Genomic DNA, 60,948 nt, shown 5'->3' with positions numbered 1-60,948 from the left:
TAGTAGTAGAAAATGCAGTTAGATCAGCAGTCCAGTCATTAGCAGGTCAGAAGTCTATAAGAATTAATGGAATATCTTTTGGGGGAGATGGTTGGTGGCTAAATTTGATCAATCAATCAATATCTACAGAAATACGCAAGTGACAGAAGAATTAATAAAGGTTCTAATCTGTAATGGCATGTGGGAATGACCTTGGGAGCCAGGAGAAGGAGCCACAGACTAGACAATCACCATCTAAAAGATATCTCAGTCCAAAGGTGGAGAGAGGGCGTGGGAAGCACTTCAGAAGGGGTCCTCATTAGAAGAGAAATACTTTCAGTCCTGCAAGATTCTGTTAATGTAACTTTGCAATAAAGATAAAGCTAGTATTCATTGTTGTGCTTCTTGTCTGGATTACCTTGAAGGGCTAACATAATAAGGCCAGCAAATCAGGAGAACTATATGGTAGCCTACAAACTAGAAGAGGTCAGTCCACATGTCAATCCCAAAGAAAGGAAACTTAGCAGAATGTGCAAACTATTGTACAATATTCTTAATCTCACATGCTAGCAAAACAATGCTTAGAGTCATACAACGTAGATTAGAGCCCTGCATGGAAAGGAAAATGCCAGATGTTGGTTTTAGAAAAGACAGATGTGTGCCGGGTAACTGAGAAAGTGAAAAAAAGTCCAGGGAAGTCAGTACGTTCTTCACTGACTAAAGAAAGGCCTTGGATTTTGTTTAGCTTGTCAAGCTATGTACAGTAATGTCCTTAGAAAAATGGGAATCTCAGAACATCTCATGGATCTCATGCAAAACCTCTACATAGATTAGGAAGCCACAGTCTGGGCAGAACATGGTTAAACAGATTGGCTTCAGGTCAGTAAAGTGTGAGACAAGGTTGTATACTCTCTCCTGATTCATTCAATTTATATGCTGGGTATCTATTGAGGAAGGCTGGATTGGAAAAAGGTAAGTGTAGATTTAAAAATGGAGGTAGAAACATCACAAATCTGCACTGTGCTGATGATGCTGGCTGAAAATGCAAATGATATGCTAGCTTTGGCAATGAAAGTCAAGAAGCACACTGGAAAAAAATGAGACCAAAATTAAATATAAAGATGACCAAACTAATGACAAAAGGTACAGCAACAAGCCTTAAAATTGACAAATAAACATACTGAAGTGGCAGAGAGTTTCTACCTTTCAGGATTGACAATCAGCACTAAAGGAACCAGAAATACGCTGCAGATCAGCACTTGGTAGGGTAACAATGAAGGCTTTGGAAAAGATACTCAGATGCTGTAAAATGTATGTACAAAGATCAGAACTGTGCAGGAAATGGTTTTCTCTGTGATACTCTATGGAAGCAGAAGTTGGATTTGAAGAAGCAGGAATGAAAAAGCATTGACATTTTAGAATGTTGGTGTTGGAGAAGACTCCTGAAAATACCATGGATAGCCAAGAAAAATAACAAATGGATCACAGAACAAATCAGTTCAGACTTCTCATTCAAGGCACAGATATCCAGGCTCAAATTATATTTTGGACATACATGAAGACCTAGCTCTCAAGAAATCTAATTTCCTGAAAGAGGAGGATGACCAGCAACAAAATGGATGGAAATGATCACAGCAGCAATGGTTGCACGGTTGGAAGATCTGAAGGACTGTTCATCTGGGCCTATTTATGTGGTTGCTAAGAGTCAATGCCAAGATGACGGCACACAATCAATCAATCAATCATGCCACTTAATAGAGGAGGAAAATTTGTTTGTCTTATCCAGTATACTTCTCAGGTGTTTTAGAGAGCAGGAAAGGTATTCTTTTCTATTCCTTGTTTACTTAAATCAAGGTAGTTTATTAAGACATTAAACTCCAGTTCCATTGAGGTAAAAAAGAGCTCATTTGTCTTCTTGTACAGGTTAATGGAATGTGAAGAAAACTCATTTCTGGGAGGTTGCGGTCACCATTTCACAACCTGCAAAATTGATGGAAGGATCTGGCTACCCTTATCATGTGCAATAATTATGGCTTCCCTGTTGAGGTTTATTAATATACCACTGCTGTGTGCCAATTATTATACTTCCTTCTTACTGGTCCCTGCCAGCTTCCTTTCTAAAATTCAATCATCCTAATCAACTAAGGTATCAGGAAGAATACTACTGAAGATTTAAACATTTAGTTATTATACAATAATACCCACCAGGAATACTGCAAAAATAGAAAAAGAAGCAGATTTGCTAAAGAACGTAGCAGAATCTGGGCAGTTATGAATGATGGAAATCTGTAGGCAGTAGCAGTATCAGGTCCCCAAATAAGGCATCAATCTCAACCTGTATCTGCTGCTATACACTGTGTGCACAATTACTAGGCAAGTGAGTATTTTGACCATATCACCATTTTTATGCACATTTTCCACCTCCAAGCTGTATAAACCAGAATGCTTATTGGAAATAAGCATATCAGGTGATGTGTATTTGTGTAATGAGGGAGGGTGTGGCCTAAGGAGATCAACACCCTATATCAAGGTGTGCATAATTATTAGGCAGCTTCTTTTCCTCAGGCAAAATGGGCCAAAAAAGAGATTTAACTGACTCTGAAAAGTCAAAAATGGTAAAAAGTCTTTCAGAGGGATGCAGCACTCTTGAAATTGCTAAGATATTGGGGCATGACCACAGAACTAACAAATGTTTTGTTGCAAATAGTCAACAGGGTCGCAAGAAACGTGTTGAGAAAAAAAGACGCAAATTAACTGCCAAAGATTTGAGAAGAATCAAAACATGAAGCTACCAGGAACCCATTATCCTCCAGTGCTGTCATATTCCAGAACTGCAACCTACCTGGAGTGCCCAGAAGTACAAGGTGTTCAGCGCTCAGAGACATGGCCAAGGTAAGGAAGGCTGAAACTCGACCACCACTGAACAAGACACACAAGTTGAAACAGCAAGACTGGGCCAAGAAATATCTGAAGACAGATTTTTCAAAGATTTTATGGACTGATGAGATGAGTGAGACTCTTGATGGACCAGATGGATGGCCTGTGGCTGGATCAGTAACGGGCACAGAGCTCCACTTCGACTCAGACGCCAGCAAGGTGGAGGTGGGGAACTGGTATGGGCTGGCATTATTAAAGATGAGCTAGTTGGACCTTTTCGGGTTGAAGATGGACTCAATCAACTCCCAAACCTACTGCCAGTTTTTAGAAGACACTTTCTTCAAGCAGTGGTACAGGAAAAAGTCTGCATCTTTCAAAAAGACCATGATGTTTATGCAGGACAATGCTCCATCGCATGCATCAAAGTACTCCACTGCGTGGCTAGCCAGTAAAGGCCTCAAAGATGAAAGAATAATGACATGGCCCCCTTCCTCACCTGACCTAAACCCTATTGAGAACAATAATTGTGCACACAGATATGCTCCTAAGAAAGCCAAAACCTCACTTTTACTTTCTTAAATATTCAGGTTTGAGGTTTATTAACATCTTGGATTGACCGAGAGCACTGTAGTTGTTCAATAATGAAATTCATCCTCAAAAATACAATTTGCCTAATAATTGTGCACGTAGTGTATCTCAAATGCAAGTATGCGTTTCTTCCTTTTCCCACTGAATACAGCTATGCATCATGTAGCAGAAATTACTGCTGCAGGGGCCCTGCAAAAAGCAGCAGGAGGAAGAGGAAGTGAGATCTATTAATATGCACAGAGAAGATTTGGCCACAAACGATAACATACAGTTTGAGGTTACAATAACCCTGCCTAGAACAGGAGTAGGACGAACAGGCAGCAAGGTTTCCTAGGGTTAATACTATGGTTAGTGTTTGCAGCCATCTTTTGCTTTCTGCCAATTTAGAAAAAATAATGTTGCTCTGTCACTGTTGTACAGATCACCATACAAACACCACCTTGCATGAAATATGGGACAACTGTGGGTGATATAGTCATATCTTAAAGTCACACTAGAAGTTTCTGCACTAAAACAGGAATTGAGACTGGGGAACGTCTCATTATGACTGGAAATGGCTGCTCCTGCATTTGTCCCTCTACTAAGTCAAGAGATCTGCATAACACATCAGTAAATTGTCATTTTTTTAAAAAAAATGCATGTATTTTTATAAAAATGCTTAGTATTTGTGGACTACCAAGAGTTTGTCAGGGTCAGTCTCCAGGACAGCTTTTAAAGCAGCCGAGAATACCCGTATATATCCCAATCATGTTACAGAAATCCAGAAGCAAGGAATGGATTATGATTTTTGCATCTCGAGAATCTTAGTATTCGTAACCTATCAGACTGCATTAAAAAGACTGTGCCAGCAATGATAATTCACAAAGGTAAGATTTCAGTTAACTAGTAGAAACACCATAAAGTATACAAAAAATGAGATATCTGCATAATAGATTCAGTTTCTCAGTACGCCTTTTTAAAGTGCAGAGTATACTGTACATAGTACTGATTTGACCCAAGACAGCGATGATACAGGCAGAGTTCCACATAAGCCATTATGTGAAGAGCCACTCCTCTTTTCCGCCAAAAACAGAGTGACTGCAAACCGTTCAAGTTCAAAAGGAAGTTTATAAATTACCAGTCGGAGAAAGGCAAGAGACTTACAAGACTACAATTCTACATAGGAGCCTCATGCTATTTCAAGAGGTCCCAATTCTTAGAATGCACTTCAGGGAAGAAATCTTTTTTTTATTTCTCATTAGTACAGCAGATTTCATACAGTCTATTTTAGGGCTCTTTTCCATGTGCAGAATTTGTATGTGTGTATGGGTGTGTGTATATCCACATACACACAGATAGACACACACACACTTCATACCCAAATGAAACCAACTCTAAAAGAGTAGGGGGCAAAGACAAACCTCAAAAAGAGACTAGAAATTAAAAGTATCCAGCCACAGCAGAACCCAACTTTAGAAAGGATTTCCCATCAAAACCTGCCAATTACAGACTGAAGAAAGCACACAACTGAGCTGGGCAAAAATGTTATTCACCATTTCAAACCCATTTATTGCTTTTGCCTGTAAATCTTAATTTCATCCCTCTTGGAGCAACTTATTATGAAACCAGCTGAACCTTTAACTCCTAACATTTCCATGGGCATTTTGCTCATGAAACTAAATCAGCCATAGACTGCGTGTTTTCTAGTCCAGCATCTCTGAGCATGCCATTTTATGGAAATGAGAAGGATAGCTGTAGCTGGTAGTGATTTGAAGGGAAACATATTATGGGAACATCTCTCTCCCTCTCAACTACTTCCTCCTAGCACTGTATTTTAGTGGGTTTCAAAGACTGAATTATGTAAGATGGAGCTAGGAGCTTTGCACACAACAATGTGGATCTGAAGATGGATCCTGCATCTTTCTGCATGTTGTATATTGGTATAGTCTGCTTCTTTTCCCAGAAAGGGACAGCACGGAGCAGAACAGTTCTGAGACTTCCATTATAATCTTTGTTGCCCATCCTGTTAACTTAGTCTGGTTCTGGCTCCTAGAATGTTAACCAAGAATAATGAGAATTAGGCCAACACTCCTCCCCTTATCTAGCAAAACAGAAACAACTACCCTGTAGTCCTAAAGATGTTTAACTCACAAAGCTTTAAATGGGCCAACTAGTTCTCCTGTGACAAAATACTTTGCCCCATCAAGCCTTGGTGTTGCAGCAAAAAGAAACAGAATCGATCTATTAACCCGAACGTGTCAGGGTTGCTTGTGCAGAAGTGGAAGAGATGAATGATGGGAAACTGTAAGGTCCAATACTACTTCAGCAGAAGGGGAGGCTGCAAGGAAGATCTAAAGTGTCTCTTCAAAGCTCATCTGTGCTGATATTACTATTCCACTGAAGGAAAAGCATAACGTGAGACAACAAGATGAGGATAAGCGACCCCGAAATCAAGTAAGAACAGACAGCGACTCAATCATTCTTGTCCCACCAACCCCAAGACAGGCATCCCCTCGTGTTCTTCTCTGCCTCTCATCCTCCTGTGCCTGCCATTGCAGTCTGAAAGCAGAGTCCAAAGAGCAGCCAATCCTGGGAAGGCTCTGGTCCAAAGCAAGGCAGAATCTTTAGAAATGTGACACCGCACACTGGCCATGGCACTAGAGATTTCCCCATGATTCTGGAGGGGGGAACTGGTCCACGTCTCCCATTTCATTGTAAGTCTGATCTGCCATGGTGAAGGTCAGCTTGTAACGTAGTCTCACTTTCTCCTAGACAGACAAAAAAGTGTATAACAATTAAGAGAAGGACTCTGGGATGATGGCTGAGATTTCTCTGCAAGGACAGTGGATTGCAAATATGGGGCAAGGAGTAGAGTAGGGGAACTAGCACTTCTGAGGAAGACAACTCTAGGCAAAGAACATAGCCTGCTTTATTTCCTAAGGAGGCAAAGTTACCTTTTGTGGATTTGCAAGCAGGAGGACCTGGGTGATTGCTGTAGGGGGCACTATTGGGTTGAATGGTGGGAGCTCTGTCCCTGAGGGTGGCTGCAATTTCACTTTCATCATCTGCACAAATAAAAGCACATTAGAACAATTCAATGATTTAACCATTAAAGAACATGAATTGCCTCCATACAGCCAGGCAATGACATTACCTAGTTAGAAAGGTTGTAGGCTTTGTATTTCCCATCTGGAAGAACTGGACTGATGAATTAAATAAAACTACATCCATCAGCTCTATCATTATTTCCCTAAAACATCTCCCTCTGGGATCAGAAGTTTGATTAATATAATAATATGACCCCTCAGATCTTTTAGTTCATAATTCATAATTCAAGTTTGTTTTATGGCTTTTATGAAGCATTCATTTTTTTTCCTTCAAGGAGCAGACAATGGGAAATATGAAAGCAATCATTAATTTTTTTGATCTTTGACTAGCTAACCAAAATTATTTCAAGGAACAAGCCACTGCAATCAATGTGCCCAGGGCAGCATGGCAGCATATCAACATATTGCTCTGCCATGGGACTTTCTCCTTCTAGATCAACATGAAGGTATGAAAGTGCAACCCTAATCCCAAACAAAAAACAGAATTATTCTACTGTAACTGGTTGTGGTTCTCCAAAACCACAGATTTTCTGAAAAATGTTGCATTTTAAACTGCTAATCAGCAATAGCCTTTTGGTAAGAGAAAGCAAGGAATGAAACTAAGTCATGCTTTTCACCACTAAGTTATGACTTCTCCTTAACTCTACTGGAAAAATCAACAGAAGTAGTAAGCAAAGAGAACTAGTAAGTAACTTCAGGAAGGGAGGTGATTTACTACTTCCTAAGTGTACTCAAACAAGTTAAAGTAGGTGAACACGGAATTTTCATCTGCATAAAGGTATTACCTTGGGGACAGCAGACTGAAAGATGATGTTCCTAATGGGCAGAGGGGCTGTGCTCAGCATAGAGATGACCACCACTAGTACATCAGGCCGGTCAGGCAGAGAGTCCTTGGCAAAGTGAAAGAGGACACGGAAACCATGCTGGTCATACACAGTCACTGGGAGGATGTTGCCTGGAACAAAGTACCAGGAGAAGCACAAAACACAAGAGAGAATATTGACTGGTCCATTCTAAAGCAGCACTCAGTGTCTAAATGTTATTACTCAGGAGGGCGGAGTAGAATGGTCAACCCCCCAAATTCCACCTTCCTTAGCCTGGTTGAATTTCAACTTGTGTAAACCCAAGTTTCAACTTTCCTCAGCCTCCTTCCCTTGGCTTTCAAAAGCCAGGTTAAGATAATGTGGGTATCTTACAAATGTAAGTTGAGAAGAATCCTTTGCACAAATCAGAAAAAAAGTTTTCTAAGTGACCTCCATCAATGAGCTAAGCCATATGCTTTGGAGTAAGGCCATTCTTCAAAGCTTTGCCCAAACTCACTTGGCTTGATAGATTCCAGAGGCACAGTGACATTCATCAGTGAGAACTCTAGGGGGGATGTGGAAGCTGGGAGACCTGTTGGAAGGCTTGCAGTTCCAGAGAGAGTTGGCGACCCTTGAGGGGCCAAAACAGGTGCTGTTTTTTCCAAGGGCAGGGTGACAGCAGGATTTGAAGAGAGATTTGGGAAGAAAGTTTGAGTGCTATTAGTGCTCAGAGATGGGCTGGAAGTGCTTTTGTTTTGGAGATCACGCAGTGTTAACCGAGGAGGTGGCTGCTTCTCCCTGCAAAGTGCAAAAGAGAGTGAGAGTTTCAACAGAAGGGACAAAAACTGGCTTTCCCCTCAGCAGACACTACTCCCTTTTCAGAAACACTCTCTGCCCTTCCCGCCCTTCCCCTCCTTGCTTCCTACCATCTGACTTGAAGAGATTCTGGGGGAAGAGACTGTTGTAGCAGAGTCTTGCCCAGCAGATCCAGATCATCCATACCACTAGAGGAAGCAGGAGATGCGGGCAGTCCAGCATCCACTTTCCCCCCTGGAGCTGGTGGTCCTGAAGGGACACTGACTTCAGGGCTCTCAGATGACTAAGAAAAAGAAGAAAAATTGATACACCTCCCAACAGAAGCACAGCCAAACTGAACAGATTAAGCACAACCTTTGGATAAAGAACAGTATTACATGCAATACAGAGCACAGAAAAATCCTTAGGTTTCTTTCACACAGGTTAATAGCAACTGCAAATAACTGCAGTCCTCCCAGATATGATCTGAAAAGTCCAGTTTTCTACACAGCAGAAGAGATTTGCACGGAGCCCACAATACCTGCACAATTCAAGGAATGACATGGATTTGATTACTTATTTGTGGTCATCTCTATTCAGTGTGCCTTTTCATGAAGCTTTCTGACATAATGCCTCTATGAAAAAGGGGAGGCTCAAGTTGCTGGTTCTCTAATATCCCTTCCAAGAGAGTAAGCTCTCCTTTGCTTTACAGAAAGCTGGTTGGGGAAAAATGAGAATGGGAGGCTTGCTTCACACTTTAGTTGAGTCTGCTTCACCTGAAATAAGGCTCTGTTTCTCATCTTCTCAAATCAAGATCTAACAATCTGAAATTAAAGGAGACCTAGAAAACCAAGCAGCTCACGTTAGAGGATTTTCTTCATAAGTTACTTCTGTGTGGAAGTTGCACACAATTTTCACAATATCTGTGCTACAGAAATGCCATCAATTTCAACATGCAAGGGCACATTTCAATAATCAGCTGAAATAATCTACACAAAGATTTCCACTAGATAACCTGGATACATTTTGGTTGAAGCATTATCCTTGATTTTTGACAGTCTCCATGAAGTTCTGCTAACACTTAATACAATACACTCCATAAGCTTCAAGAATCTGCTGTTGCAGCTTTATTATTCCATTGATCTCTAGTTCCAAAGTTGTATCAACCAATGGTGTCCTTTCAGCTTTCTGATAACCAAGCCCCTTACCTGGAAACTATTCCACCCACTGTGCTCTGCACCTTGGACTGAGGAAGTTGCTTGATCAGTAAGCCCTAGACAGGAGATCGGAAAGATCAGGTATGAGAAAGGAGATCCCATTAATCTAAAAGTTTTAAATAATCAAAGCAGTTGGTCTTATAAAGAGGGTGCTAGGACTCTGAATAAAGTTTGGGAGATAGATAACAAATGACACTGGACTACTCTTCCTACCATTCGTCATCCCTGGCCAATGCTGACAGAGCTGACAGCCTGTGGAGGGCTAAACCTTCTTTTTCCCTGTTTAGAATATCCTTGTTAGAGACGAAAAGCTACACTCAGAGCAAGCAACTGGTATTCATAAAGGTCTGCTAAACATTTGAGAAACACAGACAATACTGCAAGACCTGTTTCCATAGATGACAGAATTTTAAGCAAGGGAAGAGATTGAGAAAGAAATTAAATTTTTCTTAAATTTCATTTTTAAAAAAGTATTCCCACGTGGCCCACTCCACTCTGCTCACACACCACTTTCAGAACCGTCACTTTCTATCCTACATAAGCATGGATTTACCTAGTGACATGAGCTCATCATCCAACAAAGAGACAGAGCTGCATTGCTCTGGCACAGTCGCTGAGCTACTGCCTGAGAAAGTTGGTATGGCTGGGTAGGCAGGGCTTGCAGCTGGCACATCCAGCCCTGACAGATCCAGAAGTGCAGAAGTGCTACCTAAAAAAAGAAACAAAGTCTATGCCAAGAAGAACAGAGGAGCAACAAACACAGCTCTTAACAATCACTCCCTTATGTCAGTCAAGAGATTAATCTGTGAAAATCCCAATCATATCTCAACTCCCCTCAGTCTTAATTTCCTAATTACTGCTCTATTTTTCCAGTCCTAGAGCTGGACTAAATCAGAATGAGCTAGTCATATAAGATCACTTTTTGAATCCTAAAGTTGGGCTTTTTGTTTATCTCCTATACGATCATCTTACATTCAGATTTCTAATTTAGACATGACCCTGAGCCCCCTCCTTTTAGGTCAGCAGCTATTATCCAGCCTCCTCACCTTGGAGAGAACCCGCCATAGTTTCACCATTGATCTCTTCTCCTTTCACAAGCTGCTTGTACAAATTGATCACTTGTGTTAGGTTGTCATTAGCTTGCAAAATTTCAGCTGCAAGAAGACCAAGGATAAAAATGAGGGTTCATGGGGCAAATGTTCCACAACAACAAAGATACAGCCTAACATTAACTTTTCTACAAGGATAAATAAAAATGTTTTAAACCTATATTATTAGTTATGAACCTTTAGCTGAAATAGTTACATTTATGACATTTGGTAGTTGCTCATAATCCAGCCAACGTAAATAGAAAGGTTTGAATCCTCTTGGTCAGTATATGAGCGGCAAGACTACACAGTGATGCATGAGCAATTCTGCTTCCGCTCAGTTAGCTAACCTGATTAGAACAGCAAAGACACACAGATGCTCAGCAGGGGATGGGAACGGAGATGATGCCACACGTGGAAGGTCACAAAGTCTAGGCACAAGGTAAGTCTGCCTGCACTTTAATCCAGGATGTCATGATTTAGGTGGACTCATAATGGAATGTGAAGGAGTCTACTGACTTTCTAGAGTTTATCTGAAATTGTTCTAATGCATGACTGGATGCTTGCTCAGAGGAAACTGGCCATACTTACCCAGTGCTTCATCATTGTCCTCCGTGTCACTAGCAAGCCTGAAAAGCATGGGCCTCATGCGCTCACAGCGCTGATACAGTTCCTATAATGAGGAATGTCAAAGTTCAGCATAATTAAATGCACTTCTAGGCATAAAAATACAAAGTCGATTATTTGGGGTGTTTTTATTTTACTAATTATATCTGTGGGAACCTATTTGAAATTATAAAATTGATTCACATCTAAAGAAGCAAAAGGAAAAAAGTAAAGTGAAAGACAAAGTGGGAAACTCCGCTCAGAAGAGCTCTGGAGTATCAATAGACAGGACCAGTGTGGCCTAGGAGGACACACTTGGAACTTGTATTTGGACAACCTTGAAGCAACAGATCCTAAAACAGCAGCCTCCTTTTCATCCTTGCTCAGCCATTAGCAATTAAATGGGTGGCCAGAGGTGAGTGGATTCACTGTTATTTCTTCTACTGGGCCATTCCTGCAACATTAACACCTCTGCTATCATTAATTGACATCACTTGCTAAATTTCAGGTTTAAAGGCGAAATTCAATAGTTGGGTGCACACAATACATTGAATTATGGTTTTAACTGTGCTTTTTGAAATAAGCCAAGAAATGGATTCATTTGATGCATTAAGCCAAATCAAGCACGTCTCATAATATCTTAGTAATGCAGCATGTAAGCCCAGGCACTGCTTTGTTTACTGTGGTTAATCTGGTAGACACAAAGAGCAAAAAAGATGTTCTCCCCACTTCTGGAGGCTGGTCAGATTAATCACCTAATCAGCTTCTGATTCTATCAGTCTTTCCCAGCCTGATACCTCCAGAGTGTTAGACTACCAGAATTCCCAACAGCATGGTCAATCTAAAAGCTTGGAAGTGGTGTTACAATATATTATACACAACAGACTAAACAAATGGTAATGATGATTAGAAAGGTGACCATGTTCGTTTTCTTTTGCTGCAACAGATAAGCAGTCTTGAGGCAGCTTAAAGATTAACATATCAACATATACATTTTCTGTAGACTGAAGTCCATGTCAACAACTGCATGGAATATTTCTGATGAAGTAGACGGTAGTGCACAAAACATGCCAAAAATGTGGTATAATGTGAACTGGAACCTGTTCAACTTAACAGTAATTGAAGCTGTAGTATTAGAAGTAATTTAGATGATAGTATTTAAAAATAATAGTAAACTTGCTGAACATATACATCTATTAGCACAGTCACACACCAATGTTTGCAAATCTTAGCTGGATGCAGGTGACATTTACTCATGTCACAATGTGGCTTAAGCAACAGACACAGAAATGTAAAGCAGCCATTGGCTCAACAAAAAAACAATCAGGCAGCTGAGCCTCAAGGGTAACTGGGGAGATACTTAGAATTAGAAGATCAAACTCAGGAAATAACTTTGTTACCAGTCGAAGCAAACTTTGTTACATTAAGACACACAGACATCTCAGCATCAAGTGTTTTCAGTGATGCCTTGTAAGGGCATATTGGACTAACAACTTCAGCTTCTTCATGCAAACATAAAGGGGACATTTGTTGCTCATGATGTAAGAATCCTATGTGTATTCGTAGTTACAAATTTCAAATCCTCCATTAGGACTTGTTGCAAAACAAAACGCAAAACGTGGACAGCTCCTTCCTCACTTTCATGAGGTCCTCGCTGCTCTCCGTCATCTCTCCACTGCTGTAGTTAGTCACCATCTCAGTCAGCAGTTTCACATTGTTATTCACTTCTTCAATGGCATGCACTCTCTTGGAGATCTTCTCCATTCGCTTTTGGTCCTGGAAGAAGAGGAAGGGTTACAACTGGGTCCTCTTCCTAACCCTAAGAAGACTAGAGAATGTAAAACATGGCAATCCTGCTTTCTTCAATGATTTTGAAGGGAGCCCCAGTTGATGCCATCCAGTATTATTGTACCAAGATCACTGAATGCTAAGGGACTACAACTACCTCAGCCCCCTAAGCAACCCCAGGCTACGCTACCACAGAAAGTTTTTATAGCTCACTGCACGTTTCTCTACGCATCTGTATTTCAAGAACAGATTTTATTTCTGAATCTTGGAAACCTCTGCCTTCCACATGCATAGGAAAGGTCCCCATGAAATATGTGAATACACTCAGATTTGAAAGCCATTTTCTCTACATCCTAGCTTTGCACTTCGCAAGCTGCTTGAATAAGCATGAGTACAGCAGGAGAAGTGTGGTTCTTTACTGGCAAAATCTATATTGAAATTTCTGGTTGATAATGCAGTTAACTTGTTCAGACTAAGCTTCTTCACAAGGTTGTGCTGAGGAAGAGCCCAAGCAATAAGTCCTTGAAGAAAAGATTATCAAATAATGCCAACTGGTAAACAGATGGGGGTGGAGGCACATCTCAGGCAAAGCTTACCTCTTGAACCATCTCTTTGATGAGTTTGTTGGCAGCTCGGAGATCTTCAGGATGGGAACTTTTGAGCAGGCGGGCCAGCATCTGCAAAGGCACAGAGATCAGAAGAAAACAGGCCTCTGAGGACAGCTTAAAATGGAAGAGTGTCTGAAGGAATAGATATATGAGAACTGGTAATTTAAAAGCATTACTTTCCACATAATGCCATCTTTTTAAATCAGCCAGACCTTTAGAAACCTCAGCCTTATGTGTATTGCTAAGAGACCAGATACCCCAGAACGTATTACAATAATCAACAATAGGGTAAGGATAAATTAAATATTTTCTGCTTTCTCTTTAGAGCAGGCTTGCACTCTCTGTGATGTACTAAGATAAACAGCCAGATTTCAGGGGCTGTTTCTAAACTTGACTAAGCTAGGAAAAGCAGGAGGTTTGGTGAACCTCTGATGTGTTGCCAATTTGTTTTAACAATATTATATTGAATTGTACGGCCCATTGTTATAACTATGTGTACACACAATTTCATCTTTTACCCCAGACCAGGGCAACCTGGGCTCTCCAGAAATTGTCTGATTACAGATCCCACCAGTCCATTAAAAAAAAAACCCACCAAAAACAATAGTCAAGAATGATGAGAACTGAGGAACAAAAAATAGAGATTTACAGGTTGCCTCATCCAATCTTAGCCCTAGCCAAACATACTAAAACCTGCGAGTATTACTTCACTGCAACCCTTAAATAGTTCACATTTTTATTTTCCACCCAAAACTTTTTCAGGTGATGTGCTACCTTGAAAAAGCTAAGAGCTTCAAGTCTTAGACAAAGCAAAGGAATTACTGTAAAGTATCTAGTCAATGAATTAGTCTTTACCTTGGATTTCTCTTCATCATCAAAGATTGCATTCTTTGGCCTAGGAGGAGGTGGAGGGAAAGGTGCATCATCTGGCAACTTGGGGTCACATTTTACAATCCCTGGAATGAAAGGAAAGATCCTACCAAGACTTCTCTCTTTTTCGGCATATATAGTAGAAATTCTACTATCTGTATCCCAAAATTATATATGTTAATATTTCAGCACCTCTTTCCAACGTACATGTTAACAAACAGAAGAACACAGCTACCTCATCTCCACCAAGTGGCCAAAAATAAAATCTTTTTCATAGACAGATGTTCCATCTCCCTATCAGGCCAATATAACGAGACTCCCCAATTTGACCTCTTTTTCCAAATGAACATTACAGTGAAGTAGACAGCTTTCCAGTTAAAATAAATGGAGGAACTATTGCTGGTTTCTCCTATTACTCATTCAGCTAAGGAGAAGATGTGGACAAAGCCTGCCTTCCAAAAAGGGAACTGCAGATCTTCCAAAGAGGAATAAAGTAGTGATGATCAGGGACTTTAGTGTACTGAAATCTGTTGGAAGACAGAGCACCAAGCACACTCTTTCCAGAAAAATCCTGATTTGTCTTGTTGACAACTTTCTCCTTCAAAGAAGAAGGGACCAGAGGATTGACTATTGCTGATGATATGAACCAATAAGCAAGTGGAAGAACATAGGAGAAAGATATCACATAGTGCTCAAGTTCTTGCTTTGAAAGACAGCTAAGCTCAGTGTAGTTGAATATGGACTTCAGTAACATGGATATTAATAAACTCAGAGTGATGTTAAGATTCCTATGGCAGAGATGCTAATGGGGAAAGGAGATCAAGATGAGTGGGCTTTCCTTAAAAAAAGGAGATACAATACCAAATAACATAAGGAAATACCAAATACCATGAGGAAAAAAGAAAGACAAAGATAGCAGAAGACTGTGTGTGTAGTAAAGATCTGAATAAAAAAAAGAACACATATAGGAGATAAAAAACAAGGACATGTCACCAAGGAACATGGAACAAGGGAGCGTGGAACTGTAGAGAGGGTGTGTGGAAAAATAAATTCGATAAACTGAGATTGGTGAACAAAGACCAGTACAAGAACAAGGGCTTCTTTAGAAAGGTTCAAAATAAAAGGAAAGTAATCATATAATAAATGCTCAATGAAGATGTTAATATGCTAGTATAGATTTCACTAGGCAAATGTAAAGACCAACATGAAGGAGCAGGACTGAAGCTTGGGATTGATGGAGATATTGTCAGGAAATTAATGAGTTCAAATCTCTAGGGCTAGATGAATTAGCAACCGTTATTTGGTATTGTATCAACAAAAATTGAACCAGAAAAAAACGGCACTCTCAAGCAACCAGAAAAAAAAATCTGCATCTCTCTGCTGCCATCTAGTGGGTATTAGGGTTTAACAGTAACTCTCAAGCAACCAGAAACTACATTTATCCGGCATCTACCAATCCCCATGGGTGCTGGTTAACTGAAAGTCTACTGTATTGCCTTTGAAAAATTGTGGAGAGCTGGGACTTCCGGGTGAGGAAAATGGCAAATCAGACATCTGCAAATGACTACAGGTGCTGCTGCGGCAACGACTGATGGACCGGTGACAACCTCAGTCCAACGGAGCCTCCCTGAACAAGAAGAGGAGAGATCACCCGTTTGTGCTCCAGACAGCTGCTCAGCGCAAGGAGACCACAGCACAGCAGTTCACCCAGGGTCTAAGTGCCGGGAGACGAAAGAAGCCATCAAACTGTCAGCCATGGTGGAGCCTTTATGGACACTAAATTATTCTAACCTCACTTTCTAATCGCTTTTGGAATTACAAATTTTTTAAAGTTATAAGAGGTTTTCCAAACAAGTCTGAAAATCCACCTGGTGAGTAAAACTTCATCCTGAAATAGAAAAATTAACTTACAGTTTAAAGAATTTAAGAACATAAAATAAATGGCAAGGAGCTAAGTAAGAACTTAACCTATGAAAGTTTTAAATGGATTAAGGGACCAGATGAATTTGGAATATTAGGACTTCTGTTAAGAACTTTGAAAAACTGAGTAAATAAAACAAAACATTTTTATGGGAGTGTGAATTGTTGAGTCTATGAGGAAAGAGTTATTGGTGGAAACTTTAAAATAAATAAACTTAAGATTTTGTGAATACAGAAATGGGACACTAGAGGGGAACTAAAGTTCCACCCAGAAACTTGCAAAATGACAGATAAAGTTATGACACTTCAGGCATTTCAAAGGATCTTTGAAGAACAGGGAGAGAAACTTACAACTAAACTGATAGCAATAATTGCTACACCTGCCAACATATTTTCTTGAAGATTTTCAAGAAGTCTAAGATGTAAACGATGTAGAAGAGAAAATCCCAAACAATGTAGAAATATTTTGAAGAAACTGTGGATTATAAAACAGAGATGATTGTTAAGAGTGGAAATACAAATGACACATGAAGGGATGGAAAATGACCTGGACAAAAACATTACTGGATTTACAAAAGAAGGTTTCTAGAGCCTTGAAGAAAACTTTGAGATGGGAGAAAGAAAGTTTGAATGGAGATTTAACTCTGTGACAGCAACTTGATGAATTAAAAGATCGAGACTGTTTGAGGCAAAAGGAAGGAATATAAAGTTGATCTATTTGATCAGGGTTAAAATAAGAACTATCCTTATAAAATTCTGGAAACCCTTTATGGATTTTCTGCCAATACTTGGATAGAAATGACAATGATTTTTGGATTTGTGACTGGATAAAAGGGGGATTATGGGAAGAAGTGAATTATGTATCTAACTACATTTGGGGTGAGAAAATATTAATTTGCTTGTACTTGTTGCAAGGAAGATCTGGAGTTGCTTCTTTAAATACTTTTTTTTCTATCCCTTCTCTTTTTTCTGTTCTTTTTATAATTTTCTTTTTTCTCTGCACTTTGTATTTCTTTTATTTTCTTTTATTTTATTTCTGACTTTAGGACATATTATCTTTTAGTATTGTAAAATTCTTCAATAAAAAGTATTTTAAAAAAGAAAAAATGTGGAGAATTGGTGAAGTGCCAGATGACTGAGAGAGAGCAAATGTTACCTTTATCTTTAAAAAGGAGGGGAAAAAAAGGATCTGGAAACTATAAACCAGCCAGTTTGATATTGGTAGCTAGGAAGTGACCTAAGCTCCTTGAAAACAATGCAGTAATTAGTAGTAGTCAGCATGGATTTGTAAAAACAAATCGTATCAGACTAAATTTATTTCATTTTTTTATTTGAGTAACTTCATTAACAGATTGTGGGAATGCCATAGATATAACTTGATTTCAGAAATGCATTAGACAAAGTACCTCATAACATTCTGATTAGCAAACTCATTAATAAATAATACACAGTTCTCACTTGAGGCATATTTGACCAGATTCAAATTATCATTTTTTGGCAAAGCCCTGATTCTCTTGAGAAATCTATAATGCTGGGAAGATTGAGTGCTGCAAGGTACTTCTTGGGATATATTTGTATTTTCATTTCAATACTTGCTGCACAAACTAAATACACTGCTTACAAATTAGGAACATGAAGACACAGCAACGGTAACAAAAATGTAACATAAATGTAATGCTAATTATCTGCATCTTTAGGAGTCAAATAGCTGCTTTGAAGGCTAATACTGGCAAAAAGAGGGATGCACATCTTCTACAGAAATTATTTCCATCTAACATAGTAACTACTAAGATATGAAGCAAAAGCTAACCTACTTTAATCATACTGAACCACCCTCTGTATTTTTTATTTATTTGTATGTGTGTGTGTGTGAGATGAGGCCGAAGAAATGCCCAGTTCTTAACACCATCCCTTCAGTACTTCTGTAGTCTTGAACATAAAAAGCCCAAGGTATCAACCAAAGTTTGGAAGGAACTTCTGCATTCTTGTACAATTAAGTGAAAAGCTCTGTACAAGGAAAAGTATATCCCACCTTGTTTTTTCAACATCTGATATGCTTCTGTAATTTTCACTTCATGGGGCAGACCCAATGTCCAGCTATACATCAGTTCCAAGATTTTGGATTTCACTTTCTCTGGAGTTCTGTTTCCTAAATACTGAGGAAGAAACGAATAATATATTTAACATGAGGGAATTAAAGAAAAACACAAGGGTTCACTTCGAGGTTTACTTCATGACACAAACACAACTGTTGCAATCCTGACAATATCAGACATTAATAGATTAAGCCACCCTTAGCCATTCTTCATTTTTCATTTACAGTACGCTATCATGGGACTAAAATTAAAATGAGTCAAAACACAAGGTTTTCTTAGTGATGCCAATAATACTATTTTTTATTCTGCATGTTGGAGCATGAAATTGCTCTTTGCCACTTCTGCCTAAGTTACACTTTGAACCTGACACACCAGTAATGAGGACTCACCTTTGGTGACACAACCTTGATGAGCTCATTAAGGAACCGAAACTTGCCAACTTCATCATGAAAGCGCTTGCCACAGTTTTTCATACAGGCCTCTAGCACCTGCAAAATAGAGCAGGAGGTAACCCTCAGAGTCCCTATGCCAGGAGTTCCCCATTTTCTTCAGAATGCAATGGAATGGGGGGATGGGGACAGGGACTGAGAAGAATATTATTTAGAAAAGTATGTCTTCTGAAGCTTTCATATTAACTTTTTTCTCCCTACTTAAAATTTAAGTATATAAACCAGTCTTCCTCAATCCAATGCCTTCTAGATATTGGACTATAATTTCTAGAAGTTCTCCTACATCTGGAAAGCTCCGTTTGGGGGAAGGGTAATAAAAGGTTTGCTCCTCTTCCAAAAATTACAAACCATGACACAGATTTGATAAACACTGATCATGTTTAGAGCTACATGTTTTGTGCAAATTATCTTTCTTGTCTCTTCAGTTTGGAAATAATTAAAAGCAATCCCACCATGGCTCAGTACAGAATTAACCACCTTGGGGCTATTGGGAGAACATCGCCTTATACTAATAACATGCTAAGCCAAAAATAAACAACCCATATTATGGTTTCCAGAACTCACCCCAAGAATGCCTTATTCAGACAAATAACATGTGTGTGTACTTGAACATGAGCTAACAACCCATTCTATAAAATATGAATTAAATATGACACAAATTGTATTGTGCCAGAAAAAATGTTGCGAGTTGCTCCCAGAGACCCAGAGACTCACAGGCCTCTTCTCTCTCATTTTGTTGTAGGCACAGATGACAAGAATTCATTGGAAACACTGAGCTGAGCACTCAGCAGGAGTGTCCTTATTAGACACCTGATCCAAAATCTCGAATGTCAATAGACTCAGAGTCAGATGAGAATTTCCTCTTTCCCAAGTGATTACATATAGATAGCACTAGTTCTTGCTAGAACTAGATTGCATTTAAAATCATAGAGAGAGACCATGGTCATAATTTGTGAGGATGGGAGTAGTAGGTTGTAGCAGGGCTTTTTCAGTAACTTTAGAATTCATATACATTCAGTTAGGGTTAGCTTTTAGAGTTCACGTATTAATACAACTGCTGTTATTATTGCTCTCCATGTAGACCAATTGTTTCACATGAATGGTGAATATATTTATCAATCTACTATACTGCCTATGGGCAAAGGTCTCTGCATACTTTTTAAGTTAAAAACCGAAACACACAAATATTATAAAAATCTAAAATAACCTAAAACTTCCAGAGAATGAAACCTAAGTAAAACTAAAAGCAGTGCAAGAGCCAAAAAATAGATTATTTTAAAGCTGAACATTTTAAAAGCCTTGTTGTTTATTCGTTTAGTCGCTTCCGACTCTTTGTGACTTCATGGACCAGCCCACGCCAGAGCTTCCTGTCGTCAACACCTCCAGCTCCCCCAGGGATGAGTCCGTCACCTCTAGAATATCATCCATCCACCTTGCCCTTGGAAATGCAATTTTCACTTGAAATTGAAAGGACCATAAAAGAGGGTCAGATGGCCTTTTCTAGAAAGGGTAATGTCTCTGTTGACACAACAATGCTGAAAAGACCCTCTCTCAATTAAGCCATAGTCATAAAAATATACAGTTATAGTCAAGCCAAATTTCTAGGCCTGACGACTCTAAAGGAATAACCAAACAGAATTGCAGTTTTTCTAGAAACCAGAAGACAGTGCAGCTATGGTGTCTCTTCTGAAATACTTGGCATCCCATGAAAAGTGACAGACACAAAGGTATGGTCCTTGAAATCAGAGTGCAGAGTGATCATAATCATCCTGAACCTTTCATATTCAGCCTTGATAATATCACGACTCTTCTTCCAACATATTCTAACACAACCCCAAGACTGTGTAAGTTGTACCATCTCTGATTCAAGTAGTTATCAAGAAGCTTTGTTTCCTTCCAACTTGTAGGAATCAAGCAGGATACAGTTCATGACTTCTTACCGTGAGAGCCTGAATGGCTTCCCATTCTTGTGGAGACTGGATCTTGTGGGCTAGGAGCCGGGTTGCTAGAGGTGGGCTGACAGTGAGAAATAGTAACAATTAATGGAGTCACAGAAACAGTTAATGTAGTAGTAATACTTGGCAAAAATGGACTGGTCTTACCTCCAACACCTTGGAAGCTCAAGATGGTGCACATGGGGTGAGAATTCCTCTCAAAATAACATTATGAAGGAGGTTGGTATGACTGGCCCAAATTCACCCAGTAAATTCTATGGTAGAGCTGAGACTTGAGTCTGGATCTTTCTAATCCTCATTTTATTTCAATCATTATACATTCATAAATAACTGATTAGCCACTGTTCACTGGAGTATGAGCTCTCAATCCAGAGGCTATTCTTTTCAGACCAACTTCAGACCACCTTGAGCTTGACACTTTATGTGAAATGAAGGAAGTGTGTTGGTGAGATGTTGCCTATTGCTATATGAGTCTGAAATCCCACTTTTCCCAGGGGATTTTTTTTTACTTTCTATTAGCTGGCTTCAAGAAAATTTCACTGGTACTTAAAACTTTACAAATACTTTGTACCCTTGTTTTAAGATATTATACCTCTTTTTGCAGCAAACATGCCAAGGCAATTTCACAAACTGTTAACTGACACTAAGAGACTGACTGAAGTTGACTTCTAGGAGATACTTGCTCTCATGGTCAAAATTTCATTATCACTCTAGTCCATCCCATAAAAATATATTCCTAGTTTTAATATCTTAGTGAAATCTCTAAGTAATCCAGAAAAACTATGCTGGAGAGCCCTACTACTGATAAAGAGGGCATACAAGCAACATTTTGAAATTTCTTTTAACGTTCTCTGTTAAAACAGTGATCCTCTACAAAAGACATCAGCATAAACCCTTTATCCTTTATGCAAATTTACACAATACATCAATCTACCCACTAACTATAGTGTTTTTTTAAATATCTGATTTATATATACCTACCCAAAGTCTTGCTTAACTAATTGCTTTTACTATTTATTTTTTCTATCTTTCCAGAGCTCCCGTTTCACACATAGCACTTTCCCCATTTGCATTTAACCACAATACAAGCATGCTCTAGCAACTTCTTGCTTTTGCTATGTCCCCGTGACACCATTTTCAACTTGTTCACAGCTCATGAGTAAGACAGGCTTAAGTTGCCCTTGGCTGTCCCACCTTTAGAGTAGTGTTTTCCCCCTTAAGCTGGCAACAACCCACAGCAGTGTCCAAGTGAGTAAAACCTGATGTGATTTGCTGACTATTCTGTTAGATGATACCTAGGAGGTGTGGAGAGCTTGACATCTATTGGCTACCTCAGGCTTCTGGAGTCCTGCCACTTCCCTTGGAAACTAAGGAATTATCTGCTACCATTCTTACCTTTTTTTCCCTTCAGGAGAAGAGAGCACGTTACAAGTGCCAAAAACCATTCTATGGGTCACTCCCTGTAGCCTGGTGCTGCTTCGCTGATAAGCATGTAGGGAAGCAGCACCATAAAACAGGAGACTGGGTCTCTCAAAAAAGCTGTCTAGAGTTGGTTTGGGGTTGTGTGGCACTGAAATCGAGTCAAACAAAAAATAAAAATCTTGCAGTTCTGAATGAGCACTAAACCCAGTATCAAAATAAGCCTGCTAGATAGTTCACTGGCATAGTTGATGAGCTGCCCAGTATATTGGAAAAGCCACTCTGCCTTACAGGCAAACTCTGTCCACTGTGGATCAGGCTTGTAGCAAATCTGTAGAGCAGTAAAAGTGTGCACAATAATGCAAAACAGACTCTCTGCTTTGCTGGACAGCATCCCACACCTCAAAGACCAGCTGCTGGTGGATTTCTTAAACTGTCCAGCAGCAGATGATCAGAACTATCTGGCAAAATGGATTATGCAAACCCAGACTAATGGGTTAATTTAGTAACCTACAGATAATTAAACAGAGGCTTTGAACATTAGGCAAACATAAAAGGATGCAGATGCAGCCATAAGTCTCTTCAGAATGCTTCTTTGGAATACTTTCTTTATTATGATTTTTTTTTAGTAACGAGCACAGATAAAACTGTATAAACCCCAAATATTAGTCAAAAATGAGATCAGGCATACTAACCCCTCTAATTCCTTGTTCAGCTGGTCACAAAAAGCATTGATGTTGTCCCATTCCAAGTCCTTATTTAGAGGATTTGTAGCTCTATCTGAATTGAAAGAGAGAAAAAGAAAGTTTTCTTTAAATATTTTTACTTGTAATCAGAAGTAATAAATAATGGTCTGCCAGAGACCATTTGCCAATCATATTACACAGAAAAAGCAGTTTTAAAAGCTTTATTGCAATGCTGCCACCAGACAGAACAGAAATGAGACAACAGGGAGAAGTGTTAGTGGTAAACCATGTGTTCATACAACAAAGATTTCAGGTTTAATCTTCAGTATCTTTTGTGTAGCAAGGTTAGAATAACTTATCTACTTAACATTTGGGAGTGCTGCTAAATGAGTAGACAGTCCTGAGCAAATTAACCAAACATCTGGCTTAATATAAGGTAACCCTATGAATGGAGATTGGAACATGGATAGAGAAAAAAAAATTAAGTTGTGCACATTATCCCCTGAGAAGATACCAAACTCAAGTCTTCATTATCTATGCTACTGACTAACAAGCATTCATTTTAAAAAAAATGCTAATCAAAGGTCTCTCACAATAATCCATCGTTATCAAATCAATATTGCTGTCATCTGCACTATGGCCAGGAGAAGAAACTTGCTACAGCTTCTATTCGTACAAGGCAGAAGACTATATAGTATTCATCTACTCTACTTGCTTGGACCAGGCAAAAATAAAAAGTCTCCAAGACTAAAGAAGGGACGGAGGGCAGAGGTCTCTCCCTCGCTCAGATGGCCCAGCAAAGAGGTCTATCCGAGGCAACGTTTTCCTAGCAAGCAGTGATTCCAGGATGAGAAAGGGGAACCGCAGAGCATGTGAGGGCGAGCGGGTCACGCGAAGAAGAGCTGCCTTCCAAGCAGGCCCGACGCAGCTGCTACCACCCGGCATAAACCCAGGAGGTCCTCCCCAACTTACTAATCCTGGACTCCAACGTCTCTGCCTCCATCTCGGGCTCCATCGGCTCCACCTCGGCCCCCGGCCGTCCCGGCCGCCCCGGCCGCCCCGTTCAAAGGCTCACTGCTCCTGCCGCCCTCCGGCTCCGGCGGCGCGGAGCCATAGAGAAGAATCGTCGAGAGAGCCGTTCTGGAAACAATAGAGCTTCGGAAGTTATAGCCGGAACGCCCTCTGGGAGCGGTGCAAAACTTGCTCACAACTTCCTCCTCCGAATCACTGAGATGGACAGGCTTTGCTTAGAGTGGTGACAAGGCCAAATGGGAGTTCCACTGAAGTGGCGTTGTGGCGCCAGGCTGAGGCAGGGCGCCGGTTTTCCTAGCCCGTGGCGGAAAGGAAGACACTTCAGAATCCCAGGGCAAAAGAGAGGAGCGGGGAGAGATATGCTTAGGCACAGGAAATCTGAGTACTACAAGTTTAAGAGGATGTAGCTCTTGCTATCTCTATGATATAACACGGAGGAAATGGAACGGAAGCCGTTGACAGAATACCATAGAGAAGGACGTTTGACTACGCTAGAACGTCTCCCGCTATCTTCTGCTTGCCCGCGTCGGACTTCTCTGACGGGTTCGACTGGAGCGGAAAGAGACTTCGCTATAACTTCCGTCTTAGGCGCCGTCCCCTTGTTGAAAAAAGGGCATTGTTGCCATAGTCATGCTTCATGCATAGAAGTGGAATCCTTAGTGGTGCATTCTGGGAACTGTGGTCTCATTGATCAAAGCAGAAGCGTGGGATGGGGAGTGGTCAAAAGAGGAGGGTTGTTTTTTCCGACGCAGCATTTCTCAGATGGGCTGGACTACCAGACCCACAGTTCCTAGCGAAACGCTTCGCTAGAGTGATCCGAGCTTGAAACCGTTCTCCGCCTGCGCAGTCTAGAGACGAGTCTAAAAGGGCGGGAGGATGGATAGGAAGCAGTGGGACTTTGGGCTGCTTGTCCGCTGAGGAGTGAGGCCCGGGGTGGGCCCTGAATGTCCAAACATGCTTTCGGAGCTCAGGCACTCAAGACCAAGTTTATTCACCTGGTACTGTTGCTTTTTTACTCGTGGGTTACTGAGCAAGCCTCAGCTGGAGCGGTACGCGTGTGTGAAGTCAAAGCCGAACAAGCATTATGCTTAATGTTTTCCTCTAGACCAGGGGTGGAAGAAGTGCGGCTTCTCTATCTCTTTGAGGGTAAAGAGACTCCTTTAGTGTGTGTGTGTGTGTGTGTGTGGCGGGGGGGGGGAGAATTCGGCCTTTCCCCCCTATATTTTCAAGGTTAGAGGGTAAAGTCTTAAGTCTAGTAGAGGCTGAATGCTTCAACACCCCTCTTCCCTAAAACAGTTGACAGCCTGGTGTGGTCCTTCAACCAGTACAAATTGCACACCCTGAGATTTTTGTGCACCTGTGTGCATCAAAACACCTTCTGGTGACTGAATCTGAAGCCTATCTGTCCCACCTACTTAATTGCAAATAAATAAGTCCCACTATCTCTAGCAGGTAGGTCCCCTATATGGAATTAAACTTGGACCCTTGCTTGCTTTGAAATCTTTTTCGCTCATTTTTACTTGTAGTAGTCTTCTTATTCCCATTCTGGGTAGCTTAGTAGAAATGATTTAATATTACAACCTGTGGAGTCCTTGGTGCTCTCTGAGCCTTGTTGTTTTCTTGCAGGGGTTTGCAACAGCCTAATCAAGGAACTACCAAGGAGAGAACAACACCCCCACCAACACAAGCAGGGCAAGCCACTGTATATAAACAGAGAGCAAGGCCCTCTCCCTTTCTGCACTGAAGACGTTGCCTAGTCTGGCAATGAAATGTCTGCAAGAAAACAAGGCTCAGAGAGCACCAAGGACTCCACAGTTCAACCCTGAGCTACAAATACTCTCTTCAATTGATATTACAACCTGCTTGTCTATTTATGAGACTGTTATGACACTTCAACCAGACTGAGTTTAAGCAGCTTACAAAGTCAAAACATGCATAACAATAGGTGCATCAAGTATAAAGAAAAATTAATCATACCAAAAGGTATTAAAGTAAGAACTTTCTACAGGTAATGAAATGCTCTAATACAGGCAATGCCCTTCTTTCCAAGCCTTCTGGAAAACCCCTTTCAATCTGTGAAGGCTCTGTAGAAAAAACAAGTCTTAACCAGCTTTCTGAATATTGTAAGGGATGGAGTCAATCATGTTGGGGGTGGAATGGTGTGTGTGTGTTTCAGCTGAGCTGTAATAGAGAAGACTTGTTTCTGAGCCCTTTCTTGCTAAACCTCCTCAAGAATGGGGCCTCTTGACACGTGCTTGCACTGCTGTAAGGCCTGCAGGTCTTAATTTTCTTCATCATGCTGTCAAGCAGATAGGGTCAGACCTAATGAATCCATTTGCTGCTTTTTGACTATACAATATTAATGCTGCTATTTTTTATGGCAGTGATTGAAAATGCTGTGGCTGAGACCTTAAATGAACTGGAAGCTAAACATTAGAAAGTTGTCAGTGGTGCTAAGTTGGCTACACAGAAATTGCTTATTAAAAGTTTCACATTCTGCAAGGATATAAAAGTAATTCCTACTGTAATGGAAGGGCAAGGAGCTGGATCACCGATGCTTAGGCAGCCATAAAGGAACTCTTTCCATATCAATTGAGCCAAATAACCATTTTAAGATACTGAGCTTTCCTTAACTCCCCAGTCAACTGATTTGAGGAACTAGCTTGCTTGCTTGCTTGCTTTTGGCATTTTTTTATTGAGAGTAGTAGGAGAGTGATAACGTTAAAATGATGAAAAGAAATAAGTAATGGCAATCAGTTCTGCTTTAAGTAAGAATTTAGGAAGTAGCTTTATACACATTCAGCCAAGATTTATTTTAGCTATAATATTCTCTTGTGGGGTAAGCAACATTATGTAGAGTACAGAGAACAAGTAAAAAATAGCCAAAGGAAGGTATAAGTAAAGAAAATGTAATTGAAGTTAGTTGATTCTAATCATTTGGTATACCTCTCCATACTTTTCTACCCTTACAAACTATCCTTGCTTCCACTGCATCCATTGTCAGTCCTACTAGGTAGACTAGACCAGAAAATCAACTCGGCAGGAAGACTAGAACTATATTGAGACAGGCTATGATGAATCTTGCAAGTTTGATTGTGCTTTACTTCCTCTCCTTATATTGGAGTAAATCAGGAAATTTCTTTGGGGGAGATGGGTGGTAATTAAATTTGAATAATTAATAAATAAATTTGCCTGTGCTGCTTTCTGAATGTTATTTTGCTACCCAAGACTTAAAGAATGATTTAGCCTTCTTTGTCTAGGTAATGGCTCTAGCTTATTTCTTCAAGGGTACTCTCTACTCCCTTGCACTAATTCATACATTGCCTTTCATTCTTCAAACCTTTTCTTTTTGAGGATCTCATCAGCTCCACTCGTGACTTTTTCAGTTTTCTGTTTCCTCTTAACCCATTCTCTCTTCCTTCATATGTTTGTTTCATGAATTGATTCTCATTCGCTTTCTCTATATGACCAAACCACCTTAGTATACTTCTGTATTGCTCACTCACTTTTCAATTAACATTCATTCAGCATTGATTCTTTCTTGACCCTGTCCTTGTTTTATTACATATGCAAACACTTCTTAAGTACCCCATTCCTACTATGTTCAATTTATGTGTATGTTCTGATATACCCAATTCTCACTTCCATTTAACAGACATAAACATGATCTTCTATGCAACTGTTTGCTTTTAATAGATACTCATTCTTCAGAAGAGTTCACATACCTTTGATTGATATGCCATCAAGTTGGTGTTGACTCTTAGCAACCACAGATTTTTTCTTTTTTTATAGTAATTTTATTAAAAACTGCAATTGCAAATATAAAAACTAATATAAATTAAAGAAAAAGTAGAAGGTGCAGAAAAGAAAGAAAAACAGAAAAGAAAGAAAAAATAATATAGTAAAGAAAAAAAATATATAAAATGACTTCCTGCCTTCATCACAAGTATAAACAGTTTTAGTAACTTATTCTCTTAAAATACAACAAATGATCTCTTCTTCCCATATCCCATCTCTTATCATTAAATGAATCCTAAAAGCCTTGTTGTTTCAGCAAAAGTCCATTTAGGGTTACCAGAGATAACATATCTATTTTAACCTTGCTCAAATAAACCAACTTTATATTCCTTCATTTTACTTTTAACAATCTTGATCTTTAGTCCCTTCAAATAATGACCTAGAACTTGATTTCTTTTCATTTTTTCTTTGTTCCTTCTCACAAAATTCTTCAAAGCTTTAACGAGCCTCTCTTGTAAATCCAATATAGGAAAATTATCCAGGTCACTCTCTAGATTTGTTATTTGTATATCCCTTTTAATTATTAAGACATTAGCTGGTTTCATTTGTATATCCAGGGGAGCATCTTTTTCCATATCATTCTTGTAGCCTGTCATTTTTAAATCCACTTTCAGAGCAGTCTCAGTCTTGTCAAGTAAAACTTGTTCCTCTTCCATAACATCTTTTAAACACAGTCTATAGAGGCCAACATTCTTAAAAGTAACTTCTGGGTCATTGTTCAGAAATATCTTTCAATATGTCCAATGTCAAAATATTTTGCTTCATTCTATATTAATAAGTCAAATTTAAGTGTTCTCCTTTAACTGTAATCTTTAGTTTCTTCTGGTTCCCTCTAGTGTCCAACCTTCAAGGTATCATGTTTTTTTTAAAGATAATTCAAAACAAAAGCATTTTCCCATGGGAAGGATTCTTATAATTAATTCCAAAATCTTATTTCAAATTTATCTGGACCCTTAGTCTATTTGTAACTTTCTAAAATCAAAGTTTTAATCACCCTTTTGCTTATTCCAATATATATATATATATATATATATATATATATATATATTTAAAAGTTCTTAAACTTGTAGTTAAAACTTCTTTTGCTAAGGATTGAAGGAAACTCACCCGTTGCTATAAAACCTGTCGATCCAAAGGTTCCTAATAGCTGAAAAGCAGTTAACAAGCAATTTCTGAAAGTGATTAGAAAAGGAAGTATGTGAATCCAGTGTCCTTTTAAAGGTGCCAACTGTGGTTTGAGCAAGATGGCTATTCAGTGTTGGCTCGTGGTGGCTGTCTGGACAGTTTTCTTGGCAAGATTTCAGAAGTGGTTTGCCACTGCCTGCTCCCTAGGGCTGAGAGAGAGTGACTGGCCCAAGGTCGTCCAGCTGGCTTTGTGCCTAAGGCAGAACTAGAACTCAGTCTCCTGGTTTCTAGCCTGATGCCTTAACCACTACACCAAACTGGCTCTCTCTGACATATTTAGAGTATCCATACCCATAATAAACATAAGCTATCACTTAGTGCAATGTGTGAGTCTAAAACTAAGTTGCTCATCACATACATTAATTTACATTTATTCAGTGTTGCAATAAGTCTTTTTTTTTTTTTTGAGAACAGTATAACATTTATAACTCTGATGTGTTGACTCATTTCTGGTTCAAAAAGATGCCTTGGCAAAATTACCCATTATTTTCCAAACTGGTGGTATTGTTGATCCTCCTTATTATGGTTGGAGAAAAATAAGCTCTTTAGATAATTAAATACAATTTGTCCTTTTGTCCTAACTGCCTCAATAAGCTATCCTGGCTGCAATTATGATAGTTAATAATAATAGCTTCTCTTTTATCTGCTCTAGCAGTCTTGGAGCAACATAGCAAGTTAACTTTGTACAGTACTTTTAATTTAATGCTCGGAAAACTTGTCAGTTTGACAAGTACAAAGTCCTCTACTTGATGACTTGCATGTCTTACTGTGAATGTGAGGAGTAGGGTGCTCCAAGAATCTCATCTACTTGAATGTGATGAAGAAAAATGCAGATCAATTATTATAGCACTATTGATATTTCTAAAGCTTGTTCAAATCTTGATCTGGTCAATCATGTCATACAAGACTACATACAATTGCTAGAGGAGAGGCAGGACTGAAATGTCTTAAGATAATGGATAACAATCTAACATATCTAGATCTGTCTGTAAAAATAGGAAGTTATTTATTGGGGCATAAAGAGAGAACACAGGAATATTACCTGTATGAATTTTGTACTCATTTAACTGAAGACACGTGCTAAGGATTTAGCACCTGGAGGTAGCTAGGCAACGTCCAATCCTTTTAGGGTTTCTGCTTTGCTTCCCAGTTACCAAAGGTAAATGTATGGACAGTATACCAGTTTCAATAATGAGATTTGATATGCAAGCAACTTTGAGGACTGATAGTGCAGATTTTGGTCCTCTGTCCACATACTATTCAGAGTAGTCTTTGGCAATACTTGCTGTTGAGTAGGAAAATCGGGTCTCATAAAAACCTTATACGATAATAAATCCCTAATTAATGGTTGGGGTTTGTGTGATAAAATGCCAAACAAAGTCCATATCCCATGTTTAGACTTTGATGGAGACAACACTGTTTAGCAAATCACTAAATGGCATTCATTTCCCCAGAGACACTTCAAACAATGCCACTTCCCATCAATTGGGGATTGTGCCTATGACAATGCCCTTATGGCTTCTACAAATAGAGGGAGCCAAACTGTCACACATAAAGGGAGCAAGCCAATATGATCATTATGACAATATCCCCAAACAGAATAACCTTTAGGACAGACGAAAGATCAAAGGAGGTCTGTGGGGCTGTCTGATTAAGCAGAGATATGTTCACAGATTCAAATCCATACAAGAGGGGTAAAAATTATATTGCAGCAATCATTGTTAACTGAAAACCTGAAAGCATACAGCTATACCTGGAAATGGGTAGAATGATTTAGCAGATTGTCCCAACATTTGACAGCGCTTGTGCAAATTACGAGGGGCCGACACATCTGGACGACTATGTTCCGGAAGACTGGATTGGGGAAAACATAATGAATCAATGCAACTCCTTACTCAGCAAGGCAATCAAGAATTTCCTGAAAGAACCATGCTTGGCAGAATTTGACTCCCAATAAATGTTGGGTAAAAAAAGTCCCCTACTACTTCTTGTCTCTTTGAAAGGTTTATATGTTTTAAAAAGAATAACCCACATTTCTTTGGCTGGGTAAGTAGACATCAATAGCAATGTTACTTTAATTTATTCCTCCACTTACTCCAAGCAAGATGCTCTTGATTGTATTGTCCACTCCATTCACTTCACTTTTCTGAGCAGGTGTGTGTACTTATAAGATACAGTATAATGAAACTCTTCCTCCCTTTTTGCATCTGGTTCTTTTGAACAAGTTGTTCTTCAGTTGCTGTTCCAATCCTGGCAATCATATCATCTGTTATATCTTTAAAATCCTTTTTGTCTTTTGTTATGAAGTGTTGAATTATATCTATTTTTCATCTTCTTAGTGTATAGATATAGAAAACCATGAACTTTGTAATCCAATTGTCTGATTTTGTATTGAGTGATTTAATATCCCATAACAGCAACATTCCCACTTCCTTATACAGCACATCAATCTTTTGGCTCTTCCTCATTGCCAAGTTAAAGTACTAGCCACCAGTCCTTGAGCTGGCAGAAGAAAATGCCAACATGAATTGTGCTATTACCCTTGCTGATTTCCATTTTGACACAACAACAAGGCTGGCAAATGTTGCTATTCTTTCTTACCCATTATGGGCCAAGCTAAGGAACATCATTAGTGGATTCTCACATTTTGGTTTCCTTTCTCATCAAACATTACATGCTACCAGGAAAACAGCTGCCAATCACTCTTCTAATGTGGAGTAGGACAGAGTTGGAGACCTTTAGGCAGACACTAATGGTAGGTTTAGCAACCAGTCAAATTGTCACAGGCATTCTGGGAGGCCAGAGGAGGTGGTGGAGAGCAACCTCACTAGTTTGTCTTATGGTATATGGATATTTTTGTGAAGTTTGCCATTACATAGCCTGGGAAAAATAACTTGATAGCAAATTGAAGAGTTATAAAGGAGGGGGCCAAGTAACCACTTAAGAAGAGTGGGAAGGAAAACAAAACGTAAGAAGGCTTGAACATAATTTCTCTATATAGGGCTCATTCTAGAATCATATTATTGATTGATTGTTTGATTATGTGCCATCAAGTCGTTGTTGACTCTTAGCAACCACATAGATAGATTTTCTCCATGACAAGTCTTCCAACGGTGCATTCACCACCAGTGTAACTGAGTCCATCCAGCTTCCTGCTGGTCATCCTCTTGCCTACCACCTTTCCACATTAGCGCCTTCTCCGGGGAGCTAGGTCTTCCCATGACATGTGATGGAAAAATTACGAAATAAAGCTGCAAATGCTTCCCCCAACCCTCTGCCTCTCTTGCTGCAGACTCTTCTCCACCCCCCTCTGCTGCAGTTGCTTCCCCACTTGCATATGTAAAATAGGATCTGGCCCAAGAACAATATTTTTTCGGCTGCCAAGAAAAGTCCTTTTAATCATATCAGGGCAAAAACAATGAGAAAGGTCTCACCAGTCCGCCTGAAGGTTTGTTGGGGGGAGGGGGCAGCCTCAATGAGGACATTTTGTCAACAAGGGGAGAGGCTGCAGGCATTCCACATAATCCAGCACGGATGCCTGGTTATCTCAAGGTTCTATCCTTGTTAGCAGTTGAATCCTTAACTCACTGTTACAGAGATGCGACTTTTGTTTTACAACAGAAAAACATTTTTTCTCCGTTTAACATGCATCTCACTTCCCCAGAAACTTGCTCATGAATCAGATCCCTCAGATGTCTTTCAGCCCCAAAGTGTATAAGAATCTGCCTTTCTGCTGTTCGGGGTCCCTCTTTCTTATAAAGCAGGCACCCAACAATCCTTGTAATAAAGCTTGGTTCTTCTCAGCATTGTGATCCTCCTCCTGATGAAATCCACGACATGACGTGTCTGAAGTAGGATAATTTGAGCCTGATCATTGTAATATTGCTGATATTTTGGGAGTGATGGGGAGGTAATGGCTTCTTGCTTTCTTCAAGAAATCTTATTTACCTGTAGTTCCTACATTTCCTGAGAGCTTGTATAGGTGGTTGATTCCTGCTTCTGAGGTGAAACTGAATAGTTTTGTGATTGGCTATACCTGCCATGACAGCCGTTTTGTGAGAATGCCCACAATATGCTTTTGGCTAAAATACTTACTGTTCCCTGCCCTTAATTTTAGTTTACAAACCACAGTGATTAGGTTCATACAGGATACTAAAACAAAACTAGAGAAGCCAATGGTGTGAAATGTAAAGCCAGCCATTGTTTGGGTGATTGCTATTCCAAATCAGCCTAGTAGTAGCCGAGTAGTCTTCACAACATCCAGTTTTGTGTGGTAGGTTATTAACCAGTCTTTCAGAAGATAACCTTGATGTCCCTGCAGTAACTAGGAATGAAATACTGTGGTCCTGAAGGAAATCCTTCTTGCTATGTATACTAAACAGAGATCAGCTTGAACACAAGAGTTTTTGTACCTCTTATATACCAAAGTTTCTATGTACTTTGCTGTACTTCTTACAATAGTTCAGTCCTTTTTTAAAAAAATAAATAGAAACCACGAATCCGGCCAAAGTCTGTATATCATTGATAATTCCCATGGTAACGCCTGTTAGAACTATTTGCTTATTGCTCTGAACTTTGTTAATTCGTATTTTGCTGGAATTACTTGTTCTTTTCCATTACCATTTTTTTTCTTTGTGTATATTTGTTACGAGGAAGCACTCATATGTCAGAATTGAGCAATTTTCCCTTGACTTTGGCCCCATCACTTCAGAAAAGAAATAATAATAAAGATTTTTCAACCTCTCTGCTTTTGCTGGGACCAAATAAATTGAATCTCAGTACAACCTACTGAGTAACTTGGGAAAATGCATGATTATGCAGTTACATGACTGTATTTCTGTGCAATTTTTGGTTGGCACTCAAGAATGGACAACTACATTCTTTGAAAACACTTATTATCTCAACTGTTTTAGCTCTGGGTTCAGGTCTGGTTTTGGGACAGAATCAGCCCTGATAGATGACCTTGTACAGGAGGCAAACAGTAGAGGTGTAACTCTGTTGATATGGTTTGATCAACCAGCAGCTTTTGGAACTGTTGTCCATACTATTGTCTTGGATTTTCCCTGTGAATTGGGGTATTCTGCTGTGGCAGTTCCACTCCTTCTTGTGGGAATGATCTCAGAGAGAGGGTGACTATATTTTTGTATACTAGCAGCTATGTTGCAGGGTGCCAGAAGTCTCCAGTGCTGTTTAACATCTATTTGAAGGCACTGAGAGTGGTTGTGAGAAGTTTAGGGACAAAATATCACCAGTATGCTGACACTCAGCGTCATAACATCCTAATTAGGAGGTGCTGGGCATGAACTGCTGTCTCAATATGGTGATGGGGTAGATGAAGGCCAGTAAACTGAAGTTGAATCATAGGCATCAAGTATAAACCATTGTCATGAGTAAGGATGGCGAGCAGGGGGCTCCCATCCAGGCTGTAAAGCGCATGTGTAGTACTGAGGAATTAGGTATCCATTCAAAGAGACACAGATCGGGCCCGCCTTAGCCTTTGGGGTTTATATGTCTGGGTTTTTCCCACGCTTCTTCAGTTTGTTAGGATTTTCTGTTATGTAGCAGTAATAAAACACTAGAGACCTATTCCTTGTCTCAGCATGGTTCCTGGCTGTTAGGACAACCATGATGATAAAAAAAAATGACAAAAAGTGTTGTGCTGTCATGACACAAACTCTGTCCTTTGTTCTTGTGTTCTGATATTGGACACAAGTATGTAAGTCAGAAAGTTTGTACTGAGATGTCATGATGCATTTTCATCGCTTCCTATGCATCCTACAGATCTCTAGGGGATGAATCCAAACAAGATGGAGACCTAATGGTTCATTGATTCCCAGGTACATGAATTGGGATTCCCTCAGAAAAAAGAGGTATGTAATTTGGAGGTGTTCTTACAGTCATCATTTTCACTGGAGATCCAAATGACTACAGGTAATCCTCATTTAGCAACCACAGTTGGGACTGGCAATTCAGTTATTAAGCAAAGTTAATGAAGGAAACTGCAACTGTGCTTATGATCTTACTTCAGCTTTTCTTTGCTTTAGAGACAATTTTTAGGACAAATTGGTTGTAAGGTTACTTTTTCATCACTGTTGTAACTGTGAATGGTCACTAAATGAGGCAGTTGCTAAATGAAGACTACCAGTATATGGTCAGGCCTGGCTGCTGCCAGCTTTGGTCTATCAACTCTGACCTTTCCTGGGCAGGCTGGCTGCAATTGTTCACATTAAGAGTAGATTCCCAGACTTCTGAATGTGGAGCTACCCTACATAGAATATAATAGCTAGGTTGCAAAGTGTAGCACCAGAATATGCTCACATTGGAGTCCATTGGAGTTGGGCAGCAAAATAAAATAAAATAATAAACAAATAATATAAAATACATTACAGATGGATTTCAGAGGGAGCTGGGACTATTCCTGCTGGTCTGCTGCACAGTCCATCTGAAGCCTTGGTTACTGCTTGGAATAGGGGGCAGCTGAGGCTTTGGATCAAATCGCACCTAGGTGACCTCTCCCTTCTTGTGGATCCCATCACTCCCCATGGTTCATGGAAGAGCTGAGGGAGATGAAACAAGAAAAGAGAGATCTAGAGTATTGCTGGCATTCAATGGGATGTACTTGACCAAACACGGGTTAGAGCAACTATTAAGGCCTACCTTGTGGTGGTAAGGGTGATGAAGCATCAGTACTTCTCTGGCCTTATTGCATCTGTGGAAAGCCATCCCACATCCCTGTTTTGGGTGACACATGCCCTCTTGGGTAGAGGGGGCTCACAGAACCCTTTGCAGGGGCATGCCAAAGAATTTGTTCAGCATCTGTTGGACAAAGTCATTTGAATTCACTCGCAGTTGGATGCTGGCCTTGTTGCAGATCCAGGGGAGATGCCTGGAGTGGAGTCTTGCCCAGTTATCTAGGAACGGTTTGAACCTGTTGGGCCTGAGGAAGTGGACAGGGTCCTTATGACTGTGTGTCAGCTACCTGCTCTTTAGATCCATGCCCCTTCCAGCTTATTAAAGTGGCCTGGGGGGTGTCATGTGAATGGGTTCTAGTGGTGGTGAATTCTTTGAGGGGGTTGTTCCTTTACCTCTTAAGGAGACCTTGGTTTACCCCCTGCTCAAGAAGCCCTTGCTGGACCCCACTATGCCGGACAATTTACGTCCAGTATCTAATCTCCTCTTTTGGGGGAAGGTGTTTGAGAAGGTGGTTGCATAACAGCTTCAGAGGACCTTAGATGCAGCAGATTATCTGGATCCCTTTCAGTCAAGAATCAGATCCAGGTATGGGACAGAAACAGCATTGGTCATACTTTTGGATGATCTCTGGCGAGGACAGGATGGTGTGCATCCATCCTTGTCCTACTTGACCTCTCTGTGGCTTTTGATCCGATTGACCATGGTATCTTCTGGATCAGCTCAGAAGATTGAGGGTGGGTGGCACTGTGTTGTGCTGGTTTACCTTATTTCTCTGGGATTGATCCCAGTAGGTGGTGATTGGGTGGGGGAGAGAACGTGCCCTTGGCCCCTAATGTGTAGGATGCCATAGGGGTCGGCTCTCTCTCTGCTCCTGTCCAATATCTACATGAGGCTGCTCATCCATCACCATGGGGTGAGGTATCAGTATGCTGATGATGCCCAATTATACAGCTCTGCCCTGGTGAATTAAGCAATGCTGTGGATGTCTTATCTTGGTGTCTGGAGGCTGTGAGGGTCTGGATGGGGAACAACAGGCTTCAGCTGAACCCTGGCAAGATTGAGTGGCTCTGGGTTTTGGGGCCTGCCAGTTATAGGACTATGCCATCTTTGGTGCTGGATAGGGTTGCACTGCCCCAAACAGACCCAGTGCACAACCTGGGGGTCCTCTGTGACTCATGACTCCCGCTCGAAGAGCAGGTGACAGTCGTGGCTAGGAAGGCCTTTGCACAGCTTTTTATTGTGCACCAGTTGCGCCCATTCCTAGATTGGGGGGCTTTGCTCACTGTCACTCATGCCCTAGTCACCTCCCAATTAGACTACTGTAATGTGCTGTATGTGGGGCTGCCCTTGAAGAGTATCCGGAAGCTTCAGCTGGTGCAAAATACGGTGGTGCAGGCAGTTATGTGTGCCTCTAGAACAGCACACATTATACCTCTGTTCCACGAGCTGCATTGGTTGCCAGTCTGCTTCTGGGTCCAATTCAAGGTGCTGATTTTGACCTTTAAAGCTCTCCATGGCATGGGGCTGGGTTGTTTGAGGGGCCGCCTCTCCCTGATTATATCTGCCCATCCCATCAGATCAGGCAGAAGAGGCATGCTATGGGTCCCGTCTACTAGGAAGCTACACTTGATGGGTCTCAGGAGGTGGGTCTTCTCTGCTGTGGTGCCCACCTTATGGAACATTCTCCCCCCTGAAGTGAGATCGGCTCCATCCCTGTTGATTTTCTGGAAGTCCCTCAAGACCTGGTTATGCCATCAGGCCTGGGGGCCCCAAGGGACCAGCGAAGTACTGAGGTGGCTTCATTGTTACTAACATCTGGTTCCTATGTGATTTTAATTTTTTAAAAATAATAATAGTTGTTTATATATTAACTGTTTTATAGACTTGTATGCTGCCCAGAGTCAGTTTTTCGTGAGATGGGCGGCCATATAAATTTGATGAATAAATAAATAAATAAGGCTGTTCCAAAAACAGGATACCACCACTAAAAAGAAATTCTCCATAGGGGCTGGCTGCTTTACTGAATTAGATGAAAAGTATACTTATTCCTGTGCAAGGAGGAGGAAAAGGAGTTTGAGGTCTCAACCTGAGAGGCCCTGAGGACTAAACTAACATAATTGGTGTACTTTTTAATTTTCCAATAGAGACATTGTTTTTCTTTATGCAAAAGATGCTGTTGGTTCAGAATAAGCCACAACCCATCAATAATGGTATAGGACTTTTTCCTTTTTTTTTCCTCTCTGCCCACTGCATATCTTAGAATTAGACCTTTCTCTCTCTGCATTTTTGCCAGAGTCCCCTCATGTACTTGTTTTTAAGAGTTCTGCTCTGGCTGTTTTTCATTTTGTTCTCTCTCATTTTTCTTAGTTCTCTTTCAGCTGTCTGAACTTCCTATTTTAGAAGCCAGTTTCCTGCAGCAGACCATTCACTGGGGAGTTTCAAATTGTCTCTCTCTCTCTGTTTCCCTCTCTCCACTAAGTAGCAGCTTTTTCATTTCAGTCTGCACTCTCCAACTCCAGCTTTGCCATTTTATTGTGAAGGCAATCAAAGAGAATATGTTCTATTTAACATATTTCAAAGATATGGTTTCCAGTTTGATATTCTATAGTCAAACGTGACTACTGTTTAAAGCTGTTATCTTGCAAGATGCTGCGTGTCACAGACTTTTGTGAAGCAACCTCCAGAACTCCCAGAGCACCTCAAAAGATTCAGCCTTAGAAGCTGAAGTTATGATAGCCAGGCATCATAGAGGACATTTTCATTCCTTCCTTCCTTCCCCATCCATTCATCTATGCAGCATTGTTTCTACAGAAAACATTTTTGTGTACTCATTTAACAAAATACAGATTGAATTTTTATTGCACAGGTTAGAAGTAACACCAATTTCTTCTTATTGTGATATTCACAGTCAAGGTATCTGATGTGTTTATTGATGCTATTCCTGTATCATTGGTATACCACTGTGTTAAGTTACCAGTTACCAAAGCAAAGATTATCAAGCACATTATAGAAACATATATTTAAAAAACTTTGAAATGGAATACTGTATGCTGCAATTCTAAACACATTGAAAAAAAGTAGACCCAGGTTTAGCTTGACTTCTGCTGACTTCATGAACATGTCCATATTATTATCTTAGCCATAATATGGAAGTATTTGCCACTGCTTTTTCTGGGATGTTTTTTTAGTTTTCCCAGTCCAGCCTAGATCTTTGGTACTCCCCAGTGATTAAATCCCACTGAATTCAGGAGAGCTTGACTGCACTATGTTGTGCTGGATCCTTATCAATTACATTCCTAGACAGAATGTACTTTTTGGGAGTTAAGTTACTCAAGAGAGAAGAACAGTATTCTCTGTAACAAATGCACTTTTGCCTGTAATATCTGCCACAATAAATTTGGTAATATTTAAAGGAACCTTCAGGCTCTTTTAAAAACAGTGTCATTTCTGATCTAGTGATTGATATGGAAATGAGGAGCTAGTAATAGGCATCCATTATATCTGAAAAACCAGAAATTTGCATTACCATTTTTCCCCAGAGCTTGTTCCAGAAGGATCTGAAAATCTGTCTATTTGCAATGAATATACGTTTTCAAATCACATAAAAGTTGTTTAAAGTTTATATCTGCCTTAAAACACTTAAAAGTTTATACCTGAAAACATTATTATTTGTTTGCACAATTTATGACTTCTCTTCACATTTTCATGGATGCCTTGTGTGCCATTTATTATCCTAGATGAGCCAAAAATGCAATCTTTTGTACAGGCATTCTTGCAAAAGTCCTCCTGATACCATTTATTTCGTTCTAGGAGTTTGTAGCTTGGCACACACAGTAAGGATCTTTTAAACATTATTTTCCCTGCGTGTAGCATAACATAAGTAAATAAACTTTTCTGCAACTTGCCCATGGGATTTTTTAACCAATGCATGAGTCATTACTAGAAGTAACCTTTCTACCATCTTCAGTTGTGTTCGATTATTTTTCCCATCACATCTAACTGGCACACCAATGGGAATTGTAGTCTAATATATATTGAGAGCTCTGAGGAGTAAAGGCTGTTCTTAAAACATGAAAAAGAGCAAACTCTAATATATACATTGTGGGACCAATTGCTATACTGTACACTCCTATACAGGAATTCAGTTTATATTTAAATATTTCACTTACAACTAGTTCAAGTCGCTTAGATGTTGAAGTGAAAAGGCGTTCAAGCCAAAGACTGTTCTCTGAGGGCCCTTTGAATGTAAGATCATCCTCTGTAAAACAGAACACATGCTAATCTAAAACCAGGGCATAATAGCAAGTTACTGTAACTTTACAATAAAGGTATGTTAGTACTCATGATTGTTGCTTCTTGTCTGGACTACCTCTAAGGGCTGACAGGTTCTTGTCCCCTTCCCCAACCTTCTCCCTTTGGGCTCATCCTCATGTCCCTCTAACATGCCTGCTAACCTTTTTGAAATAACGTTTTCATGATGTTGCCTTCATCTCATTCCCAGCCCATGGCAGAGGCAGTTTAAAGTTTTCTTTAGCTGTTTCAGTGTTTAAGTAGTGTTTTCCTTTTCGCAACATGATTTTTGCCATGAACATGATTGTGATGGACCAGTAAGGCTGCTGGTTCTCAGGAAGGAGGGAGCACATTCCAAGGAGGGGAGCAAAATAAGAGAAAACACAGTTCGGAGCTGGAATGTGGGATAACTAAGAGGTTCAGAATCGCCCCGTCCTAGAGCTTTCCCAGGTTATTTCCCTTTAGGTAGAGTAGCTTTATTCTGGCAAAATTCTGTCTATATGGTGTAAGCAAATAAAGAACTGAAGTTTGTCTGGATTGATTCTTTGTCGCTCTTGGGCTGGGCCTGACAATGATTATGATGCTTCACTGAAAATTTGGTTGATGAGATCAGAAGCTGGGATCTGTCCAACTCCTGTTGGCTACTTGGGATGGTGTAGACATGCCCCCTCTTGTCTGTGCCCACACCCCTCTGCCACCATTCTGCTTTTTGTTTCAGGAGAACCTGGAAACTCATCAGCCACCTCTTCTGGAGCTGATCAGTGGGCTTCTGCAGGGGCCATTTTAGCAGCAGCAGCAGCATAATAAAGGTGGGGGTGGCAGCATTAGCTGGTTTAATAATCTGTAAAAAACTATCTTGGCAGCTGCATGCCTACAAGAGAAGTAATGCTTTGGTGTGAAGGGCCTCAGCTTTCAGAGGCAGCAAAGTCTGTTTCATAGATTGCAAGCTGATTTAAATCAAAGGCAAATGCCATTCATTTCAAAACAGAGCTACACGTTGCATACTCAGGATTATAATACCTTCTTACTGTTTTCCTTCTTTCAACCTACACTATTGGGCTTCCTTCTGGACACAGCTGCTAAGGCAGCAGCGATTCCCCGGCTGAGCAGCAACACAGCCTGAAGCAGGCAGAAGTAGTGGGGAGTATCCATGCCTGCCTACCTGGGACAGCAGTCACTGTGGAAGAGATAGGGAAGGTAAAGGTCATGGTGCTCCTGAAGCCGCCTTCTCTTGACAGCACAGCCAGATCCTCCCCTGTAGCTGACAGGAAGTATGGAAGAATGATGGTTGATTTCTTGGGGGATCCTCCTGGCCAGCCCCTGCCTCAGGGTATAAAGTTCAGCTGCCTCATTCTTACCTAAGTGCCATCCTGACTTCTGCCAGTAAGGTTCCTCTCAGTGCCTTCACCCCTTTCCCACCACAGAGAGCTCCTGCTCTCACGGGAACTCTCTAGGAGTTCCAGAACCTCAGCAGGCCGACAGGTTGCAAGCGAGGAGGAGGCTTTTCCTGTGTATCAGGGATGTTCCATCCTACTTCACCCTACACCTTTCCACCACAGCTGTTTGGGACACACGTTTAGTGCTCTTTCAAAAGAGACTCGGTCTTGTATTCAGAACCTGACTGACAGGCCACAGGCACCTGCAAATTAGTACTTGGGCAGCTTGAAAAATTGCTAAGCTCTCTGTCTTGGGCATCCACCTACGTGTGCCCAACCCGACTACTACCTCTCCCCCTCCCATGTTTGGTATTTGTCATTTTTCCCACCAGCAGGTGATGAGAAGATGGTGATGAGGAGAAACGAAGGCAGGAGAATCTACCAACTGCTTTCCTTAACTTGTCCAGCATTAAAACTGTAACAACAGTACCAGCTGTGGTCAGAATATGGGGCAGGGCAACTTATGCTAGCATATTTTCTGCTAGTTCAAGAACTGAAAAACAGCATGTTAAGGTGGTTGTGAGGAAATGCTCTCTATTACTCATAATAATAAAGAAGTCTCGGGTTAGATTTCTACACCGCACTGAAGTTTGTTTGATTCTTGTTTTGCCTGTTATATGAATCCTATCACTGCAGTTTGTAAACTATTGCTAGGGCAATGCATGAACCTAGCCATTGTGACTGATTTATCAAAACATAATTTGAACAAACCATGGCTGAGTATATTGTGTGAACCAATCCTACAAGTCCCCAAACACTGTTTTGATGATGCATCTGCTGATAGAACTGCCTTCAACAATCAAGCACCTTCTAGATCAGTATGTCCCAACCTTGGTGACTTGAAGATGTATGGACTTCAACTCCCAGAATTCCCCAGCCAGCCATGCTTTGGAAGATTGGATTGGACTATTGCTTCCACGTATAGGTGAAAGAAAAAGGCAATTCCTTTTACTTGAAGGAAGCCCTAATTCCAGGGTGCAGCATATCAGTAAGGCGCATCCAAGATTTGACATGACCCATATTATTTATATTTGCTTTTTTGCTATTGCATCTACTGGGCTTCTGCTTTAGCAAGGATTCCTGCTCTATTGCTGTAAAGATGATTGAAGAAAGCTGCTTTAGAAAGCAGCAGCTCAATCTGCATTCTGCAGCTGACATCATATTGCAGTAGCGCTTCCTGACTAGTCAGCCTAAAGATGGTTGGTTGTCTTGTGTAACAACAGCCTCATCTTGGTACCAGGCACTGCAGTTTGGAGAAACAGGCTACCAGGTGTTAAAAGTGCTTCCGAACATATTAAAGGAAAGCATCTTCTTCCACTTACCTTTATGTTATCTCTGCCTGTCGTTATCTTTATGGGAAATTCCAGGCAGTTGGCAATTAACGCAATCTTGCCATGCCTTATCTTATTCCAGCTGTGGGAAGGAGAGCCAGATCATAGCTGGAGAATAAAGCCTCTGATAGTGGCATGAAGGACACATGCTATTTGCTGCAAGTAACAAACAACAAACCTCTGATGAAGCTGGAATCAGGCTTCAGAAAATCCTTAGCTCTAGTCTACTAAAGGGGATTTTACATTTTCACATCACTTCATTTCAGCTCGGTCCTCCTTATCAGGAGTGAATTACTGATCATTGAAATCTGCTTCACACAGCATGCTTTACATAATGGGTTTTGTCTGGTCATGGCTTAGTGTGAATCCAGCCAGTTCTGGCTTATAAACCATGTTTGTACAAATCCAGTACATAAGATTATACAGCCTATGTTAACATAATCCAGCCTAAGAGTAAATATACACTTAATCTTATTAGAATTGTGGATCCATGTAAAAGCATCTTTAAACAAAAATAATTGAACTTTTTTATGTCAAATGTGAGTTCAGAGGACTTTCACAGGAATAGTACCATTAATGAATTGGATTTGTTAATGGAAAATTAATTCTGAACTTTATGAGACTGCAGAAAAGAAGAATCCTTCCTTTGATTATTTGAGCTACTAAACTTTCTGGTGTATCAAGGATTAGTCAGAACTGAAGCATGCCTCTCAATTAGATGGGATGCTTCTTAGGAGCCTGCTGCAGTGATTAGTCACACTTTCATCTCAACCAAAACACAATTTTTCTAGGCTAGAGAAAAATTATATTGAGTTGCCTGATACTGAATTTACATGAAACAACATGTAAATGGCACAAATAACTGTGGACCTAGTACAAGTTTGTGTATTCTTGACTCCTAAAACTGCCTCATTTGAACTGGGATGTTCTTGAAGGTTGAAATGCAAAGGAAAGAACCACAAGGACACCAACTAGTATTTATATATACAGATTTACATATAAAAATTGTGGTAGTAACAACAGTAATAACTGCAAGGGATATAAAGAAGGGTAGGATCTGTGGTTTGAAGCTTGTCAGATAACCCAGGGCAGGAGGAGGGATATTTACCAAGATCTCCAACTTCCTGAGTAGCATTGGAAAAGTGGGCAAGCAGTGGAAATACCTATTTTTTTCTACAGATTTTCAGGCTCTTTAGGGTCACACTAGACATGATGTTCAATATCCATTTGCATTTAAAATGTACATTTTTAAAAACAAGCAGCTGTATGTGTGTGGAACTCACTGAAATAGCAGTGACTGGGGAAGGGGAATGTCCCCATCCCACCCAGACTTGCTTTATGTATTTGGAGGAAAGCTTCCATTAATAGCATTATTTTGTGGGATAGAATCAGCTTTGCATATTAGATTTCCAGTTTCAGTCCTGAACCTCTCCAAATAGGGCTGTGTAAAGTACGTGTTGAATCACTGCCAGCCAGTGCAAACACTATCAGAACTAGATGAGTCAATGGCTTGGCTCTATATAAAGCCAATATTGATTTTTATATATATAAATGCAAAGATGTATTTAACATCCTGCCTTGTTCGGTGTTTAAGCCAACCTTCCTAAAATCCATCTCTAGCCATCAAGAATACTAGCTAAATGCCAGATTACTCCTGATATGTTATTTAAAAGTGCTTATGGTCTTTTCTGTTGCTCAGTGGGGTTGGTCAGTTTGTTAAAAGCCACCCATCAAGGAAAAGCAGTTGGCTAGATGTCCCCATGCAGTGCCTGCTTATTATATTTTCTCTGTTTCTTCCTGCTTTTTCTCCCTCCTCCTGCCACGTAGAGCTTATTGCAGGATTAGGCATCCTCCAGCTGATGCCAACTTGTGAACAATCAGAGTGCTGTGAGGGACATTTTGGTGACCTCATCTCCCAGCCATCTCTGCTTGCCACAAGGAAAAAAAACAAATAGAAAAAAAATTCTCTTCTGTGTGAATATGGAAAGAATTTGCTCATTCCAAAGAATCCATGTTGCCAAAGGGCATCCAAATGTAGGGATACTCAGAGGCTGTCATCCAATACTCCACTGAACCCAGGTCTCAGGAGGACAAGCCAAGAATCCCATGTTTTTCCAAGCCTGTAGAAAAACACTTTTACTCATTCAAGTTCCTGAAGACAAGTTCCAGAATACATAAATAGTACACCTCACAGGACAGGATTATGGAGTACAGTGGTTGTGAAGGATAGAGTACGATACAGGTAGTCCTCATTTAATGACCATGGTCATTACGTGAAGTGGCCGCTAAATGAAACTGCAACTGTGCTTACTTCAGCTTTCTTTTGCTTTACAGACCCTGGAAAGGTTGTAAATAAGAGGACTGGTTGCAAAGTTACTTTTTCATCACTGTCGTAAATGCAAATGGTCACTAAATGAGGCAGTTGCTAAATGAGGACTACCTTACTCACTAGAACATTATACCAGAGGTGGTAGCTTGTATTCCTATCAGCAAGAGTTCAGTTCAAACTTCTGGTTAAGAGAGATCCCTCTCTTCCCTATGGCCTGTTACTTGGAAGAGAGAGAGAGGGGAAGGTGTTAGAAAGTGAACCAAAAACTGGAAATGAGTGCCAGAGACAAAATAAATGCCCTTTTCTATTTTTGGCTTGGATACCATCAATTCTTTCTTTACCCCTGCCTATGGTGTCCCCCTCAATTATCCCTGAGAATCTACAGTCCTTGGCTGAAAAAAAGGCTCCACACCAGTGATACAGAAGATGGTAAAGAAAAAAAAACTTATTTGTCACCCAGTTACCGAAGAAAGGGCTTTGAAACTCCACTTACTATGACTGCTTTGGTTTGCTCAGCTAAAACCAACCTAAGTGAACAACTTCAGGGAACCCTTCTGAGGGAAGGGGGAAAGTTACACATGCTTATACCTGCTTTTAAAACTAGATTTCAACTGATTAGAGAAATCTTACTGACCTCCATGTTAAATCCTTTGGCAACATTTCTTTTTCATAGCTGCTAATCCTCTAAAGTTTCTTGTATGGCATCCACTTCTTCCCTTTTGTTTCTCACCAAAATAGTTTCTCGAGAGCAGAGTGATTTGATCAGGGAAAAATGCAGACAGATGGGTGGGAGCTGGAAGAGGGCAATGTATGAGTACCTCCTAAAAATATGTAGGGGAGGGGAAGAGAGGAGTGGGGAGCCTGATTCTCATGTTTTTCCATGTCTAGGACAAGACAGCCCCTTCTTTCCCACCAACATAACTGGCTGAGAGCCTCTTCAAAATGAGCACAGAGATGATTCAGACTGACTTATCTCAAATATTGATGCTCCCAAAGTATCCCTATGTAAAAATGGTCACCACTATAATTAGCCACATCACAGAGAAGATTTCACCCACTTCTCTCTTTTTGGGGTGGTCAACTGTTGCCATGGGAGTAAGTACAAACAGAGACACTTTCCAATTAAATGGTCTGGTCTTCCCCTCAAGGATACTTTCAGAGGTACTGCTTCTCTTCAGGATGGTATAACTTATCATGGTTGTCTGAATGGTCCTTGAGACAAAGGGGGGCAGTCTTTTTGCCTTGCCAGTGAAGTTCGTTTGTATCAGTAGGCAGAAGTGGAGAAGTATGTTGGTAGAGCACATGGCCAAAGACATGCAAGGCTATATTTTTAGATTTCCTTGAACCTCTCTCCTTCTGGTTGATTGGTACTGAGAATAATTGCTTCCAAGAGTAATCAGTTGAGTAGGGTGGCAGACACGTGAGATTTAAATGGAAAGGGAAATGTGCAGGGGTGACTCTTTGCATGCTGTCCTCCCTACTTAAGCCACACTATACATTATAATTATGAAATGGAATTATTGCGGGGAAGGCATAATAATTGTGCTCCACTCAGCCTATTTCTCAGCTAAGCAGCAGCCTTGTATATGGCAGTAGCAGCAAATTCAGGGGCTACTTGGAAGACCTCCAAAGGCAGCATGTAAACTATTTTTTTTTTTTTTGGAATAAGGAAGCATGAAAGGCAGGCCTATTTCAGAAACTCTGGTTTTACCTTGAGAAATTTCCCTTCCTTTTCTTCCTGAACAAGCAATTTGTGGATAAGCTGCTGCAGTAGCCATGCAAAGCTGTAAGTGCTAGAGTCAAACTATTATTTAGGGCTTTGCATTGCCAATGACTGAATTAGGAGATGCAGGATGGAAAAAGTTATATTTCAGCTCTTCGTGTCAGTAAACTAGATCATTAACATAAACTGAATTCCTGTGCACTCTGGAAGCAAATAAAACAACAAGCTTGAGATACAGGTTCCCCTGGAATGATCGCATTGGAAAACTAAGATTATATTTCCTCCTGAGGATGTAAAATAACAAATAGTCCTATCCCAATTAGAGTTTCAGTGCAGGAGAAATGGACAGTGTGCTAATGAACTGGTTTCAGATCCAATCCAAATTTTGCGTTCCTTGTAAAAAGAGGAGAGCAACCATCCTGCCTAGCTGGTGTCAGTACCTTGAACAGCTGAGTTTATCTTTACCTTCAGCACAAGGCCTGTGGCAGCTAGGTATATTTTGTCCCAGTGGGATGTACAGCTTCTCTTCCCTTTTCTAGACTGCTCCTTTTTGAATGGCATTTCCCCCCCATAGTCGTTTGATAGAGATTTGGAAGGTCTCAGTGGCCTCTGTTCTCAAGTATAATATTTTTATTTCTAGGGAATGGAAAAATCATGGCACCATCTATCATGCCGAAATCAATCAGCCTGTGGGAATGAAGGAGGGTGTGAAGTTATGAACATCTTTAAGTGCCAGCTGCCACAAAAAAGCAACTAGTACTTTTTGTTTGCTCTAAATGATCCCTTTTTTTTTCTATTCCTTTTTTGAAACCCACAAAGCAGGGAGGAGGAGAGAGAGCAAAGTAAAGAAATGAGTTCCCTCCTCCATCTGCCTTTCCTAGCTTGGCACTCTGCAAGTGTGGTAGAACTGTCACTCTGTGGGAATTCTGGATGTTGCACCCCCAGTGTTTCTGCAAACACCAGTTTAGGAAGCAGTGACATAGATCATTGGGAAAGAAGACTAATCTTGTAAGTCTGCACACATCCAGAATGCCAAGTAGCTTTACATTGTTCCCTTTAGTTCTGACATCTCCTAAGAGGGTGGTGGGAGGCCGCAAGATAGCACATATGTCTGTTCAAACCTTAACTTCATCTTCATCCTCTTCATCAACATATTCAAAGGAATCACTGTGTCTCTCTCTAACAATGGTTTCCTCATCGCTCTCAGACTTGTCGTGGTCCTCCTCCTCTTCCTCCTCCTCGTCTTCTCCCCTTTGGCGCCATCCAGGAGCATAGTCCTGATGCTCAGGTGCACCTACTTTCAAATGCCATGAGTTGGTATTTGGGCTTTCCCATGAGGCTTGTCTCCTTGGATCTTCTTGTAGAGGTGGACTGCGGTAGGTGCTTCCCATCCCATAATGGCACGCTAACACATGGGCAGCACGGTTGAATTCACTTGCCTCCATGTTACAGTCACTGTGGTGCCCTTTTTGCCAATAGGTCTCTTTTGGCACTGCCCCCAGTTCAACACTAGAGCTCCTGCTTCTCAAACAGGGAGAGCCTTCCTCAGACAACTCTATAGAATGAGAATCTCCATTGGCATAGACCAAGGGTCCCAATGGCGATCGAGGCTCAGAGTAATCCAAAAGGCTTGATCCACTTTGGCTTTCTTCACCATTACCTTGATGGGATTCTGATTTCCAAGGCAGTGAGTCCTCTGCCCAGTTCCTCTTGAAGTGAAGTGATGAGCTAGGCTCACTGTTGCTTGAGAGTTTACTTTCTTCACCTTCTTTCTTTTCCCTGTAGTCAGGGCTGCAGCTTCCTGAGAAGCTAATGACATGAAGAAGTTCACTCATCAGAGAGGGGCCAAGGTCCAGGCGGAAAGACAGCAAGGAATCTGAACGCTGCAGTGCTGGCTCAGCAAGATGGGAGCTCTCTGGAGCCTTCTCGGACCGGGGAACACGTGGAATGGTGCAGAATCCAGATTCTAGTCCTGAAAGGCCATGAAATCAATAATGAGAAAAAAAATGAGAGAACCACCTCTTTGCATTACCTGTGATAGCAGAAGGTGGTAATTCTATACTTGTAGAATGTGAAATATGAGGGCAGGTCAGTATTAGTCCCCAACTACTCTAGGGAAACCAGAGCTTTTTCATATGTCCTACTCTAACTTCTGCTTTCATGTTGCAAATCTCTGGAGAAATGTTGACAGATGTGATAGCAAATGGGTTAAAAGGCAAAAAATAAACAAGGAAATGAAAACCAAGCATATATATCTGACCACACTAGGGATTTCTAGGACCGGATTTCAGAATGGTTCTTTTTTCTTCTTCTATCCCTTTCTTTAAACCCACAAAATGGGGGAGGGAGGAGGAGAGGAGAGAGCAAGGTAGAGAGATGAGTTCCTTCCCCTTTTTAGTGTTTAGTCAAGACTTCTCTGCATTAAGAGATAACCATTTCAGGATAAGACTAGTGTAGAGTGAGTGCACCATGTCAAACGAACATTGATCCACATTTGCCACCTCATGCACATTATGTAATAGCATGCAGCTAAAATATGCAAATTAGTCACAGCTCAATGACTTATGAGCTGTTTCTAACGAACTGTTCTTGGGGCTGAGAGCCAATTTTTCATCCCTGAGTTGACCTGGTATCCATCCTTCAACAGTGGACTCCCAGAGCCAGTAAAGGAAATATGCAGACACAGGTTCAGAACTAGAGTGTTGTATTATACTTCTGTGTCTGTTTCCTCATGTTATGGCATGCGGATTCTATTTCTAGACTAAAACTGAAGACATACCAAACTCTTAAAGCAAAAATACATTATATAAACACACAGGGTCCATAACCAGCTATATTAACATCATCACAACAATGATTCTGTTACATGCTGGCATCATGCCATTTAACAGCAGTTTGTAGGTAATTGCCCTTGTGGGTTGATATCAACACGTTGTCATTTGCTGCCCCTCCCTCTGGAATGTCCACATCCCTAGTGCTATAACATGCTAACACACTGGCAGGCTATCAGAATATCATAACATATTGAACCGGAAACTATTAATGATTTATTATTCATTTTAATTTTAACCCATTTCAATGTGCTGTGTGAGTTCAGGTAATGATTCTTGAACAATGGGGTTTCTCATATCTAAAAGATGCAAAATAGGCTATTTTGTGAAATTCTGGCCCATTTAATCCCACTATCCTTAATCAAAATTACTGTATGTCATATATTGGTGAAAGAATGAAATGGATACTGTGACATTTCTTCCATTAAATATAAATAGTGCTAGGTTATGTTCATAGAGCAGTCTTCCCAAACCTGGTGCCTTCAAGGCTGTGCATTATTTCCATTATTGGAAGCATCATGTTTCTGAATATCAGTTGCTGGAAAAACATGACCCAGGAAGAATCTGGGAAATCTGCAAGCATCCTATAGAATCCTAAGCGGCCTCTGTGGGGAAAAAGAGGTTGCTGGTGTCTACAGATCTAGTTGACTCTTACTTTATTTTAAATATTATATCCTACTTTTTATTTAAAAACATTCAAAACAGAACAAATGATCTTATGATGATTCAATATGCTTACTTAATTTTCCAAGGCACATTTCAGCCATTCTCATCTCTGGAGTAAAGATACCTTGATGTACATAGGCACTACCTTAGTCAAAATCTTCTGTGAATATCCTGTCCATTGCTAAACATGTTATATTAAAAGCAGTATGAATTATGCATCAAGGCCAGCTAGCCTGGGCAATGAAATATTGGCCTTGCTTATAGGGAGCAAATACAGTATAGAGGGAGCAATGGAATTGCAAGTTTGATTACACCCACAAGATTGAATGGATAAAAGCAGAAAGAATGGGGAACTAGTTTTCTCCTTAAATGATTGGTTAACCTTATCTTTTCTGCACTTTGCTCATGAAGCTAGAATTTACAGGAGGGATGATAAAGTGTAAAAAAAGCTAGGAGGAGGGATGTGTATGCAACAAAAAATGTTGGGAGGGGGGATGTGTTTGCAACAACTGCACAACTCATAGTGTACAACAGAGGGCAGCATTGTCTCATATCTCTTTTGAAGGAAGCCAGAAAGAGCAACAGGGCTAGACTGGCAATGTGGGAGACGATAATTGTACAGTCACAGCTGCTCAAAGTGACTCTCCTAGTCCCACTTAGTGCAAATGCTGCAGTTCTCAGCTGCAGATGCAGACACTACAGAGGTAATTAAACAGTGAAAAACCGGAATGCTCTCCATCGTTTTGAGCTGAAATCAGAATTGGACTAGACCTTTTTCCTGTGTTGATTAGTAGGATGCATAGAGGATTGTCTGAAAACATCTGAGCAAATCCAGGTTTAGCATTTGACACTGGAGGAGATCTGCTCTACTTAAGTCTGGTTTCCTCCCATGGTCCCAAACCTTTCTGTTTCACAAACTGCCTCCTTTACAGACAGAGTCCTCTCTTTTCCTATCAGCTGCTTGTTTGGCATTCTGTATTGAATACAAATTCCCTTGCTGGAGACAGGCCATCTTTCCAGCATTACTGAAAAGTTTCCTCCCGAAGTCTTACATGTACAGTATATCTACTCAAACCTAGCAAAACAGTATGGATTTATAACCTGATCCTAGGTACGTTTCCACTGATGCAGGTCCCATTGCATTTACTTGTTAAGATTTAACGTAAGTGTTGGGACTGCTGGATAAACAATTGGAAAAATCATATGGAACTTTGTTTTTATATATGACAGCTGCAGTGAGACTTTTATATGCTCAAAGGTGGAAATATCTGATATTACCTACAGTGGAAGAATGGATGGTAACGTTGATGGAGTTGGTAGAGATGGCGAAATTGACATCTTTGATTAGAGAAATGACATTGACTAATTTTAGGCGAATTGGAAGCCCCTTTTGGACTTTTTGTGTGAAACCAAAAAGAATGAAATTATGATATACAGATTTGATGATTAATAATATTAATTGACAATAGAAAAAATGGATGTTATGTTGTAACCTTAGAGTAAGAGTTTAATGTAAGTTTTACTTATATCTGTTGTAACAGGAGTCAGGAATTATTCCTTTTTCTATTTCTGTTTTCTTCTTTTTCTGCACTTCTGTTCTCTTTCTCTTTATCAGTTTCTGTTAGATTTTATCTCCTTGTTTTAAAATTTAATGAAGTTATTATTAAAAAATTTAACTTAAGTGTACAGAGGAATAATACCTTTGATGACGATTTTTCTCCACTGTCCTATATAACTCCTTTTTTGACAAGTTTATTAACTCTCCAAGTAGACACAAAACGTAACAGTGGTAAAGCACAAGCCAAATGTCACTGCATGTATTGATGGAGATCCAGAGTTAGTCTCATATTTACAGTCGAGTAATGAAATGTCTGAGCTCTGTAAGCATAATGCCTAAGTCATTATATTTATTTATTCAAGGTATTTTATTCTCATACCAGTTTCAGCTAAAAAGGATTCCAGTGCAGCTCACATGAAATCAGTGATGAACAAAAGATCCCATTTCAGATGACACTAATCAAATATATTTTACAGCATTAGAGCCATAATCGAGGGACGCGGTGGCGCTGCAGGTTAAACCGCTGAGCTGCCGATCGGAAGGTCGGCGGTTCGAAACCGCGCGGCGGGGTGAGCTCCCGTTGCTAGTCCCAGCTCCTGCTCACCTAGCAGTTCGAAAACATGCAAATGTGAGTAGATCAATAGGTACCGCTTCGGCGGGAAGGTAACGGCGTTCCGTGTCGTCATGCTGGCCACATGACCCGGAAGTGTCTATGACAACGCCGGCTCCAAGGCTTAGAAACGGAGATGAGCACCGCCCCCTAGAGTCGGACACGACTGGACTTTACGTCAAGGGAAACCTTTACCTTTACCTTTAGAGCCATAATCAGAAGTTATGTGATGTGATGTGTGTTTTTATAAGTGGGGAGATCACATCTGCTGTTTTTGTTCCTACCTCTCCGCTTATATTCAGCATAATGTGAAGTGGCCTAGACACAGAGAGATGTCTGGATTATACCCATGTATTTCTATATGACAGCCGGGAGGCCCTTCTTTTCCAGGGATTCTGACTTCCAGATGTAGAATTTATGCATCTGCAGGCATTTTTATAAGTCGTGCTGAACTTATCCTATGTTTCAATGTATGATTGCTATAACCTGTGCAAAAGACTTCATATTTTTCGTATTTGCTGGTTGTTTAGAGTTTAGCAATAGATTTTTACATTCTGTTCATTTTTAAAATTTAAATTTATGTTACCACCTAATGGCCCCCACAAAGGAGATCGTATTGCTCTGAATTACTAGTGTTCTATTTTTTATCAATTTAACTCTTGCAAAGTTTATTTTGCTTAGGTACCACTGATTAAGATTAAGAAACTTAATCTTAAACTTAAGAACTCAAGTGAAGCACAGATGGTAGCATTTTGATCTAGAATAAACAATATAGTAATAGATAAAAATAAAAATTATTAGCAAGGAGATAAACAAGGATAGTGTGGACATATTAAGCATTAAGAAATAATTGATATGTGAGACCATCTGTACTAGTTTTTATTCTAATGCAAAAGTTAAGATAGCTCTAACAAGAACATCATTTCTGCAATTTCTAGACTCTTTGCAATATACTTGCTTCATTTTGGTTGTACTCACCAACCACATGCATATTTGCAATTGAAGATTACTCCACCCCTTCCTTTTCCTTTCCTTTTATAACAACACTTCCCATTACTAATCTTCCAGCTCTCTATGGAGAGCTGGGTAAACCAGAAAATACATGTAGCTATTTCTGGCCTTGTCTTTATCATTCCAGGAAAATGCTAAGTGCATTCTGGAACCATATGACTTAGTAGAATTGGTTGTAAACTGGAATATATGTAGCAGAAGAGCCACCACAAAAAAATGGATGAAACTTTAAAGCACCCTCAGATGCCTGCTGCAGCTTGGCTAAAAGGCCAAAAAAAGGACATCTGAAAATTCTGAGTCACATTTCCTGCTAGAAACCTTCAAATTTCACAGTCTTTTATTTTATACACTTTAAAAATTTTAGACTTCTATACTTGTAGAAACTTGTTGTTGCAAAGCCTCTGCAAAACTCTTCAGGGATGTCATTTGAATATGTACATAGAACAATGCTAAAACTTAAGAGCTAGTACATGCTATTCAAAATAATGATTTGGTAACAACAAATTGTAGAACCTTTTTCAATAAAATAATTGGAGACTAAGAAAAGGAAATTACTGCAGCAGAGAATTGTAGAAAATACTATGTAAGATAGGGTATGATAGACTTCCCTTTAACACATACTCTGGCGCTTGTCAATCCTAAATATATAGATCTGTAAAAATATTACTGAAACATCTATTTGAGGGTGCTTATGGCATGCTTCTGTTGTGTATCTAAGTAAATCAAAGCACAGGAAGAATAATTATCTAAAGCAAGATAACCTATTTAACCCCAATGAGTTACCCTGGAAGCCACCTACCATAGTCAGAGAAACTTGTTGGGGGGCTCCTGAAGGCAAATGGTCTACCAAGATCATCGCTCTCATAGTGACTCTGATTGAGCTGAGGCAGCGACACAGCATTCTTGATGATGGGTGAGATGGCGGGAGGTGCCAATGAGCCCTGATCCTTGTTTCGGCTTCCCCGGTTCCTTAGTGGGCTCCTCCTCACATGCCACAGTGTCCGAGCGAAGAAATTGTGGGGTTTGGCTTCCTCTCCACCATGGTTCCTGAGGAAGGAAGTGTCTCCGAAGGCATCACCACCACGTCCTACATGCATGGTATGGCGAAAGTCCCCCAGTGGTGGGCTGATCATGTCTGGTGTCAGCTCTGTTTTGAGGCGACGTTTGCTGTGTGAACCAGACACCCAGCCAATCACTGGTAGCTTTCCAAGACTCATTTCTTAGCCAGTTGACTTAATCCCTGACCCAGAAATTCAATGTGTCCTTCAGAAAAGGTTGATGTTAATCTGGAGGGGTATGTGTGTCACTTAAGAATGGTCACACTCCAGTACCCCCCATTGTTATGTTTTCTTTTACCGTTATTTTTCCTTCTAGACTATTTGATAAAGAATAAAAAACAAGTCTGTTGGTGGAACTTCTGGGTTTCTTCCAGGATGAGAGGATCTAATTTGCACTGTTCTGCCCAGTCCGATTTGACAGTGACCCTTCACAGTTTTCATGTAGCTGCTGATCTGATTTGTTTCTTGCAGGCCTGGATGAGCATAGGGAATCCCAGCCTCTCTCTTTGGACAGCAATGGTAATTAAAACAGTGATTGCACTTGTCTGGCTGAATGTGTGCAAAGCTGGAAGATCAGTATTATTGAGCTGACTCTTCTTCCACCATCTCTCTTTCTCAATCTCTCTCTTTGTACTACATGAACCAGCAAACACAGGGGGCAGCAAGGAACAAGAGCCAGAGTGGGAGTCTCACATCTACTGTCCTGATCCTGGATTTTTGCCACGGAGCATCCTAAAGAAAGAGACAGGCTAATAGTTGAAGTTCCCAAACTGTTTTAAGGTGGTGAATTTGCAAGTGAAGACTGCCCATGTGTGCTAGGAGCCAGCCTGTAATGAAAGCACAGTGCACAAGGTTAGGTAGAGGAAAAGTTACATGGTACGTGGTACATTGAGCAGGTTCCTTCTGGAGTCCTCCAACAGGTGGCAGGGATGGTTGTCTGTCGGTAACACTTGTATTTGTATTTAATACATGGTGCTGTTGATTAAACAATTCTAGAGAGATTACATATTAATAGCTGAAACGGCTTTCTCCTTTTGCCTTCCCCAGTAATGTAGGCTGGAATTATTGTCAAGCTGAAATAGAGCTTGATGGCAGAGTTCACTGTAACACAATTTTTCTCTATGTCTGTACCCTCCAGGACAGAGCCAAATGACTGGCTAGGGGGTGCATCATCCTGCAAGAGTTTCCCAATGCTTTTCCTACAGAGCCTAAGATTCCAATTGCCCTCTATTACATTTTGTTTTAGCCATATGTGACTTAAAAGGACCCTTCCCTAACATAGGGCTCTGCAGATGGCAAAGTAAAATAGCTAAGATGCCCTCAAGTCAAACTCAACTTTTGGTGACTTACAGACACATCCATGCAGTTTTCTTACTAAAGCAGTTTGCCATTATTTTTTTCCCAGGATACATATATATTTTAAAATTTCCCAATTTTCCAACAATCCTGAAATTTCCTGGTTGTCTCCCATCCCAGTGCAAACCTCATCTGACCATGCTTAACTTCTGAACCCATGCAAGGTTGACCAGTACTGCCACCTGCCATCACCCTCAACAGTACAGGCACCATTGTGCTATTTGCCATTATCAGCCAAATGTTACAAAAGTTATAGTTCAACACATCTGAGGACATCTGATTGAGGAAAGCAAACATCTTCTTTTCTGTTCCCGATTTCATCAAGAATGAAGATGCCCTAGCTTAGATATGCTTATAGTTAATTCATTTTACAACAGTTACGACTTTGTGACTTGGTTCAGTGTTTCAATATGTGTAATTGCTTGCTGGATGATTGGAATTATAATGTCACATCTGGAGAGCATCAGGATAGGAAAGCTGTTTTACAAACTAACTCATGTGCCTAAACTAGACTGCTTCAAACATGGAAACAATCCTACATAGATACTGCTTCAGTGAAACAAAGTCTGTACAATACTACACACTGGCATGTATTTGAAGCCCACGTGCATCTGTTTTTGCTCAATATCCAACATTTTAAAAAGCCAGACATTTGAAATATTACTAGCATTTGCACAGTTTTAATGTGCTGGCTTAATCAAATGCTCCTTTATACACTCTTCTCAGCTGAAAGTGTCCTCTTCCCCATTGTGCTGACTTAGCCATGCCCAGAAACCTCCTCAGATGTCCCTAGTACTTGTCTCCTTTGTCTTCTATTTTGTGGCTCACCTTGGAAAGGCTAGAAGGGCAGAGCAGGAGTGGCTACTGAATCACTAAGTGGTGTTTCAGCTCCACGTGTCTTTCCTTGTTCTGACTCTGTTTGTTCATTCAGGGTCACTCTTATCTACTAGGTTTAGAAGCTGGCAAATATTAAAAAAACAAAAACCGAATAACTTCAGTTGGAATTTATGGCATATACCAATTGCTTTGTATGAGGAATGTGGTTGGGTTGGAAAGAAACAGCTCAGTTTTTGGCAGCCTGTAGGCCTAGCCTATACACAGAAAGAAAAGGAAGTAGTGGTCACCTATGCTGATGGAAACACGAGGACAGAATGTAATAAAGGGGTTACACACATAGATGATAGGAGTTATTGGGGCCAGGGAATCTTGCTGGATTTCATCCCCCTGCACATTTGTTTGGGAGCTCTGTGAACCAATGTCATCCCTATGAGGTAGAACAGATCAGAAAACTGACTCCATAGGAAGACTAGAGCTATACTTTATTGAGATAAGCTATAGTAACAGAATCTCACGAGAGTGCCTGTGTTTTCCCTTCCCTCTCTCTTATACTCCAGGGCAGTGTTTCTCAACCTTGGCAACCTGAAGAAGTGTGGACTTCAACTCCCAGAATTCCCCAGCCAGGGCAATTCTGGGAGTTGAAGTGCACATATCTTCAAGTTGCCAAGGTTGAGAAACACTGCTCCAGGGAGTCAGGGGGGTGACAGTCTGAGTCTTTTTTCTCTCCCACCTCCTGGACATAACACATGCTTCTTCTGTACCTGTTGTTGTTCTAAAGACATCTGGATGCCTTCTCCAAGGTTATCTCCATGGTTCCCTACACCCAATCAGCTAACACATTTTTGCAGGATATGTCACAAAGAGAGAAATGTAGGTAGCATCTCTTGTGTCCCTTGTCAGTAATGATGTCACAGTTCCATTTTTCTTCTGATGAGTATAGGGGAGCAGGGAAACAACAAGGCTAAATATATGAACCTCTGCAATGTCAGGATAGATACCAATCTTTACATGAAACATAAAAAGCTGCTCTAGCTGGGTCTTCCTTAACAGCATCAGACCTGCATTCTACTGAAAAATACCCAAGTCTATCCATTTTCTTTCCTAGAAGGGAGATTAAAGCTTGCCTATGCTAGCTGGGAGAAGCTAGGAGTTTTTGTCCAACAAATTTGGAAGACACCAGGTTGGGAATAAGCATTTTAGACTCTTAGGTGAAGGTGGGCATCTACTAAATGCATCGTTGTAAAGTTCTATAAACAATCCATGAGGATTATGTCCTTTCTCCATCTCTTCTCAGCTACCCTCCACCAAGATTCCTTCTTTCATTGAGTCCTAGCAGGTCTCATTAATATCATCACGAAAATGCAGATAGTGGGTGGGGGCAGAGAAGAGGCAGGAAAAAAAGGGAGAGGAAGGTATTTGTAGATATTCTCTCTGAAGTCAGGATCTGCTCCAAAGCTGTGACAGGCCAAGCAGAAGTTTATTTTCTGTTTCTCAGCACAATTCCTATTTAACAAATACAACTTTCAGAAAATCAAAGGAGTTGCCTCCTTTTGCATTTGCTGCCCCATTGCCAGCAGCCAGCTCAGCCTGCTCTTGCGGTAGCCAGAAGAACTCTGGTTTCTGCCAAAACCACAGCTTTATAAGTAGCTCCTTATGATCCATCTTTGGTTTTGCTCCTCCTTTCCTCTTTTTCCTGCCAACCAGCCTAAGTTGCTGTTGCAGGGACTCTACCAAACTCTGCTGCCCAGGAACAACATAATCAACAAAAGTCCTTCCCACTCCTTTGAATTCATTAAGAATCCAGAATCCAGTTATTCTTTTGTTATGAGTTCATGATATGTACAGTTAACAGATAAACAATGGTTTTTGTTCTGTTCCTTCATTGGCATCTCTCTCTCTCTCATTTAATTTTTGATTTAGGTGCTGCCTGACTCAAAAATGACTCTGGGCAGCTTTCCTTCCTTCCTTCCTTCCTTCCTTCCTTCCTTCCTTCCTTCCTTCCTTCCTTCCTTCCTTCCTTCCTTCCTTCCATTTGACTCTGCTGAATCCAATGCTGCTTGCTCCCAAATGTGTCTCTGGAATGGCATTTGTTGTTTTACATCCTTTTCATTGCCATTGCCAATGTCCAGGCTGATCTTGTCCAGTCCAATTTTTTTCCAGATGCAACAGACTACAATCTTCATCACGCCTTGTCAACCCAGCCATGGATGAAAGGAATACAAATATAACACATATGGAGGGTGATGAGTTGGGCAAAATTTCTCCAACTTATAAGGCATTCCTTGAACAAGCTGTTTCTTACTCCTATCTTGCCTTTATACAAGAAACCTAAAACAGCAAGGACTGAAATGAGAAAATACAACCAACGTCTTCTCTTGTTTTAGAAAATTCCTGTCTGCTGTCCAGACCATCATAGTTGCACAGAGCATGAACAACTTGTTGGCAACCAGAATGTTTTTCAGTTTACAAGTTCAAAAGCTCAGCCAGAAACACTACTTATCCTCTTTGAAAAAAAGAGTTCAAGCAAACAAATAAACAAAAATGGAAGGAAAGGGTCCAGATGGCTCTTTGATTGGGATGTCTGCAACCCAAGCCATCTTCCCTAAAAGGTAGGAATACGAAAAGTGGAAAGAGCTAACCCTGGGTGGTTTGAAAGCAGAACTAATTCTGCCGTGTTACAGCTTTGAGTGGAATCCCAGAATATTTGCTGGAAGGAGTGCTTCCTTGCTCATTTTTTTCCTAGCAAGTCAGCAGCTGAAACGCAGGCTACCAAACTATCTGGAAATGGAACTATCAAAGTCTGGAAGATCTCTTGCTGGGAAAAAATCTTTTGCTTCCAGGCCTAAAAAAATTAGTCTCACAAGCCACGGAAGAAAAATGAGGGGTTTTTTTTTGGTGTATGAGTATATGTGTGTGTGTGCGCCATGTATATGCGGAGCACATGGGACACTTCTTTTTTCCCCCCAGACAGGCTCACGTCTGAGTCTTGTATTTTAAAGTGCTACTTAGTTCCATTCACATACTCACACTCCCCACTCTTAAAAAGAAATTCTGTTTCATGCTTGAAAAAGTTCCCTAGTTCTTCAAGAGTATGATATAAGATCCAAACAATTTAACCCGCCCCAACTTCTACTTCAACACTTACTCTTTTTTTCCTGGTTGTTCCACATGGCACCATCTGTCTTGACTCAGACCATTTCTTAGTTCTACTGTTTTCTTCTCTCCTCATTGTCCTACCCTTTCTGTCCTTCTCATGCTACATTCCTTTTCTTATAATTCCTCACAGCTCTAAACATCCTCAACCTGGTGCCATCCAGACGGGGTGAATTACATCTCCTATCATTCCCAGCCAAAATGATGAAGGCTTGAAAATTAAGGGGATTGTTTTCCTCTTTCCCTTACTATGATAATTTTCTTGTCCCATCCTCATGATCATGATTACCATCTTTACCTTTATCTCTTTCAGTTTCTTCGTCAGCCTTTCAACCTCTACCCCATGGTTCCTTTTCCCTCCTCCCTTCCTATTCCCACACTCCTGACGACGGCCTGAAATTCACCCGCGACTTGCCAAGTGTACAAAAACGTAATTTTTAGAATTTACCTGTCCGGGGGGCGTGGAGGGGGGAGAGTATAGATTGTCGCCTTTCTGAGTTTTCTAAGCCTCGACTTTTTCCCACCGAAGAAAACTTGCCGGAGAGAAGATAGGACTTCTGAAACTCTTTTTTACCACCGCAGCCGGCGGAGGGGTCTTAATGCCAGTGACGTTACAGTGTCCCAGTCGTAGCCTTTTTCTGTCGCCGTTCCTTCACCGCAGACATAAAGAAGCAGAGTTAAGGGACTGGCACGGGAGAGAGATTTGGAAAGAGGGCGGGGGTGGAGTTTCAGCTCCGACTGGCCAATCCCGAGTCGACAGAGAATGAAGTTCGGCGAAGACGGAATGGCTTTCAAAAGTCTAGCCGAGGGAAATTCAGAAACGCGTGATTTTTCATCTTTCCCCTTCCCCACCCCTCTTTCCGAATGAGACGGTCTCAAAGAGTCTGAGATTTTGAATATTTTCCTTCCACGAATGGGATTAAGGGATAGCATTTTCAGCGTTTGGCAGCCTTTTCTCGCTTTATCCAGAAAAAACGTTGGCTGGGGGTGGTATTAGATTTTGGTTGACAACCTCCCTCCCCGTCGCCTTTCCCCCCATATATCTGCACACAGTTACCCAAAGTGGGCAAACTGAGTCCCTGCGAGGAAGCGGCTACAGGATTTAAACCTGTATATTGCGGCTTCACCTCCTCCCTTCTTCCAGCGCCAGATGTGGGTCAGGACGATGTGGAAGGGAAAGGAGGTCTTTATTCCCCGCGTGCGTTTTGTTTACGTGAAACA

The 60,948-nt window shown here is 40.6% G+C and overlaps 2 protein-coding genes across 2 annotated transcripts; both read right to left on the bottom strand.

Annotated features, from left to right (window-relative positions):
- Nucleotides 1–4,531: 4,531 nt before the first annotated feature.
- Nucleotides 4,532–24,188, bottom strand: GGA1 (golgi associated, gamma adaptin ear containing, ARF binding protein 1). The gene is made up of 17 exons (XM_063309380.1): nt 23,803–24,188; nt 22,840–22,924; nt 20,711–20,786; nt 18,711–18,809; nt 18,258–18,381; nt 14,291–14,391; nt 13,424–13,504; nt 12,678–12,815; nt 11,025–11,106; nt 10,392–10,499; nt 9,899–10,054; nt 9,337–9,401; nt 8,260–8,432; nt 7,851–8,131; nt 7,316–7,485; nt 6,378–6,488; nt 4,532–6,191 (listed from the first exon to the last, which is right to left on the bottom strand). The coding sequence occupies exons 1-17, from the start codon at nt 23,843–23,845 to the stop codon at nt 6,081–6,083; spliced, it is 2,004 nt and encodes a 667-aa protein (XP_063165450.1). The 5' UTR covers nt 23,846–24,188; the 3' UTR covers nt 4,532–6,080.
- Nucleotides 24,189–43,569: 19,381 nt separating this feature from the next.
- Nucleotides 43,570–60,528, bottom strand: CDC42EP1 (CDC42 effector protein 1). Its single transcript, XM_063308978.1, has 3 exons — nt 60,176–60,528; nt 54,123–55,208; nt 43,570–48,619 (listed from the first exon to the last, which is right to left on the bottom strand). The coding sequence occupies exons 2-3, from the start codon at nt 54,538–54,540 to the stop codon at nt 47,763–47,765; spliced, it is 1,275 nt and encodes a 424-aa protein (XP_063165048.1). The 5' UTR covers nt 54,541–55,208; nt 60,176–60,528; the 3' UTR covers nt 43,570–47,762.
- Nucleotides 60,529–60,948: the final 420 nt, after the last annotated feature.

The sequence above is a fragment of the Candoia aspera genome, chromosome 7 (genome assembly GCF_035149785.1).
Source record: "Candoia aspera isolate rCanAsp1 chromosome 7, rCanAsp1.hap2, whole genome shotgun sequence".
Classification (NCBI taxonomy): Eukaryota; Metazoa; Chordata; class Lepidosauria; order Squamata; family Boidae; genus Candoia; species Candoia aspera.
Note: the sequence above shows the minus strand (reverse complement) of the source record. Positions and strands in the feature narration are given on the sequence as shown.

Excerpts from the sequence above, each read along its gene's own strand:
- GGA1 (XM_063309380.1), bottom strand. The coding sequence starts at position 23,845 with ATGGAGCCCGAGATGGAGGCAGAGACGTTGGAGTCCAGGATTA. Across the intron at positions 18,810-20,710 it reads AAGCCATTCAGGCTCTCACG|GTGCTAGAGGCCTGTATGAA; the intron begins GTAAGAAGTCAT and ends TCTATTTTGCAG. Across the intron at positions 8,433-9,336 it reads GTGGGTGGAATAGTTTCCAG|TCATCTGAGAGCCCTGAAGT; the intron begins GTAAGGGGCTTG and ends TCTTTTTCTTAG.
- CDC42EP1 (XM_063308978.1), bottom strand. The coding sequence starts at position 54,540 with ATGAGTCTTGGAAAGCTACCAGTGATTGGCTGGGTGTCTGGTTCACAC. Across the intron at positions 48,620-54,122 it reads AACAAGTTTCTCTGACTATG|GACTAGAATCTGGATTCTGC; the intron begins GTAGGTGGCTTC and ends ATGGCCTTTCAG.